A 53,769-nucleotide genomic window follows, 5' to 3' on the forward strand; every position below is an offset into this window, starting at 1 on the left:
TATAAGATCTTCTATTCATTTAAATTAGAAACTTTCCAGTTTTTTTAATAATATAATAGCTTTAACAATAGAAGGACTTAATCTATTTCTATTTTTAGTAATAATATTACTAGAAATAGAAAATATTCTTTCTATAGCAGTTGAAGTAGCTGGAATAGCTAGATATCTTCTAGCTATTAAAGATGAAATAGGAAATTTAGAAGTATTATTTTTCCAGTATAGTAAAGTATTAACCTATTATTATTAGTAACTATTAATATAAATATAGAAATATATATAAGAATAATATATAGAAGTATTTATATTATATATATATATATAATATAGGTTTAATATAAATATATACTTACTGATTTAGGTAAAGGAGGTTCTCTTAGATATATTAAGTATTCTAACTCTATATTAGACTCTGGAGCATATAAGTCATCTTCAGAGTTAGAATCCTCAGCAGAATAAATATTAGAAGTTTCTTCTACTATATTAAAATCTTCTGTTTCTATTTTAACCCTATAAGATAGTATTAATATATATATAACTAAATAAATAAGTAAACTATATTACTTATATATTATATTCTTCTTCTAAAAGAGTAATAATATCTTCTTCTATAGTAGGATAAAAGTTTAATATATTATTAGACTTAAAGTGATAATGTTTAAATCTAGGATCTAATATAAGACCTAATATATAAGCTTTATACTCTTGTAAGTCTACTATAGATAGCTTTCTAGGAAAGTATTTTTTTAACTTTTCTAGACCTTTATTTATAGCAGTTATATAAATATTATAATAAGTATCCTTTAAATTATAATAAGTTAGTAAATACTTAAATATAATATATATATAGGTCTTAGGTTATAATAGTAAAAGTAAAGTATTTACTTACTAAAGTACTAAGTCTTTCTATTTCTAAGTTATACTTATTTATTAATTCTTCTAGTTTATTATATACTGTATAAATATATAATAAACTTTTATTAAGATTAATATATAAGTGAGACTGTAGTCTAATAGAAGGCTTAAGAAATACTTCAAAAATATTCTTAAGTTCTTTAAGAGCTATCCACTCATTACTAGAAAAAAATAACTTTTTATAGTTATTATTACTAGTATTACGTAAAATATACTCTAGAGGATATTTAAGTTCTAAAGTTATAGATATCATTCTATAAGTAGAATTCCATCTAGTAGAATTATCTATATAATATTAATTAATTATTTAATATTTAATAAATAGTTTAATAACTTACCTAAAGGAATTAAATTCTTTTTAAAGTTAGAAGGTAAAGTATTATCTCTAATACCTTTTTCTATACCTTCTTGTAGTAAACGTTTAATATTACTACTATATTTAACTAAAGTAGCTATTCTTCTTACTCTACTAATAATACCTATATAATATTAGTATTATATAATATTATAATATTATATAGTATATTATACTATATTATATTATATAATATAAGAAATAGTAGTTTATATATAATTTACTTACTAGTTAAAGTACTATTAATTAATATATCTTCTTCTATATTTATATTCTCTTCTAAAGTAGCTTTAGATATAAAAGAAGATAATATATCTTGTGCTACTAAGTTAAGTATATGTGCTATACATCTAATATCGTTTTTAAATACTTTATTATAAGTATTTTTATAATTACTTTTAAAGGCTTCTAAAAAAGTATTATTATTACTAGCGTTATCTCTAGTAATACTTTTATAAGTTAGTAAATATAGTATATATATATATATATAATAGATAATTACCTTAAGATATTATTAATACTTAAGTTAGAATATAAGTTTAAGGCCTTTTTAAATTCTTTATATATATAACTTCCTATATGTGAACTTAAAAGCTCTTTAAAAGCTATAAAGTATTAGTATTATTTATTATATATATTATAACTTAAGATTTCTTTAAAACTTACCTATAAGTCTATATATTAGGTTAAAGTTACTATCTATATAGCATAGTATAATACCTAAGTAGGCATCTTGACTATTAGAAGTCTAAATATTAAAAGTTATAGAAAAGGTTCCTAGGCTTTTAATATTATTAAGTAATTCTAAGTTAATAATAGATAAATAGCGTATAAAGATTTCATCTAATATATCTTTAATTTTTTTTCTATTTATAATAGGGTGAAATCTAGTAATAGTTAGTATTTTAATTAATTAATTAATAATAATATAAAATTACCTATTATAATAAGTTAATAACTCTTTAAAAGAGTTAGATTCTAATATAGAAAAAGATAGATTATTTTCTATAATTAAATCTAATATCTTTAAATAGGCTTCTTCTTCTTTAAATATATTAGAATCTTCTCTAGGTCTTTTTCTAGAAGTAATATCAAATATATTATTACTTTTAGAAATTTTAAAGTTATCTCCTATTTAATATTAGTATTTATTTAATTTAAATAAAAGTATATATATATTACTTAATATATATATATTACTTACTTATTTGTAATGTCTTTTCTGTTTCTTTATTATAAGCAATAAGTGGATGATGTTGTTTATAGTGTTTAACATAATTAGAACTTAGAAATCCTTTTATATTAGCTTTCTAGCTTTTAAAACACCTATATTATTAATATTAGTAAGTTAATTTAATATTTATATAAGTATATAATATTATATATTAGTAGTTAATTAATAAATATAAATTTAACTTATATAGTACACTTTATTAGAATTTGTCTTTCTTTAGAAGGATTTATAGGTAAAAGAGATCTAGTAAATAGATTTGCTGAAAAAATATACATATTAGACTTTTCTAATATATAATCTTCTTTATTATATATAGAAGATACTATATTAGAAGTATTAGTATTCTATGAAGTTTGAATACTAAGACTATCGTCTTGCGAAGTAGTAGATATAAAAGAATCTATTTTAAAGTAAATTTAAGTACTAATAAATAGTATAATAAGTAGCGTTATATATAACTTAGTATATAGTAATATAGTTATAAGTTATTATATTTAATAGTTATACTATAGTAATATATTTTAATATTATAAAGTAAAAAGAATTAAGTCTTATATAGTTTTATTTTAATACTTTACTTTAGTTATTTAGTTAAATTATTTTAGTATAACTATAAAGTATAACTATAAAATACTACTTTTATATTTTATATTTATATTTATATATATATATATATATATAAGTATATTATATAGTTATACTTATATTATATTTCTATATTATACTCTTATATTATACCTTTATATTATATTTATATATTATATTTTTATATTATATTCTTATATTATACCTTTATATTATATTTCTATATTATATTCTTATATTATATTCTTATATTATATATTTATATTATACCCTTATATTATATTCCTATATTATATTCTTATATTATATTCTTATATTATATATTTATATTATAGTTATTATTATATATATACTTTTATTATATATTTTACTATAGTTATTATTATACTATAGCTTTATATTATATATTTATACTATATATATATATATAGTATTTTATATATATATATAGTATTTTATATTATAATATACTTATAATATATTAAATTCTTATTTAATATATAATTTTTAATATTTATTTATTATTAATATTATTTCTATTTATTTTTATTTATTCTTATTTATTAATTAAGTATACTTAAGTATACTTAAGTATACTTAAGTATCTTAGTCAGCATACTTATACTTACTTATACTTGGCAAGTATTTGGCCGGCCGTACTTATACTTACTTACTTAAGTATACTTGTACTTGGACTTAATACTTAAAGTATTTTTCCCAACCCTGGCGAGCGGTGTCGGCCAGAGCTGGAAATAGCGGGCCCATGGCCGTGGCTGACTCGTAGCTGTATCCGTAAATCAGACCTATATGTGCGTCGAGGTTGAGGGATCTGTCATATGATTGCTGCTGCAATGGAGATCACGTACCGATAAACGGCCGTGTATACCATGGCTTCTGTCGTTATACCTATCGCTATATCCGTACTGTTGAAGGCGAAGTCACTTGATAGTGTCGATACCCCGTTTGCAGCCACATGTTTATATAGTTTACATAAACCCTAAGGGTGAATTGCAACGCAATCCATGATGAGGCTCTATTAATACGTCCGATTTCGCCGTCTAATGTGTGGCCAACCATACAAGGTCGATGAGGAAGGACAGTACTCCGGAGGCCGTCTCGCAAAGTGAATGCGTTGATCAAGATTGGCACAAGATTGGGTCGCATAGGTAGAACAATGTGCTAGCCTTGATAAATCAGGGTCTCACCGGTAGTACATGGACATTTATATAACAACATTTATACCACGCCGTTCGCCGTGATCTCGTACAACTGCGTCGACGGGTCACAACCATCATTTTCATAGTTCGAATGGGCGAGGGCAGACCGTCGGAGTAGGCAACCCTGCCTCCGAAGTCGTAATGAACCATTCTCTCCAGGGCCGCATAGATGGCAACTCAAATTAATCCAACGGCTCGCTGTCAAGTACAAGGAGTTTCTGCGAGGAATAAGCGAATGGTCATGCCTATAGTGGGGCCGTTTAAGCTGCCACTGCAAGTCTTTATCACGGGTGTATATTGTGTTTAGTATGAAGCATGGCACTTTGCTGTGGTGTTTATTATGGCTATTATCATATACCTGTGCAATTTTACGAGGAACCGCCTGGTATTCATACCTCAATCATTCAAAGGGCCGGCGGTAACGTCAGAACGGGTTAACGTGAGGCCAAAAGGCACACAAAGTTGTATTCATCGAAAAGGAAGAAGGCATATTGGAATGACAGTCACCATTGTCATTGACCCTAATTGCTCCTATGTTGACTCTTTACTCTGTACGATTGCAGCCTCTGACAATGGTGATCAGACTGTCTCGCGTTATGATTTATCAAAATGTCACGTAACTAGTGCAAATGTCTGTGATCCTGGCGCCAACAGCTATCGCTCCACTACGAACATACGAGAGGTTCCTGTGTTGCCTCGACTTGTTGTCGCCGGGATCCTGTTTAATCCATCTCTAGACCGCTTTTAGGAGACAACCATCGTCTTCCAGTACAGTGTGCAAAAAAAAAAAAAAAGAAAAAAAAAACCAAGGGACAAAAAGGAAAAGAAAAAAGAAAGAAAAGAAGGCAAGGAAGAGCCGTTGTCGTTGAGAGTGTTAAAAAGGTCATGTCATGATGCTGTTACTCTGACCCGCGTGAGAGATTGCCTTCCCTTATATTTCCGTAAGGGCATGAACAGAAGACACTTATCTGATGCTGGAACAGATAACACAAGCAAGCCAACTTGGGACGGGTCACCAACGAGCAAGGGCTTTTCGCCATGGCCCCCAGGTTTTCTTTGCAAATAACCAAACCTTGTTGCGCGTAACTCCTTGATATGATTTGCTACTGCAGAGGACCTTATGGTGTACGCGACGAATAAGAAAGTGGAATACGCAGCAATTACCCAAGAGTACTAATGCTTAGCTAATGCGAGGCAGTCACAGTCTTTCAGCAGTATGTTTCAGCAGCCTAACGTGTCCAGACGCGACGCGTGGTGGCGCGACTTAGGGCCCCTTGTCGGCTTCCCTCGCTTACCTAATCTACCTAAAGTAGGTGCCTGCCTGCTTACCTAGTTAGGTACACTACCTAGATAGGCTGGAAGGTACCGGCAGAGGCCCAAGCTTCTTGGTCCCCCCATAGTCGCTAAACTCAAAATGCGGTAGTAGCAGGCAGGAACACTGCCGGCGCCCCGCCTGCCGAAGCAATTTTACACCCGCGATTTTTCAACGGTGCGCACCTTCCACGCTCGCCTTCTTCCAAGGGGGGGATAAAAAGTTTCCCCGACCCCGTCGTGATTGCTTCACCTCCACCGAGACCTACCCAACGTACTGTGTCTCCCTTCAATTGCGACCGGACGGGCTCTCCGGCAGACCAAGCTACCTACCTACCTTACCTAGGTACCGCCTTTCTACCTACCTACGACCGAACTCGTTTCCTCTCCTCACGCCACGACTGTTTCTGCGACGTCGACACCTAGCCGTCGTCAGCCTTCTTCTGCCTCACTCAGCCATGTTCAGCTCTATTTCGAGGATCTTCACCGGACATACACCATCCAAGCACTCGTCTCCTGGTCCACAAAGACCAGACGTTGAAGAAACCATCGACAGAACCTTTCCTTCCACCGCGCCTGCCGAGTACCCCGATGGTATCGACGATCGTCAGTTAGCACGAATGGCGTCGCAAGATTGGGACCGAGATGCCGGCTTGAATTTGCTCGACGCCTCCGACAACGACGAAGCTTTCGATGACGAGGTTCACGATGGCATCACCGACGACTACGTAGACCCCTTCGCCTCCATGCAACCCTTCTCTACACAGGCAGTGCTTGACGAAGATGTCATCACTGCGCCCACCTACGCATCGAGCGACGACGCCACCGTCAAAAAGAAAAAGGCCAAGAAGGGGAAGAAGTCGGACGAGAAAAAGACTCGTACCAAGAAGGGAAAGAGCAAGGCAAAGTCGTCCGACTTGGAAGAACCTAGACTGCCCCTCCCAACCCCTATCACGAGCGGCCCCACGAGCCATTCTGCTGCCGAAGAAGCAATAGTGACCGACGGCGAAGCCCACGATGAACAGGATGCCGTGGCCCACCAGCAGAAGAAGCGCAAACGCAAAGCGCGGAACGAAGTCGATTCGAGCGAGGGCCAAGACCCTACTCGCCAAAAGAAGAGAAAGAGACGCACCGCCCTCGAGGACATCCAAGACGTCGACATGGATTCGCAGCCGGAAGAGAGCGTGCCCGAATCACCTGTTCAGCCCGTCGCAAACAGCACGAAAGTTCAAAGTCCTGACTACCAACCCGACCCCGCCCCAGACTCCACCTTGAAGTCTGAGCCCCAGCGATCGCAGCTCCTAGGAGTCTCGAGACAACTATTCAGTCAACCTTCCGGCACCCCTGCTGTCGATGCAAGCGACGACGATGATGCCGTCTCCATGTCGTCTCCGAGCGTTGCCGCGCAGAGACGGAGGAGCATGTCACGGGGCTCCCAGATTTCTGTCCTGAGGCAAAGTCTTGCTCGAGAAGCTGCGTCACAGTCGGCTCCAAGTTCACAGGCGGCTGAGTCTTCCGACGAGGCCCCGCCTGAACATGAAGAGGGCGAGTTGGAATTCGACGCTGGATCCCTTGCCGACAATCTCCCGCCATCTTCTCAGCCACCCAGAGAAGACACGCCAAGCTCGGACGAAGCAGGCGCCGATGTCACCCAAGAGCCTCAGCTGCCCATCAAGACCTTCCGTGATACTTGGAACGATCTCAACGACAAGAATACCGGTAACCAGAAACTCAACGCCACGCCGCGAACTACTCGTCGTCGGGCCGTAGAGGCTGGTGCAGGCATCTCAGAAACCGGCAACCTGCTCAGTTCGGCCCAAAAGTCCAGTCGATCTACAGCGTCCAAGCGCCAGCGTTCGAAGCCAGACTTCTTCGAGAACCCGCCCCAGGAAAGGGATGCTGGAAAGGACCAAGATGACACAGGCAACCAAGACGCTGTTGACAAACATACTGAGAAAAGCCTGGCTGCTTTGACTGAGCCCCCATCTACCGAGGTAGCTGAGCCTCCGAAAAAGCAGAAGAAGAAGACGCAAAGGCCGGCGGCGTCTCGCGCATCGACAACGGCCGACACAGCTACACCGAAGACAAAGGCTGGCAAGAAGGCGGCTTCTCTCCAAGCTGCATCTCGCCAAGCTGCAGGCCAGTTCGTCACGGGCCAGTTCTCGATCGACGAGATGCGGACGCTTACGCAGGCCGTCGAGAAATATCGCGACGACCACGGTCTGTCGCAAAAAGAGATGAACGATCTCATTCAAATGAAGAGCTACAAGAGGGGTGGGGGGCAAAAACCCAAAAGTGTCGGCTTCGACAGCGAGCGGTTTCTGAGTTTGTGGGCCGCAATCTGTGCTACTCTTCCAAACAGGCGCCGTCAGAAGGTCATCGACGTCGCCCGTCAAGAATTCCACAACTTCGCAGCTCGAGGAGGAGGATGGAATGACCGAGAGGATGCTAGGCTGGAGGAGCTTCACACCAAGTACAACGGCTCCTGGGTCAAGATTGCTGGAGAGATGAACCGCCACCCCAACGATGTCCGAGACCGCTATCGAAACTACGTTATTTGCGGCGGTATCGAACGTTGGCAGAAGTGGACAGAGGAAGAGGAGCGGGAATTAGTCGAGCATGTCGTTGGCTCACTACGACGGATTCAGAGGATCCCCGGGAACCGCAACAAGGAGCCTTTATCGCTGATCAACTGGCAGTCTATCAGCGAACTGATGGGCCACAGGCGCAGTCGTCTCCAGTGTATGAAAAAGTTCAAGAAGCTCAACGTGGAAGTGGGTCCTCGGGATGTTTTGCAATCTTCACAAGCCGACTCGAAGGTCACCTGGGCACTGGAGAAGGCTCGCAAGCAGATCCGGGAAATGCCACCCGAGGCCAAGTACGAATTAGTCAGCGCGATCCTAGCTGGAGCGGCCGGCCGCGACCAAGACATCAGATGGTCGAAGCTTGTCGACGTGCCGTTTCGCCGAAAATGGGCCAGGCCAACGCTCAAGCTGCTGTGGCATCGCCTGAAGCAACAGGTTCCAGGCTACGAGGGGAAGACGGTTAGAGACTGCGCCCGCTGGCTGCTCGAGGATGCCGAGGCCAACAACCCACGCGACGCCCGGTTCCTCGATGGTGGACACGCGGATGGCGATTCGGAGGATGAATCGATGGTTGTTGACCCTCCGAAGAAGACGGTCGGTCGACGAGCAAAGAAAGCCAAGAATCGCAGTGAGGAGATGGTGGTTGATTCTGGCGGCTCGGACGACGACGATGAAACCCGAGTGACGAACCTCGATTCTCCTTCTGCTCAACAGCAGCCTTCCTCGGCGGCGGCGTCACAGCGAACTACCCCGTTCGCGGTCTGCTCCCCGGAGGGTTCTCCCCAGACGTCTCCGTCATTGCCACCCGCGGTATCCCAAGACAAGTTTAGGCTGGCACCGACCGAGACTGGAGGCGTTAAGCCTAGCCCGGCTAAGAGGCGGATTAGGCTTTCCGGCGGCAAGTCGGCACGGCAGCGTTCCATGGAGGAAGATGGTGGTTCGCCTGAACGCATGGGCTCTCAGTACGCAGCGGCGGAGGATATACCGGATCGTCTCAAGGAGAAGAGGGAATCAGCCAGGCGACGGATCTCTTCGGGCAGCCGACTTCGATCCACGGCATCGCTTCAGCCAGAGTCGGTGCAGAACAGCGATGTGGACGAAGACATGCCGCCGATTCACGTGCCGCCCCCGACGCAGACGCAGACCCGCAAGCGCAACATGTTCAAGCTATCTCAGGGGAACTGGGCCAGGAAGACGGGAGCAAGCGTGCTGCCGGGCGAGGCGATTGAATCAATGGAAGGCACTGACAGACACACTGCTCAGGGGGATGTTGACATGGCGGCGTCTACACCGGTTGGGAAGCCGCGTGAGGCGAAGCGCCGACGCATGAACAGGGAAGTTGCAGAGTCACCAGCTTAGAAGGCTGCCGGGGCACTGCGGAGCAAGCAGCGCGGGCTGAAATTTTTAAAGCTACAGCTACGCAATAGACGTGAGGGAAAGTGAAGCATCGCATCGCCTAGGCGTAGCGGGGGATGAATGAGCGCAGCGAGTGCCGAGCCTTGCATGTTCAGTTAGGATGCTGCTACCTATGTAATCTTGGGCCACCCGGCGTTCGGCAGACGGTACGGAGGACGGGACCACCGGTTTTTCGGGGCACGACGGGGCCACGTGGGGACTCGGGCATGTCGTCATGGTATATTTGTTCTATGTACGGATACTCGGTATTGTATCGTAGCACAGTTTTGTACAACGAGTCGCTTGCGACTCTATTGAGAGGCTGCAGCTTATGTTTTCCTTTCTTTCTTTTTCGTCTTGTTTTTTTCTTCTAATTTTTTTTTTCTTTTTTTCCTTGGGCGGCATGAATAATAGTATCGTCACGAAAGAGTTTACGGCTCGCATGCATGTCATCTTTGGTGAACATTGATGAACGTTTACGTCACGGATCATGACTCGTTGAGCCGGTGGGCATAACGAGGGTCTGAGATTTTTTTAGTGTTTTTTATTTTCCCTCCCCTTCCTGCTGGAGGGTGTGTGTCGTCATAGGTTGCCGAGGACGAGTGACGCATCGGCCATTGGAAGGGGATTGGTGGTTTATCTCCGATGGCTGTCGCAAACACGGCCCGTTTTTTATCGGCCGCCGTAGGGCTGTTACGTGAAGAATTCTTGCGCCGTTCCACCGTCACACCGTGCCTCCCGTTTGTGAGAAAGAGCGAGGAAGCGCATAATGGCGGGGAGGGAGATGGGAGGCCCGGAGCTTCTGGCGCGGAAAGAATGGGGGATGATGGGTCTTTTTTAATTTTGCAGGACCCAGAAGAAGATGAGAAAGGCGTTGCACAATGAGGAGGGATAGAGAGCATGGGGAATAAATGCGGATGGGAGACACGCTAACGACACTCGTTGGACCCGGTGTTGTGGGAGAGTTGATCCAGGACCGACGTCATCCGCCGAGGTCTGAGAGGACCCCGTCGGTGTGCATAGGCCAGGCCATCCTGGGGAACAGGAGAGGAGGAGGAGGAGGAGGAGGAGGAGGAGGAAGACGTCAGATCATGGGGTTCGCGGGATCTGGTGCGGCGATGGCTTCGTTTTGCCCGTGGGGGCAGACGGAGCGACGGTCTGTGAGAGCGTGGCGTCACCGGACGGGGGACACGTGTAGGTAGATGCGCATCAGCGAACATGCATGGCATGGGGGGTGAGGTTCGGTGGCCGTTGTGCTAGAGGTGAGTTTATCCATTTACATACATTGTAGGTGTGTAGAGTGTGAGAGGCGTGTCTGATGCGCAAAGCGCGTAGTGGGGTTGGGAGAATGAAAATGGCCAAGAGAGAGACATAGAGAGGAGAGAGAGAGAGAAAACGACGGAAAGCACCCGATCAGTCCACCGGGGGCACGCACGCGCAAAAGCGGGCCGGAGGAATCTCGGTGGAGGGCCGCTCATCCGCTCGCGGCGTGGCCGTGGCCGCACTTCGGGCCCTTTGGGATGGGAAATAGGGGGACCCGGTCTTTCCAGGGGGGGGGGGGCGTACAGAGACACCTACTACCTACCTATATCCGTACGGATACAGGTGAGGCGAACATGCGGTGCCCGGACCCGCACTCGAGATGCACGGCCGAGAATTTGCGCGATGGGCTCAAGTCCAGGAATCGCATGCTGTTCCCCGCCCTGCGGTTTATTTGTGCTGCTCTCATCTTGGTCCCTGATCTGATGCATCATCGGCCGATGTTCAACAGTGGTGGTGATGACGGTTCCTGCTGGACGGAAGGGAGGGCCGTTTTGCCTCAGGGTTCGAACAAGCCACGAGTTGGCCAGCCACACACACACACACACACACTCCAGGCTGATGCGAGGCTTGTTTTAGGTCACAGCTCAAAACTGGTTCGAGGTAGGGGGGGTTCTCGATCTCGGCCAAATCCACCGCCAGGGAGATGACTATCGTCACCTTCATCATCTCGCAGGCCCCTTCTCCTCACGCGCACGCTGGAGGGAAGGGAGAGGGGAGAAGAAGAGAGAAGGGGAGGAAAAGGAACAAAACGAGTAAGAGCCGATGAAAAAATCTCGTCGTTTCTTCCGGCGCCCCCTTTTTTTCTTCTTCTTTTCTTCTCTCCTCCGCGGGCTCCTCCACGGGCTCCTCCCTATTCCCACTTCTCATTGACCTCTTTGTCAAGGTATGGTCGTCCTCGTGTCGGCGAGTTGCTCGTCTTGTCGGCCCTATTCTTCCTCTCCCCTCCTTCTCTCCGAGTCTCAGGGGAAAGTTGGCGATGGGTCCTGGTGGCCGAGTCTCGGTCTTTTTCTGGACTCGCATGAGGAGGGGAGGGGCCGGTGAGGCAGGCGCGGTCGGTGTCGCGAGTGCGTTGAAGTACCTTAGATGGGTGGAGGTCGCACGTTAATGCAATCATGTACGGATACTATCCCTACATAGTAGGCTGTTGGTACGTTGCCACCTTGTCATGAAGCTCGATGTTCGATGCTCGATAACTGCAACGACAAGGAAAGCTTGAACCTCAGTCGCCATGTTTTTCCGTGTTGCTTGGGCAGGTTTTCAGCCTCTTCTCTCTTTCCACCCCCTCCTGATCTGATGATATCAAGCCACACTTGTCTCCGGCTCGCTAGCTGGTTGGGTACGGCATGCGAGTGCCGGGCCGAAAAGGCAGGCAGGGGGGCAAGGGTCTGCTGCAGGGACAGGGGGAGTGGGATAACAAGAGGATACAACGTACGGATATTGGTGTATCTACCTAGGCAGATGGGTAGTGTACGCTACCTACTACCTACCTGAGTTTACACATGTCGGTAGGAAGTTCGCAAAGTATCCGCAAGATGGAAAACAAGACAATGATGCAGGGTAGGCAGTGGACAGGGGGGCTACTCTATGTTCGGACCTTGGCAATCTGGCCTAGGAATGCAGACGTTGGTTATTGCATGCATGCGTGCAGGATGAGTCTGACGACCTGATGTACATATAAACAGCGGCGTCGCCGTCGTTGTTGTCGCTGTCGTCGTTGTCGTCGCATAATGGGACGATGGGGGAAGTCGACCTGCATTCGAGAAGTGATGATGAAGCCATCGTGACGAGAAGAGAGGGACAGGATGGGCAGACGCCAGATACCTAGGTAGAGCAGACGGCCGAGGCGTAACGCCGAGCACCAGAACGAACGGGTGGTCGTACCTATGCCATGACACATCTGCTGCCATGGCACATCTGCCATGGCAGATAATACGGCATGGCATGCATGGCATGGACGGGCAGATGCCGACCGTGCGGTGGAGATGCGAGGCGGAATCATACTTGGGGGTCCCTTTGTTGATTCTTTCTCTCTAAAAGATTTTCCCCTTTCCGCCTTCCAATGCCTTCTCTCGCGTCGCCTGGCGCTTACAGCCGGATTGCCCCTCCGTCGGTTTGTTTCCGGACGCGACTGACTTTCCCATGCTGCACAATCACATCAATCCCGAAAGAATGGAAGAGGCACCGCGGCACAGGGAACCTGACTCTCTGCCGCAAGTGGTGGCATTCTTGAATTTGCATTTTGCCTTGTTATCGAACCAGCATTTCTTTCTTCTTTCCTAAAAAAAAAACCAAAAAAAAAAAACCACTGCTCTGCTCTTTGCAGACACCCCCAACCGGGGTGGGGGGCGGGTTCAGGGGTCGGGACGTTGGTAGAGCTGATAACCTGGATTTCAAACCTTGACGTCAGTCGGAGGCTTCGGGATCTCCACCATCCCATGCATGGACGGATGGCTCTACTGTACTAGGTATACGGACATGTACTGTAGGATCTGTAGGTAATCGTACGCCTACCTAGTACAAGTATGCTACTCCACGTGACCTACCTAGTTGGTGGTATCATTCACGCACCACCCAGATGGCATGACTAAGCTTAAGGACCCGACTTGGATGGCCACTTCACCCACCCGGGAGCCTCAACCCAAGTCCGGCCCCTCTTAGTGGCCGAGCATTGGACCGAAAAAAAGCATGATGGGTGTTCAACGTCAATCAACGCCCCCCCCCCGGTCCGGAGGCACTCGGTGCAATGTACCTTGATTACCCTGCGGCCCGGAAAAAAAGCTATGGCCAGACCCGCCGTGATGTCCTCCACCCGCCGCCCATCGTCTTCGCCGACGTCCAGAAGAAGGTTTCCTGTCCCTGAGAAGCACACATACACACACACACGCACACGTCGATCGACACGACCCAAACACATGTCACCGCCATCCCGCAATGGCGGAACCTCTTCCTATCCCACGCCCATGACCAATGGATCTGGGCCAGAACCAGCCCATCACCCACAATCTCTCTCCCCATCCGCAGGCGTCCCGCATACGAGCAAGCTTCGCCCGCACTTTTCCTGCGTCTCCCACGGGCCCCCGACTTTGTCCGTTTGATGATGTGTGGGTTGGCGTCGGGTCGGTCTTTGTGCGCGCGGGCTGTTCGATGGCGGGGCTTCTTCCCAATTTTTTCTGCTTGGTCAGAGACGTGTGAGTGATCACGAGGACATGGGGGAAAGAAGGGGAAAAAAGGGTAACCCGTTTTTTTCCCATCCATCTGACTGTCAAGTGTGGGAACATTACACTCGTTCACGCGCGGAGGCGAACGGGGATATACGGGGAAAAGAAAAGGAGACAGAGACGGGGTGAGGAACCCGTCAGGCACGTCTTTCCACTCTCAACCCACAATGGAAGTCGCCTAGAACTGGGTTGGCCTGCTTATTCCTTCCTTCCCTACAGATGGATACGGACACTTGCTCGATTTCCAACTACGGAAAGAGCGTCCCATCCGTTGCGTTGCCTGACTGATCTTGCCATTTCCACCCGCGTGACCTACCACGCGCATGCCCTTCGTGCCTTCTACGTCTTCAATACATAAAGAAAACTTCGTCTCCTTCCGTTTGCCCTCCTGCTCCTTCCTCCATCCCATCCCACATTATCCCACATTAATCAGGGTTTTAAACTCGACCACCCACCCCTATCCTTCCATCCTTCCATCCTTCCATCCTCCCTTCCTCCCTTCCTCCCTTCCTCACCTTCGACTTCCTCACCTTCGACTTCCATCTCTCTCCTCCTCCTCCCCCCCCTCCTCCTCCACCAAGGAAGAACAACAACTTTCAACTCTTAACGAAGCACATTTATCCATCTGCTGCTCACAGCATCCACCCTCCCCGGGACTGTCTCCCCCCAAAAAAACAACAGCAAAAGATACCCCCGTCAACAGCTGCCCAGCATGCGGTTCCCCAAGCCCGGAAGCAAGGGCGTCGAGCACCAGGACCGCCCTGATCCCGATGCCCACTCGGATTCCGCCTCCGTCGACCCCGTCACCGAGCAGAAGGTCACCTTCGCCGCCTGCTTCCTCGGTCTCGTTGCCAGTATCGGTGGTTTCATGTTCGGATATGTCAGGTATGTCTTACCCCCACGTTTGTTTGCCCGTCCGTCCCTTCCCGCTGCCTGCCTGTCTCCAAGCCGAGACCCGCGCGCCTGTCTCGGTCGCTCTCGCTTCGTTCCCAAATTCGACGTCCGTTTTGCTAACCTTCCGTCGCCTCCAGTGGTCAGATCTCCGGTTTCTTCCTTATGGAAGACTTTATGCAGCGCTTCGGTGAAGCCCAGGGCGACACGTACGTCTTCAGCGCCGCTCGCCAGGGTACCATCGTCGGCCTTCTCTGCATCGGCTGCCTCGTTGGCGCTCTTACCGCTGGTAAGCTTGCCGACACTCTCGGCCGTCGCCTGACCATCTCGCTCTTCGCTTTCTTCTCTTGCATCGGTATCGTCATCGAGATCTCCTCCACCGACAAGTGGTACCAGTTCGCCATCGGCCGCCTCGTTAACGGTGTCGGTATCGGTGCCCTCTCCGTCGTCGTCCCCATGTACCAGTCCGAGTCTACCCCCGCCATCGTTCGCGGTGTCATTATCTCGACCTACCAGCTCTTCATCACCCTCGGTATCTGGCTCGCCGAGCTTGTCAACTATGCCACCCACGACAAGGTCGGCTCTGCTTCCTGGCGCATCCCCAACGGCCTCGGCTTCGCCTGGGCCCTTATTCTCGGGGGCGGAATCCTCTTCTTGCCCGAGTCCCCTCGTTTCGCCTTCCGCCAAGGTCGCGAGGACGAGGCCCGCCGCAACATCGCCAAGCTTGCCGGCGTCGAGCCCAACGCCAGATCCGTCAACGCTCAGATCGACGACATTCGCGCCAAGGTGGCCGAGGAGAGCGCTGGTGCCGACACCAGCATCTGGGAAATCTTCACCGGCCCCCGCATGCTTTACCGCACCCTTCTCGGAGTTGTCCTGCAGGCCGGCCAGCAGCTGACCGGCGCCAACTTCTTCTTCTACTTCGGCACCACCGTCTTCTCCGCCACCGGCCTCAGCAACAGCTACGTCACCCAGCTCATTCTCGGCTCCGTCAACGTTGCCTGCACTTTCGGTGGCTTGGTCGTCGTCAAGAAGTCTGGCCGTCGCATCGCCCTCATTGTCGGTGCCCTGTGGATGATGATGTGCTTCTTCGTCTACGCCTTTGTCGGCCACTTCGCCCTCGACAAGTCCCACCCCGAGAACTCCCCCGTTGCCGGAGCCGTTCTCGTCGCCTTCTCCTGCTTGTTCATCGCCGGCTTCGCCACAACCTGGGGTCCCCTCGTCTGGGCTGTTGTCGCCGAGCTGTACCCTGCCCGCTACCGCGCTCCCGCCATGGCTCTCGCCACCGCCTCCAACTGGCTCTGGAACTTGTATGTCGCACCACTCCCTCCTCTTGTCACCGTATTTTCCTCTAACACGTCCCAGCCTCATGTCCTTCTTCACTCGCTACATCACCGATGCCATCGACTACCTCTACGGCCTCGTCTTCGCCGGATGCTGTGCTGCCCTCGCCGTCATCGTCTTCTTCTTCGTCATCGAGTCCAAGGACCGCACCCTCGAGGAGATCGACACCATGTACGTTCAGCACGTCAACCCCATCACCTCGGCAAAGTGGCGCGGCGAGTCCCGCAAGGCCCACGAGTCGGGCAGCGAGGCCGAGAAGGCTGAAAACACCGTCTAAGCGCCTCGCCCATCTGGATACAACTTCTTCGAACCCTGTCGCATCATTCAGCAGACATCACATTCAGCATGCGTAAACCGCATGCACCCACCAATGGCCCCTTGGGCCAAGACTTGTATCATACAACCTTCATTGCGATGGCGTTGGGCGGCATTCTGTATTCTTAAGAAAAGAGTTGTTTATGAGGAATGAGAATTAATTAATCGATTAACAAATGAACTTTTACTGAAGACTGCTTATGATCCGAAACGTGAAGTTGGCTGTGAACTTCTGTGCTGATTGCATGTCTTTGCATATTATAGTGTTACTGTATGTCTACCTCGCGCCTGAACAGCACCATGGCGCGGTATCAAGGAACAGAGCACTTTCAACGTTTATGCCATCCCATCCTCAGCATCGAGACAATGGCTTTGTACGCCGGCTTCTGCTTGTAGTCCTCGTCGAACAAGAGCGGCTGGTTTTCGCCCTTCCAAGAATCCTATCATCAAGCACGGGTCAGAAGGTCAGTTTTCTCTTTCTTTTTTTCTTTTCTTTGTCCTAGTCTCGCACGATGGAGGTGACAAAATGACTGAAGAATCAACCAGAAGAGGAAGGGGGGGTATCTTCTCTCACCTTGTCGCTGATGCCCCAGACCGTGATGCCCACGCACTTGGGGACGTTGAGGCACGCGGCCACGACGGTGGCGTAGTCGTCGGGCGGGGCGGTGTCGATGTCGAGCTCGGTGATGGCGACCTCGGAGACGCCGCTGGACGCGAGCATCTCCAGCGCGCCCTCGATTTCCCCAGCCATGCCCGGCACCAGGTGCGTCTGAGAACCTGTATATCCCAAAACATGGTTCATTAGCCAACTCGTCTGTCCCGAATTGGGAGGCCAGGCCATAGAGCCCCTCCCCACTCTCCCTCTCTTTCCCTCCCCAACCTTACCTATGCCGTCGATGGGAATGCCCTCGCCGATCCACTGGTTGACCTTGTTGACCACGGCCGTCACCTTGTCCCACCACGCCACGTCGAGGTTGTACTCGTTGATGTAGAGCATTGCGCCGGGGTCTGCGGCCCTCGCCGCGCGGAAGGCGATGCCGATGTATTCCTCTCCCAGCACGTCCGAGAACACGTTGCTCCGGAGGGTGCCGTCGTCGTTAAAGGGCTCGTTGACGACGTCCTGTTTTTCATGGTGTTGGCCGGGAAAGAAATGTGGAGGGGGGGGGGGGGTTCAAAGTAAAACCAATCATCCTCGCCACCGACGGGGTGTAACAACTAACCCAGGATCGGACTTTGCCCTTGAAATATCCCACCACGGTCGTGATGTGCGTCTCGATGACCTCGGTGAGGGTCTCCGCGTCCGTGATCTCGGCCACCCAGTCGGGCACCGTGCGGTACCACAGGAGCGTGTGGCCGCGGACCACCTTGTCGCCGTTGCCGCGGGCCCAGTCGACGAGGTAGTCGGCGTTGTCAAAGTTGAAGACGCCGGGGACGGGCTGGGTCTCGTTCCACTTCATCGAGTACTCGGGCGTCACCTGGCCAAAGTTCCTGCCGATGATCTCGGCCGTGCGGCCCTTCTGGAGGATGCCGTTGTCGGTCGAGGCCCCGAAGTAGAGCTTGCCGTACTTCTGGAAGAGACTGTCGACGCTGCTCGTCGGGCGGTTCCCGGGCACGTCGTAGTAGTAGGAGGATGGGTCTTCGGCCGGGAGGGCGAGGACGGCCAGCGGCGCCAGGACGGCGGGGAGTGAGAACTTCATTGTGAGGGGGCTAGAGCGAGCATGCCGAGACGAGAGGAAGGAAGGCGGGGGAGGGATTCGAAAGGGACGCCGGAATGCGTTTTTATGTACACATGTGCGTTCGTCTTGCGGACTAACGACTGTTGTCCATGACTGCTTTTCATTGAGACAAGAAGCTGGAGGCCTCGAAGGGAGGGGGGAGGGGCATTCAGCTCCCTACTTCAGCTCTTGGCAAATGCTGGCGGGCTCGCCATAAACACGGCTTCATCTCTCCAAACACCCAGGGGAAAGAAAGAGGAGGGAAAGCGCCGGCTTTGCGCTGCCGGTGACGGCGAACACGGGTGTTTCGGTTCGTCGGATTGGGGCTAGACGTGAATTTGGGACGTGGGCTCCCCCAACCCATTTGCCGCGGGCATGCAGCAATCTTTAACCGCAGCCATTCGAGCCCGCCGATCACTCGCTCCAGCCGGGTCTATTTATGGTAGTCAACATTCTTTCGGCGACCCTGTCTCAGGAATCGTAAATCTGTTCAAAAACAAACCGCGGCCGCCGCCACAAGGGATGGCGTTCCAGGGAGCCCACGCGGTCCGAGTGGTGGGAATCCCGGATCGGATATTCCTTGCTTATGAGGTCGCAGAATTCCTTCATCCGAGACCAACAATGCAGTTGATATCCAGCCCCTCGGTGTTGCCTTCATCGTTGCGCGGAGCTCGGCTCTGTCGTCACGGAGTGGCGGCCGGATCTGCTGCCCCGCACACCGCTGGCCCGGAGTGACTTCTTCACGCCCCCCAGGCCCCCCCGTTCTTCGGAGCTTCTCGGACGAAAATAATCAGCAACATGATCCAGATAGGGGATGCGACAAATTCCATTGATTTTCCTGCCGTACCCCAAGGGCCTTTTCACCTGTGTGCGAGTAAATATAGGTACCTAGGAGAGCGTTGATTCATATTCAGATGAGGCGTTTATTTGAATGATATCGATTCTGTCACCTGTGGCTCATTCATCACCTTTTTTAAGCCGCAGCTGACAATGGCCTTTTTTTTGAGAATCGACACAAATACCCTACCCCCGTGATGGACCTTGCAAAGAAATTCCTCGCAATGCAACCCCCTCAAAATGGGCTGGGCTGACCTGCGTCTCCTGGGCCTTCGCAGCGGCTTGCGAGAAGAACTTAGTGTCGTGAACTGTGGGAAAGATTCAGCTATGCATCGAGTAAGGCCACGATGCCACTCAAGGTCAGCTCTGACCTGGATCATATCATTACATCATTGGTATCAAGAATCATGAATCCCCTTCCCCCCCCCAAATCTCTCCGTCTGTGCGTTCAACTCGTTATCTCCCCTTGCTTCCGTCAATCACTTCTCCGAGTCCTTCCTGACTCTGCGGAAAAGCTTTCCGAAGAACTTCTTCCTGCTGCCCTCGGTAGTAGGCTTCCCGTTGACTCCGCCCTTATCGATTTTCTCCCTGGCCGACGCGGGAGCGGGTGCGGCGTTCTCTAAGAGGAAGGTTTTCAGGCCGATCGCCTCGTCGCTGCCATTGTCCTCACTGGAGTCCGTCAATCTCCGCTGCCTGAGCTCGTTCATGGATGCTACCTTGCCTAATAGACGGGATGGGGAAGGCGTGGGTGTGGACGGGGTGACAGGCGCGCCTCTCTGGGGACTCGCGGTCGACTCTGGGGGGCAGTGCTTGCCTGGTATTGTGAGAGCATCTAGAAGTGTGGGTTGTCAGCTTTCTTGATCGTCGTCTGCGGAATCAGTACTCACTCTGGCGCGGAGACATGGTTGTCATAGAGGCTGCAGGGCGAACAGTGCGCTTCGGAATCGAGAAGTCGGAAATGGTGACGTCTCCGTCGGTCCAGATGACTCTTGGCGGCGGGTAGGGGTCATAGAAGTCGGTCGTGGACACAGTGGCAGGAGGCGCCGGCGCTTGAGTGACGGCTACAGCAGGAGTGATGATTGACGTGCGAGAAGCGGCGGAAGCACGAGAGGAAGACGGTCCAGAGACGTAGTCAGGCTCAACGGGCTTGCGAAGGGGAGCATCCAACTGGGCTTTCTTCTTCTGGGGAACAGGAGGCAGCGGTTTATTGGGCGGCGGATAGATGGGCGGCGACCACGGGACCGGCTTGGGCAAACGCAGCGGTCGGGGCAAACGACGCGTGGGCGTACCGATGTCGTCTTTCTTTTCGGCAGCTTTCGATTGCGCGGCGAGGGCGGCGGTTCGGGGCGACAGCACCCCCTCCATCTCGCGATCGACTTCAGCACTAACATCCGTGATGAGGGTCGAAGCTGAACGGACGACAGTGTCTGTGCTGGCGCCCGAGCTGGTGCGATCGCCGGCAGGCGTTGTACTTGCCGGACTCGGAGACTTCATCTCGCTGATTTTCAGCGGCTTCGGGTAGCAGTGAGAGACCGGGATGTAGGGAAGATCGTTGACAGGTCTGCGCCTACGGACCTGGAGAGACGGAAGATTTGTGTTGAGAGACTCGATTGCTTTGGTGACGGCGTCGTTCTGCGGCGAGTTTGGTCGCTTGGGTAGACGATGCTGGCGAGAGAGGCCAGTAGAATTGACAGAAGGCGAAGTGTTCGAGAGAAGAATGCCCCGGGATGGTGACGGGCTCCCGACGGTTGAATCTTTGGCTGGCTGTCGAGAGATGTTGTTCTTTTGATGAAGAGGATTTGAAGGCGCCCTGGGTAAAGGCCTCATGAGGCGAGAGCTACGCACATGTTTCCTGGTGGTGGAGCGTCCAGGCTGTGAGGTGGGAGCAGAGACTAAGGGTAGGGAACCACGAGAGGTGGATGTCGAAATGGAGGTGCGCGACTGGGAGCCATTGCTTGTATGCGAGTCGATAGAGTGGCGGTTGTGCTGGTCCGCAATAGAGTCATTGACCGGAGTTGACGCCGTACTGACAAAACTGGAAGGTGCTTGAGATTGGCGGCCGTTGCCATTGTCATGAAGTTGCTCACTTGAAGCGTAACTGTAAGCAGACAGGGTGTTGGGGATGTATGCAAGCGGTGGAAGAGCAGGTGAAGGGCGCAAGGTTTCCGCCTTTGAAAGAGGGACATCAGAAGAAAGGTTCTCCTGTTGAGGCGGGGCCAGGCCCTCTTGTCCATCCTCATCGGCAGCGCACGCCTGCAACATGAAGCCAAAGGGCGTATGGCAATGCCCAGCCACAGGATGGTGGACAACGGTGATGACACTGTCTTGTGAGTAAACTGAGGAGGTGTCTGAGAAGTCAGCTCCGTCATGAGTTTCCGAAGTCGCCTTGTCAGTCAGCTGTTGGGTTTTAGCATCGTCCAATGTATTGTAAGTGCCTGACATCTGTGTAACATGAGGAGGTGCAAAGGTTTGGGTCTGTGCTGACGCAGGAGAGCTGGTGAGGGGAGAGACTGGCGCAGGAGGCAAGTCATTGCATTCACTGTTGCAGGGAGAGATGTTGTCCTCGTCTCTTCCGACTGCGAAGTTGGGTGCGTTAGGACCAATGATGGTGCGGCAAGAAAGTGTAGAGTCAGGCCGGGACAAATGAAGTTCTGCCGGACACTGTGAGACCCTCACATCTGTGGTTTCTTCAGAGGGCACCCAAAAGGTTTGATGCGCTTCCCGCTTGGTTGCAAGAGTAGGCATTGCACTGACATTTTGTCGTAACAACGCAGCTGAAGAGCAGCGTTGTAATACAGTATTCTTAGGACTGTTGGCTGGGTGGTTGTTGCCTCGAGACAGTTGTTTAGATACACGAGAATTAGCAAGGGTAGCAGTGACAGTGCTTGTAGGAGGTGTTGCACTAGCAGCCCTTTCACTAGCCGTGAGATAACTCTGTCTCGGAAGCGATTCGTCGTGGAAAGAATATGGCGGATCAGACTGATAAGGAAGAGGCTTTGTGCACTTACTCTCACTGCCTATGTGAACAGCGACAAAGAGGCCGTTGTTCTGGCTGGGGATAGAAGCCGCTGGGTCTTCGAGCAGCGTCTCGGTTGACTGCAATAGGTCATGGGCCTCGGTTGCTGCAGGTTGATCAAGGGTGAAGCTGTCAATTGACAAACCGCGCCTATGGGTTGGGGTCGTAGGAGAATGAGAGTTGCGAAGGAAGCCAGCTGGCAAAAGGGGAGACGACGGAGTGAGTTTCAAGGGAAGAGGCGCAAGCAAGCAAGTCTTTGAGTTACTTCCATTGGCAGCTGATGCCGATTTTAAAAAGTCGGACTTCTTCCAGTCCTTGCCATTGTCTGGCAAAAAGCCTCTCTGGATACCTTTGGGAATGTGTGGAAGCAAGAGGAACTCTTTGTATTCCGCTGTCCAGGTCCAGACCAAAGCCGGCTTGGACATGGCGCACTCTACTCCCTCTTTGTCTGCCCTTGCCTTGGCAATGAGATACTGGCGAGCATATTCCATGGGAGACAAGCGTGGTGAAGCCAGCCGAAATTTTGGAGGCGCTTCGTTTCTGCCCGAGTAGACGGAGGGATGCTGGGGCTGGAGTAGATAGACGGGGAGGTTCGACGACATGGATGAGGAGATCAAGTTCGAAGGGCTGCGCACAGGCACGCCGTAGGGTGAGCTTCTCTCGCCGTTGGCTGCCCCCCCACGTTGGATCATGACCTGGCTGAAATCCGCGCCTACACGTCTCATCTCTTCAGGGACAACAGGGTCAGATATTTGAGACTTATCGATGCCCGTGCTTCGCTTGGCTCGCAGCTTGGTCGCGCTGGGGACGGATCGAAGAGGTGTCTTGGGACGAAGAGAGCTGCTGGATCTCGTGGGACGAAGGAGTGCTCCGGGGGCATATTCTGTCGGCGTCGCAGGTGGCAAACCGAACTGGTCAAGCAACTCCTTGAGTGTAGGGAGCTCAGGCACTTCCTTCTCGACCTCGGAGGCAGCAACATAGTTGGCAAAGGACTTGACCTTGTGGAGGATGTTGGATGGTGTTCGCGGCCGCTCGGATGGTGTGTGAGGCTTTGAGGGCGTCTTTGCGTCCTTGGCGATGCCGAAAGCCTTGTTCTTATCCGCCTCTTGTTCATCTTCCGGGTCGCTGTCCCACGTGTATGTTGGGGCTCCGTTATCAATTTTAGCGGGCAGGATGAGGCCGTAGAGAGCAAGTTGATGTTTCTCCCAACCCTTTTCCAGCTCAATATGCTGGACCAGAGGGTGCTCGTGGAACTTGGTCCTTGACAGATCGTCTGAGCATTCCAAGACAGGCGGCTCGTCAAAGTCGCATGTCAGTATGCGACCGTCAGACTTTGCTCCAGATATCTCGCGACCAGGGCATCCCGCAAGCAGAGGGGTTGGGAGAGGCGGCAGAGGCGCGCTTTCGACGGTAGCCGTTGGAGAAGGAGTCTCATCAGTCGGTCGAGAGACGTCGATGGGCGTTGGTCGAGGATGGGATCGTCGTAGAATGCCCGAGAAGGGTGTAGACCGACCTGATTCGCTTGATTCTTTGCTTGAAGTCCGGAACCGTGAACGAACGGTAGAGGGCACTCGATGAACTTGGTTTGGGGTCTGTGGAGGTGTGTTGTCAGAGTGCGTTTGGCGGGACACAGGTCGAGAACCCTTTCCACTGTTGGTCTTTGGCCTGAAAGCCATCTTGGATTTTTTTTTTCTGGGAGCGAGCTTCCAATAACAAAAGATGAAAGGTAAGGGGTTTGGTGAGTAGACTGAAATGCTATGGTGAGGTGGAGCAGATATCTGAAGTGAAGCAACAATCCAAGGCAAGATGGGACCAAGCAATTTTTCCAAGAACAGCGGATGAAACGCTGGAGGATTGTAAGCATATGAGAGAACTGATAAAGTTAGTATTAAAAATTAAACCTGCGGGTGTTGTATAGTACCTCAAGACTCAGAGAACCGAGTCGATGAATACTCGATCTTGCTAGGAGTAAGGATGATTGAGTAATGAAATCCAAGGGGCCGAACCGCCAAAGTAACGTCAAGACGGATAGTCCTTTGACGTGAGGGTGACTTGAAGGGAGAAAGAAAATCAACTGACTATGTGGTGGGAAGGTGTGTTGGGTCGAGCAGCTGGGAAGGAACAACAATGAGGCTGTTGCACGTGACGTGATGTGACTCTTGGTGATGTTCGGTAACGTGAGCTGAGAGTGCAGGAAGCCACAGATCCAGGCATTGGGAGTACTAAACAAGAGATAACTAAGAAAAGCAATTGATTGGAAGGAGGGCAGCCACTTGACACACCTGGAAGGGGATTCCATATACGGTTATGTATCGACACTGGGGGCATTCGAGTTGTTGCGCTGGTATCCAAATCAGCACATATTGACCCAACACCTTTAGCCATGTTTGACGACGACACATAGTATGATGTGCTCCAACACTATTCATACGAGATAGAAGGGGAATGGAGCCTAAAACCTGCCATTCTCATCCTAGCATCAGGCCAATGGCGTTCACATTAAGAGTGGCAATGAGGTCTTGTTATATCGAGAGGCTTGAACTGGTGGAAGAGAAACATTAGGTATGATTGGGAAGCTCTCTACATTGTCACGGGTTGGAAATAATTATGGCAATATCTGATCATATATCAAAGACATTTACGATTGATACGAATGGTAGGAATCGGGGCCCTCATGTGGCTCGAGACGTGCGTTGACCCAAAGACACGGACACACAAGGAGCGATTCAATAAGAGAATTTAGAGCTTGAGAAGCCAGGGGCCGGTGTCATCGTCAGTTAGTTGAGCATGCCAGATTTGTCAGTGGAGAAACAGTATTGATGTTGATTGTAGGTCCATCGCAGAGCCCAACCAAGCAACGAACGGCAGTTGGCTTGTGTGAGTGTCGAACGGTCGTGAGTGTCGAACGGTCGTGAGGTCCAAGACATATGGTAGGGGGCAAGAAAGGGTTGAATAGTATCATTCCAGGTAGCATGGCACTGCAGAGCCGAGTCCTATGCGGAGGGGCGGATTGGGTTGAAGCCATCGCGGGGTTATCATCGCAAGTCGTTGTCAGCGTTTATCGGTCGTCGGGCGTGACACGGACCCGCAACAACCTGAAGCTGGAACTTCGTGTGCGGGGTGGGGTGTCCCAACGTACCTACCGTACTACGCGCAAGTCATTAACCAATGGACGCGACACCAGCCACATGGAATTCCCCCTCGATGGGAGGCTAGTGTATATAGTAGGTAGGTGCTATAGGTAGGGGCTTACGCCACAAGCCAGCCGAGATGCGCTCATTGAGCTCAGCCAGATAGACAGGGGCACTGCCAAGGAATTTAAAATACCTACGGATACTTTTGCTGGCAGGTACTACGTAGGTGTTCCCAATCCGTTCTTTCCTTTGGTGCTGTAGTGAGTGGGTGGCCTCTGCTCCTGCCTCCAAAGTCGGACACCGACGACGTTTGGTTCATTGTCTTGCGTGTGTTCTTTCCTTACTTGACTCAATTCAATTCCTGTTTTGGGCTGTGGCCCGTTCCTACCTTGATCAAAAAGTCTCGCACTCGGCTTGCTTTTGTCTCCTTCTCTTCTCTCACTCTCGTTCCCCAGCCAAACAAAGTCAAAATACGGATACCTTTTTAACATTACCAGCCGCCTTCCCGAGCTCTCGCTTCGCTTCGCCTCGCGTCTGCCTGCCACCCCTTCCCATCCTTCTTCGAACACTCACGAGCCCGCAGCAGGCCCTGCAGATGCTCATTGCTCATCAACCATGGCATTGCTGACCAAGGGTGGTCGGCTCATGCTGCCGCGACCCTCCCCAACGACGTCGACCCGGTGGATCGGAACGCATGACCGCCGTGGTCCTTGGCCGCTGCTGTCAGCAACGGCAAACACGGCATCGACACCCTCAGCGCGGCCATCGTCGCTGGCCTGGACGCCCGCCCTTCGCTTCTCCACACATCCGTCAAGGCGGTCCGGTATGTTCGGTTGCGCATGTCTTTCCTTCTCAATTGATCCCCAATGCCCTCGACCCATCCGATTGGTGCGCTGTTTCCCCACGCCTTGCCTAGTTCCCCGTCAGGTTGCATGAACCAGACCCGACACGTGCGGCACCGCGAGGCTGGGCGTGAGATTCTCGCGCTTTGCAGATGCTGCCGACAGGGATCTGTGGTGCCAATGAACCCGGAACTGCAGGCCAACGTGCAGCTTGTCAGCTTGCGCAGAGCCGTGTCTTGAGGGCTGGAGTACCTGAAGCTGTGATTGATGCTGCTGGGCCACATCAACGACGAGCATGATGTTGAAGCGCCCCGGAATAAGGCCTTCATGTTGACCCCTCGGCAAGAATCGGCATATTGCGAGAGCTGCGCATAAGCCATGCTCTCCTCTCGGCATGCTAGGCCACCCGCCACCTGGCATGGCAGGGTGAAGCCATTGCAAGTCTTGGAATGAACCTGGCTGAACTGGGACCCATCGCGACTCAGGCATGATGTTGGGCGCACTCGGCCCTCGTGTCCTGGTCAGCTCATAACCCTCTTACGGGACGTTTCTTCACCAGACGACATCATCGCGAGGGCCTCGGGTCCCTCCATGCATGCAAAATATCTCATCTACCTCCAACTCTGTTCATCTCATCACCATATTCAAACATCGTGAACGTGAACGTGGCTGACCCCCTCCTGCAGACCGAGGACAGTCTAGCTCCGGACCGGAGCCCGCTCCCAGATTCCAAGATGCTGGCGACAGCCTCCCCAAGAAGATGCTCGAGTCCGCAGCGACTTCCTTCGCCTCGATAGTCGTCCTCGCCGCCGGCTTCGCAATAGCAGGCTACGCCTACCACAAGACGTACAAGCGCATCGTCCTGAAGAAGATGACGCGCGCCTTCACCCCCGGTGACCCCGTCCTCGAGCTCGCCGCCATCGGCAAGGAGGTGCCGCAGACGTCCGCCGAGGCTGACGACCGCTGGGTGCAGCGGCCGGAGCAGTCGCGTATCGACAGGATCGTAGACGGTTCCGAGGTCGGCCATTACTTTTTGATCCTGGGCGAGAAGGGCACGGGCAAGAGCAGCATGCTGATCGAGGCCATGCGCAAGATTGACGGCGACGGCGTCGCCATGTTCGAGGCCCACGCAGACCTGGAGATTGTGCGCATCCGTCTCGGCAAGGCCCTCGACTTCGAGTTCCATGAGGACTACATCGGCGGCTACTTCAGCGAGCGCGGACCCCGCGACACCACGGCCCTACTCGACATCGAACGCGCCCTCAACAAGCTCGAGAAGGTGGCCATTGTCAACCGCGCCACGCGCAAGAAGCCGCTGGTGGTCATCATCAACCAGATGCACCTGATCCGCGACGACGACGACGGCAAGGACCTCATCGAGCTTCTCCAGCAGCGCGCCGAGCAGTGGGCGGCCTCGAACCTCGTGACCATGGTCTTCAACACGGACGACTACTGGGTGTACGAGCGGTTCAAGCAGCTAGCCACGAGGATGGAGGTCATGTCGGTACGCGACCTGCCCAAGCGTCAGGCCATCGCGGCGCTCGCCAAGTACCGCGTCAAGTACTTCAACGAGAAGCCGAGCCAGACGAAGCTGGAGGAGGTGTACGACCTCGTCGGCGGCAGGCTGTCGTTCCTGAACCGCGCCGCCAAGAGTCGTGATATGATTGCTACGTGCAAGGCCATCTGCCAAGTCGAGAAGACGTGGTTCCTCAACCAGTGCTGGATCCTCGGGTCCGAGATGGACGACGACGTGATGGACCAGCAGAAGTGGGCGGTATGTGTGACTCCTGAACCCAACCCGATACCCCTTCCGCAGGCGGTCCTCAAGTAGGCGTCGCAATCGTGGGAGCGGGAATGCCAACTAACAACCGTCAGGCTGCCGCCATGGTTCTCGCGCAGGCGCTCGTAGACAGCGAAGAGGACATGGAGCTCTGGGACGAAGTCAAGGGCCACGTGCTGCCCTCGTTCCCGATGCACAAGGCGCAGGAGATCATGACGCGGGCCGACTTCATCCGCAACATGGACCGGCTCAACCTCTTCACGATTTCCGCCGACGCCGAGGTGCGCGCCTCGTCGGTGCCCATGCACCGCGCCTTTCAGGAGATTTGTGCCGAGAAGGGCTTCAGGGAGCACCTGGAGAAGACGATCCAGCGTATCGCCGACATCGAGTCGCTCGGCCGCACGCGCGAGTTGGTGGCCAAGGATCTCGTCCTGGGCGGCAAGTACGAGATCCTCCGCGAGGGCAGGAACGGGGTTACGGTCAAGCTTGTCGGGGATGAGGACGATGACTAGGGGAGGCACACCAGTACTACTGCTACGACGTCCAAGACCCGGTTGCATGTATGAGGGGACAATGACGGTATCCTCGCGTCTCGCTTCTTGCATAGTGCTTGACCCAACGCCGAATTGGGCCCGGGGCTTTGTCGGTGAGAGAGAAGCTGAGGCGGAGGATGGGGGTGGGAACCCTCCCTCCACGATGAGATAAGGGACATGCAAGATCAGATTCGGAGTGGGGGATCACCCTTCCCGTTTCCCTATTTTTTCTTTCTTTTTTCCCCCTTCGATGATACGCTTGGTTTCATTTAGCTTGGCCACTGCTGCTGAGAACCAGGGGGGGGGGACACCATGAAGATGGGGCATAGCCACTGCGTGGATATGTCTACCTATTGGCGGCTGACCTGGAGCTGCTCACATGACACGAGGCAGGATCAAAGCTTGGAGAAGAAGGAGGCATTAGGCGAAGATGGGATGACGTGTGCTTGACAGATACATGTCGACCACCATGGCTGTACGATTGTAAGGATTGCGCTGCTCTTTTTAATAAGTGTTATAAACTGCGTGGCTGAGGGGGAGAGCGATTGCGAGCTGGGATACCTACTCCGTTTCGCCTCACTTTCTGGGTCTCAAAAGTGTAAAGATAGAAAACGGGGTGGAGAGAGGAGAGAGGATCTCTGAGAGTAGAAGGGGGGGGGGGGGGGGGGGGCTGCTGCCAGCTTCAGGTGATGTTACCCTCCATCCTTGATGTACGATCGATCGATAATTCCCAGCAAATCAAAGCTTGTTTCCCTTGTAACCGTTCGTTTTCCGAGTGTCATCAGGTGCCTGCCATCTCGCGCCAGACGGCGTGATTTCCCGCCCTGTCCCTTGTCGAGGTTGATATCGCACTCGGTTATTGGTATAGGCACGAGCATCCATAGCATAGTACATTGTACTCCGTATATCCGTACATCTATCTGGCGAGGGCCGTTTCCTTTGTTGCGTCTTTTACGGAGTACGGATACTTGGTCTTTTTATTTGTTGCGTCGCCGCCGCCCACATCCTCCACCGCTGCCCATCCATCCGCGTCTCTCTATTCGTGCCGCCGCCCCCAGTCTGCTACCGACCTTCCCGAACCCGCAGGGAAGCGCCGAGTCCCCCCTCTCTCCCCCCCATTCCGGCCGATTTCCGCAGTAGATCGATCCCCCGTTAATGCCATCTTCCTTTTTTTTTTCTTTTTCTTTTCTTCTTCTTTCTTTCTTTTTTTCTGCTTCGGTGACATCTTTGGCAGGGGCCGACCCTGAGACGACATGAAGAGCTAATGCGCCCCGCATTTTCTCTCTCTCTCTCTTTCTCTCTCTTGCCCACTCGTCTCATTTCATATCCCTTCGTCGTCAGCGCAGTCGTCGTCTCCAGCATCTACACGTGTAAGTTGTGGAGGCAAGAAAAAGAGAGAGAGAAAAAAAGCACAACATTCACCTGCCGCTCACACCGCTGCGGGAACTCAAGGAGGGGCCCAAAAAACGCAATGTACAACACCATCAACGCCCCTCCCCCCCTCGTTCTCCGTGCACGGATGATGGCGACAGTCTGCGAGGCAGGGATACATCGTGTCCGTTCCCATGCGACCGACACACAGACAAGAACGCGCACGCCGCCAGATGGTCTGTAGACGATCAGAGATTTGGGGGGGGGGGGGGGGGGGGGCACTCGCCAAGCCCGTTCCATCGGGTTACACTTCCTGCATACGTGCACCAGTGCTGCGCCGAGGCCGACGAGACACAGGCGGGCCAGGCATACAAGTAAATATACAGTACACACGCCAAGGGGGGGGCCGTCCAGCTAGGTAGTTCAGTCAACCTGCTGCAGCATACTACGTAGTATGTAGATAGTCCGTAGGTAGTTAAACTACGCTGTAACATAGAGGCAGAACGCTCGTGCATGGCCGCCCCCATCGCAGTCGTATGGCCGAAATAGTGACAGGGGAGGGGCCATCCTGTCTTTCGGCCAAAATGGTTCTGAAGAGGGGTCCGCTGCGGACCCTCCCTCCTTTTACAGTCCAAGTTTGGACTCCTCTCGCTAAACAGTAGATAGATGATCGGGTTGTCCCCATCTCCCTGCAGAATCTCCCCAGTGGTCCGAACCCACAGTTGATCCCCCTCCCCCCTCATCCCCGAAGCGAAGCCATCGGCAAAGAAGTACCCGATGTACCGCTTTGTATCCCTCCCCTCCCTCCCTCTCTCTCTCTCTCCTCTCTCACGGCGCCGCTGCATGTACGCCAAAGCCAAAAATGCAACGCAAAGTGGTGTTTGAAAAAAGGAAGAAGGGAGAGAGAGCGCGGGCGACAAATACAGCCTCTCATGGCGGCCTAAGGCAGATAGATAGGGATCTTCGCTGCACCTGTCGTCGCTTTCGTCCAGCCGTACAGTACGTGGGATGTGACAGCTCGTGATGACCAACCAAAGTCGTACGAAGGGGGGGGGGTATATCCGGTGCATGGCAGCGGGTTTGCTCAGCGAGAGAGATACTTCCCACCCCCCTCCTCCCCAGCGAAAGAGTACATGGTAAGAATTTCCCAGAGCAAGCTTACCCAAGTCAACCACTATCCGTACTCTGACGACGTTGCCGGTTTGCAGCGATGTTCCCAAACAGTCGCCGCAACCCCCTCCTCTCCCTCGGACGAACTTATGCTTCGTGCAGCGGCTGGAAACGTACGCGGACGGGTTCGACGGATGAACGGGCTCGCTCACCCAGCCTCCTGAAAGGTTATCCGTACGCTCGAGTGCGAGCCGATCAAAATATAAAGCAGCCTATATGTAATATATCGCAGCGTGAGGAGAGAGGCGCAACCAGCGCGGCATGTATTGTGTTGCGACCATACCTCTCGAACCAAAATAATTGTCTGCCGGAAATGACAAGACTTTCTAAGATACATCCTATGCTTTCCCCGTGATCATGCCCCCCCCCCCCCCCCTTCCCCCTTCCCTCTCCCCGAGATCTTCTCGCTGGGAAAGCAGATCAGATCATGCCCAGGTTTGCTAGTAATCAAATCGGACGCTGTCCAAGGCCTCCCAATCCCGAGACGTCCCGTTCCCTGTCTGCCCCAATTACCCGAAAAAGCATGGACGAGCCACGCGCAAAAACCCAACCCGCCCGAGTAAAGCAAGAAACGCCGCAAATATGAGTATCGAGTTGCATAGAGAAAAAGAAAGAAAGTAAAATAAAGGGGTGGGGGGTTGAAAAAAACAAAGACAACAAGACCACCTGCACATCCCTCTCAACCGCAAGCTGTGCCCATTCCATGCTGTTGTGTTGTGGAACATCACACCCCGGCCCGAACCCCGAAGGCCTTCATCCGAGATGTCCTCTCCCTCGTGCCCAGACTGCTGCTGCGCTTTCGTATGCGTGCAAGCAAGAAAGAAGCCCCCCCCCCTTTGGCACATGTCGTTGCCTTCGTTACAAATCCCGTCCGAGAACTCCAACAAGACGACTGCCAGCCCGGGTAGACAGTAGAAAACATGAATAATAAACCAAAGACAAGAATACAACACGCGGATTTACCCGACGGAAAAGCAAAAAAGAACAAGAAACAGAAGAAGAAAAGAAAAAATGGTTACGATGCCGAAAAAAAAAAGACGGTATCAGCAGATGAAGGGCCGCGAGCTCCCGCCCCCCCTCTGAACAGCTCACGTGCACAGAAAGTCGAGGCCGAGTCTCCTGGCCACGCTTTGCCAGTCCCAAACGGATAGCCAGTCGCCGGCATCCATCAGGTGCCAGACTTCTTCGAGCACCTCGAGTGCCCGGTCGCAGTTGCGGAGACCAGTGTAGCCCCGGACCGACCGGATAATGGCGCGGAGCCGCTCCTGCTGCGCCGGGTCAAAGCACGTGGTGCCAATCACCACGCTTGGCATCAACAAGAGCGTCAGCGCGGGATCTGATGGCTTGAAGCCCTCCATGATGGCCAGAGACTCCTCGACCGTAGAGGTGATGCGGTTGTCGTGCTGCAGAGGACGGCGGATCGGGGGCGGAGACGCCGGCCGTTGTTCGTCAATGACGGCGCAGCTCGAGGACCCGGCGTCGGACTCGTGCATCGAGCTCGTCCTCGACGGGCCCCTAGAACTGGGCTCGCGCTTGAGCTGCATCGACGACGGGAAACCGCCCGCCGTAGTGGGGCGGAGGCCGGGAGACGAGGCGCAGCTCGTGGCGGTAGAAGGTCGAGAGATTTGCGAATGGCGGCGGGACGAAGACGACGAAATGGACGTCGCTACAGACGTCGCCACGGAGAAGACGGACGGGCGTCTCTGGGGGGACGTAGGTGGGTAAATGGTGCGGAATAGATGAAGGAACATCATGTGCTTGTAGACCAGGCCAACCCGGTGCCGGCTATCGCCCGGCGGCCAGGCCGGCATCCATTGTTCGATGGCCTCCTGGATCTCCTGTGCCTGGTATAGGATGTGATACGTCACCACCGTTTCGGAGCCTTTGTAGATGTTCTCCCTGATCGTATTCCGTATCGTTGTAATGTGGCAAAGATAGTGGAACAGGCCGTCGGCGACGCCAATGAGCCTCGGTGAATCGAGAGGAACCAGAGAAGTCCAGTCTGCCGAGGCCAGGCGAGGGTAATTACTTGTGGGGTGCCACAAGAGCTCATCTGCGTAGATGTGATACTGGAAGAACTCGGTGATGAAGGCCAAGAAGATGGGATCCTCGGGGGGCGACTCCTGGATAAGTCGCTTGTAGCCACCCAGGTGGACTCGGTGAGCGCCGTGCGGTTCGCCCTCGATCAGTGTGGTGACGACTAGGCAGAGGATCTGGGCGTAACGCGCGGAAAGGATCGTCGTCCCGTCGGCCCCGTCGTCCTCCTCGGCGCGGTTCATGTCGGCGTACAGCGTCTTCATTGCTTGCTCTTCGTGATACGCCGACCTTTCCTGCAGGGCCTCGCGGTTGGTCGTCGGGTTCTTCTCCAGGAGTTTTGCGCCGTACGGCGTGTCAAAGTCGATATGTTTACTGCTCATGGCGAGAATGGAGTGCATGACGCCCTGGTGGAGGTTTGCCAAAGGCAGGATAATGTCTTTGAAGGCGTTCCTGGCCTCCCCCTCGACTGTGAGGACATTGCTGAGATGGACTCCGTAATGCCGCCAAAAGATTTTGTCCTCGACCGTGTCGACGCCGTTGAACAGTGGTTGCATGGTGAAGACGAGGGACTCCTCGTCTACGGTGTGATCTTTGAGTTACTGGTCAGATAATACACGCACGGCACGCACCAAGTCGAGAGGAGGCAGAGAGGGTAACTCACCGGTTGTCGCCTTTTCTTTGCCGCTTCTCCATAGTTTCTTCTCCTGATAACCCTCGCACACGACGGCATTCTTCTCGCAGTTCATACCTATCACAAGAGCCGGGTTAGGTGCGCCCCTACTTCGTACCTCGAACATTGGACCTACATCTCGGCTTTGCCTCGTCGCACTTCTTCTTTCGTCTTCGGCAGGTGATACACCCTGTTTTAGAACGGCCTTTGGTGACCTTGCTCGGGTTAATGATGGGCGCCACGGGATGTTTGCGAGGTCGTCCACGGGGGCGTTTCTGTTTCGGCTGGGTTGTGGATGCGATCAGAGATGCTTGTGCTGGCGTCAAGGGTGCCTCCTTCAGACCGTCGAGATTGAAATCGTCGTCCATGGGCTCGAGTTTGGGTACGGTGAGGATGTCATCCGAGTCCTGTTCCCACACAATATCATTGTCAGCGTCGCCCCCGTCACAGGTCTCGGCGTGGCCGGTGCTCCAGGAGTCAGTGCAAGACGAGGAGGATGCGGAGTGTACCATTGTCGGAGCGCAGGATGGATCCATGTTTGCGATGTCCATGCCGGTACTGACGGGAGACAAGGGGCCAGCGTGAGATTGAGACTGAGGGTGAGAGAAGTTGGTGGACGTCATCCAAGCGGCTGCTGCTTGGGAAGCGGGCGAGTGCGGTAGGAGCATATCGTCTTGAATGTTATCGTCGTGCATATTGTCGTCGTGCATGTTGTCGTCTGATGAGTTGCTGCGATTATCCGACCACGAAAGATCCCCTTCGTCTGACATGGTTGATAAGACAGTGAGTTCCATGGCTCGTCAATAGCGAGACCATGCCACTAGGGAAGGGTCAAAATGGAGGTTGATGTGCCCGACCCTAAAGATACAAGTCGGGGAAGAACAAGTGGCGGCGCGCTGGGGGTTTCGACAGTTGTTGGGCTGTCGATCAGATATCAAAGGCGGGAGGAAGCCATGGGGCGGAATGCCAACGAGGTCGAAGTGGGGCAACGGACGGCAACAGCAAGCCTTCTTGAGGACAAGTAGTCGTGGCCTTTAGTCAGACTGAAATAAAGGTCGATGGAGGAGAGAGAGAGAGAGAGAGAGAGAGAGAGAGAGTTATTGAGAAGATTAAGACTGACTGCGAGGGGCGGCTCAAGAAGGAGAAAAGGGTAGATCGACGGAGAGCCGACGCGGAATGGAGGGGCTAAGATGGGTGGATAGATGATCTCTGGGTCTTATTTGGAAAGCAGCTTGGCCGTCGACGCCAAGTGGGGAGGGACGGAGGGTCGTTGGACGGCAGAACATGGGGCCCGGCGGCTTCGAGGGGCGGGATATCTCTGCAGATAGCAGCGCTGCCAGTGGGCAGGACGTCGGGACATCGACAAGGTTTAGAGGCGAGAGCGAGCGAAGACGTGCAGAGAATCGATGCTCTTCCCATGTGCATGCACTAAGAGGTCCCCTAGCATCTTAGTGTAGCTCCCCACATGCAAGGTGTACATGGGAGGGAACACTACCTACTTGCAAATGGGGGGAGTCTGGTTTCCCATACGATCATGGGCGGTGCATGGGGCGGATACGGACGGATGGCTGTGTGGGATGGATGGGATGCGAGTTAAGGTCTCACGTCGTACCGAGTATGCCAAGACCAGATGAGAGAGATAGAGAGAGGCATGCTTGATGCTGGTAAGGTCGGGGCCTCCTCTCGCACCTCCGCCCCCAGAGAACACAGCACCTAGTAGTAACACCGTGGGTTTCCCGTGGTGTGCCGTGGGTGTATCCGTACCGTGGGCCAGACGATGGCGAAGATAGAGCCCGGTAGCTGTCGTATATCGAAAAATAAGAGCAGGGCCACGACGGAGTTGCTGTCCGCTGGGCTGCCGTCCATGGTGGATGGCATGTGGGTTTTGTCTCTTCTCGGCATTGTCTATCCACTCTTGGTGATGGTGCGGTCAGTTTGATTTTTTTTCACCATGGCAGTTACGAATGAGGAGACCAGCGGAAGACAGACCAGACCAGACCAGACCAGACCAGACCGGGCAAAGACGCTGAGTACTCGGTATGTGTGGTGCATCTTGCCGTTGTCCCTGTTTGCTCCTCTCTCTGTCTCTCTCTCTCTCTCTCTCTTTCTTGTTCTTACACACACACACACATCCATCTTCCCTGGTCCTCCTCGTCTTCCTCCTCCTCCACACCCCTTGACTCTTCTGGGGCCCTACCCATCAGCCCTGGTCGCTGCTAGCGTAGTGTGGCCGAACACCCCTGCCCGTCCAAGTGAAGTACTCTCAAGTACTGAAAGTCACTAACCGCGCAGGACAGCATCCCCACGATGGCTTAGAGTATTCTAATTCGCCATCGTAGGATTTTCGGTGGTGATGTATTAACAAGGGCCAACTTGGAAAGAAAAGGAAGGGAAAAAAAAAAACGTATGGACTGTGCGCACACCCTCGAAAGCAAGCCGCGCTTGATAACAGTGTCGCGGCGTGGAGACTACACCACGACGGAAATGTGAGCACTCCAACCGTAGGGTGGGAGTAAGAAAGATGGCTTGGTGAGAGGACTGGACAGTGAAAGGCCCGTGTTCGTCAGAATCGACGATGACCAAACGCAGAGATGAGCAAGCGGCCGATCGCCCGGCGGCGACTCATGAGTCGTGCTCCGGGCAAAAGCGGACGGGCCTGTGGCCAGGAGCAGAATGAAGCTGTTGCGCCAACGCGCAGGGGTAGGCGGATGGACTGGTGGTGCGGCGTCGTCTTTCAAATGAGCGAGTGTACTGTAGGTAAAGAGGCCAGGCCGGGACTGTGCCAGACAGACAAGGATGATGGGAAATCGCGTCGTATTTTGTCGAGAATAGTGTGGAGGACAGGAGGGGAGTTATGGCGGAACCCGGAGATGGGCAACGGGGCTTCAGCGCCATCGCATCGTCCTTTGTCCATGAATGGTTGTTGCTCATGCTCGAATGGACGAGTCACCAATCAAACGGTTCGGCTCACGGTAGTTCGGCTTGCCCCATACACGGCCTCCGTTTTTGGGGAGGGGGGCAGACGGCGAGTCAACGTTGGTCGGTACTTGGTCTTGGCCGTTGGAACAGCGGTGCGCCCACGGAGGTCGACTGTACCATGATATCATGGTGGGTAGAGGGACAGAGGGGGTCTTGCTTATTAGGCCTGTCAGTGCATATGCAGGAGGCTACATTGGGAGAAACGGCTGCCTCTAGGTTTGATTCTGACCTTAGTCAAGAGACGGACAGCAACCTCTCGGCGAATTAGCACAAGCCAATCCATGTACCTGGCCAGGCTGGTGTTGCGAGTGAAAAAGTTGGACGATGGGTGGGTGGGATGGTGCCGCATAGGGTGTGCGCTGGACGGGCGGTGGACCTCGAGCCGCAGCGTCCGTAGACATGTGTTTTTCCTGCCTCGTCGTGCCAACTGCCGCGTCGCACATGAAATGAGGGAGAAGAGGGAAAAAAGGGAAATCGGAAGGGGAGGGGGGGTTCGTGAGGGCGATGATCTGACCCTTCCTACGAAGCATGGTAGGGACCAACCACGGCAGGGCGAGCACCTAGGGGATTTAGTTGGAGTAAGTGTCGCAAGTACCTGGTCTCTGCAGGACTGATTCAAACCTTTGGGCAGAGACACATGGCCGGCATGGTGGAGTTGCGCGCTGCGTAGGTAAGGTGAGGGAGTGAGTGGTGCATCGCGATGAGAGCAATTCCCATCTGACTGGTTGAGTTGAGGGCAGGATTCGCCTCAATGAAACCTGAAACTTTGCCGGGATGGATTCTCTGCTTTTTGTTGCTTCTTCCACCTTTCCCACTACGCTGTCACCGCGTCGTGCCGAGTTGTCTGCAATGCGAAGGCGGTGCGCTGGGCTGGGCTGCATTTGCAGTGCCTCTCGTGCGAGCGGGCCGGGGCTTGGGACTGGGAGTCATTGACATGGTCGTCATCGTTGTTGTTGTCGTCGTCGTCGTCGTCGCCGCCGCCGCCGGTATGACGCTACCACGGCATGTTTTGACGGACTACTAGCAGAGCGGCGTCTCGTATCCCTCCCTCCTCTCGCCTCACATGTTTGGGCGGCCGATGGAGAGAAGCCGGCTTGATACGGTTTGCGGGGGGGGGGGGGGGGGTCGACCTGTCGGGCGGCGGTCAGTTCGATTAGGGCGAGGATCTAGCATATGCCGCCGTGTTGGGCGGCGGTGGCTGTCAATACTGGAGTGAGCGAGCTCGGACGACACGACGGGCTGACCTGCATAGTTAGTTGCAAAAAGACAGTTCAGGAGAGGCCACTGGCATGAATGACTGACCTGCCCTGCCCTAGCGGATCGATGCTCTGCGCTGTGCTGCACCTCCGAAGCCTAGTGACCGGTCAATGATCCGAATCGCTGCTGCTCTGGTACATACAGTGAGTGGCGCCTTGGACTGTCACCCGGTCTGTTCCCGAGGGAGAAGCAGAGAGAGGATAGCGAATGGGGGGCTTGATTCGGCATGTTCCATCGCGGTGTACCGCAATGCGTCTTGGCTTGAGTGAGGCAACGAGGAAACATGGGCGACGGGCAAGGGATTTCACTCTGTGTTTCTCTCCTTGTCTCTCTCTCTCTCTCTCTCTCTCTCTCTCTCTCGCTCTCGCTCTCGCGTCCCACCTTGGCCCATTCACTCTCGATCCTTCCACCAAACTTCCATTCTCATGATACATGCCTTCCTTCCTCGCTTGCTTCCTCATCATCCCAGACAGCGGGGGAGGTGCATCGTGTCCACACCTTCCACATGCCTGCCCGCCCACTAACCAACCAACCAACCAACCGACTGACGGACTGTGCGTCCCAAGCAGCACAGCACAGCAGGAAATAGAGAAAAAAAAAGATGGAAGGAATGAAGGAAGGAACCTTGATGAACAGCCCTTCCTGTCGGCCCACATGTGCCGTGGTTACCGGCAGGTACATTACCTACCAACGGGTTGGTCGCCCAGGTAATTAGTACCCAAGCGATCTGCAACTTTGCGGCAGTGGCACATGAGAGAGGCAGCAGGACCTACTTGATTGCGCACCATCTTAACGTGCGTGATCCCGTCCTGTCAAGCAAGGCAGGGACGACGTCAAGCCTTTCCGTCGATGCCAGTGACCGTTCCACGGTGCACTGTGCGCCCAACGGGCTCGGCTGCTACCTACCTTAGTCCACATCATTAAACTTTTTGGACGCTTTAATAGCATACGACCCACTGTCAGCCGCTGTAGAGAGTGGGGGGGCCCGCTGACAGCCAGCAACAGATAAGCCGCTAAGCCCGAGGAAGGGAAGGGAGTGCCCCCTGCGCACTGTACTGTGGAGATGCCGCTACCTGCCTGCCTGCTTACCTGGTCCTGCCTGCCCCGTCTTGCCTGTCAGTGACCCACACTACCCTGCCACCTGCCTACCCTTAGTACCCTTGGTTCCGTTCTCTCCCATCCCATACCTAGGCAACTAGGTACTTCACTTGTTCATCTATCCTGCCTTCCCTTTTTCCCGAGCTAAGTATCCGTATTCGTACATCGTAAATAGGTAGGTACGCAAAACTGGTCCAAATGACAAGAACCTACCCACCTCGACGGTTGAGGTAGGTGCGGTACATATACGTACCTAACTATCGTGGTATTCTATTGAGTCAGCCCTGACAGTTCCTGCCCTAGGCTACCTGCTTTCGGGTCTTGCCCCGACGGAGAACACTCCGTTCCGTACCTGACTCTCCGAGAACAGAGACACGGCGAGCCTTCTCAAATCTTGCATCTTTGATCAATATTTCGCCCCGTATTCCTACCTGCTGCTCTTAGGCTGTCTGACCCTTCCTTGCACTAGGTACCTAGGTAGAACCGCCGTGCTCGGAAATCGTGGCATAGACCCCCCCTCCTTCCTCCCCATACGAGAGACGTCTGTCTGCCTGCCTGCCACACGTGTTCGTGTACACTCCAAGTACCACTCATCCATCCATCCATCTCCGCTAGTTGCCCATTCGAGCTATCCATTCGAAAGGCGTCGACCACTACACACACACACACACACACACACACACTACCGTCCCTCCATCCGTCCGCCCGTCCCCCGTTGTCGTTGTCAAACCGATGGACTTTGCATAGGTATCCTTCGGACCCGGAGCCCGCCCAGACAACATGCCGAGTGTCCCGTTCCTTTTTTACGTCATTGTCTGCTTCCTTCACGCCTCGCTTTCGTCCTCGGCTCCCGTTTTGATCGACGGCCATCGTCCAAGTCTCTATGCTCCCAAGACGGAGAGACTGACTGCGTCTAGGAATACTTCCGGCAAATGTCGGACCGGATGAGTCTTGTGTCATGTTGGGGGGTAGGATCGCATGAATCCGCCAATGGCCCCCTCCATGCATGCACGAATATTGTTGACGATGGGTAACACCAGCCGTTGAAGTTGGGTTTCAAACTCGGACTGAACCCGCTCTTCACGAGGTTGCCACAGTTTCAAGCCTCGGCGGATTATGACAGCGTCCAGACGTCTTTGGCTGCAATTCTGCAAGCCTCCAGCAGAAGCAGCGCCATTGCCTCATGTACTCCGATCCGAACCGCCTGGCTCGCCTTTTGCCGCCTGTTGCCGATCCGGCAGATCTCGGTCTCTTTGGGAACCATATTCAGCCAGCAATACGATTAGTCACTTCCACGGTTGCTCAGGTCACCAAGCCTGGGATGCCTTACCCAGTCGACCATCTTAACGATACATGATTATTGTGAATACATTGCCCGCTCAAGCCGGCAACAGCCTCGTGCTGTTTACTTTCCACCCGAAGTCTTCGTTCGGGGGGAGGACAGGCCTGCTTGCGACGGCGTTACACGGCTTGACTCTGGCGCGTTGCTTTTGGTGATCCACTCACTGATTACCTAGCTACCAGAAAGACCACTGTTGTGCCATGGATCTTGACCAAGGTTGAGGTTGGCCTTCCCCAGAGTTGCGCAGGAAATGAAATCTAGCATACCGTCTATAGTGGATAGGTAAACCCCATCTTCGCCTGTGTCAAGTGAAGCCAAACTTGGCATGTCTTGCGACTCGTTGGTCTCGATAATTGAGGCGGCGGTCCAAGCAGTGCCAGTGTACGGATACTATCCGCTATCGGCAAAAACGCTCACGTTGGACGGCATGATGCGCCGAGCCGTTTGTTCTGGAGTCCAAGCGGGGAGGGGTCTTATCCGTAGTGGTGCTCCCTGAGCTTGAGCCCCTATCCGGCTCCCCCCACGCTGGTGTTATTGAAGTTTGCTCGCATATCGACTGTTGGGACCAATCTGACAAATATCCATAAGCATTCCATTGCATCCGTATACTGAGCGTGATCACTAGAATTTCCGTGAGTGCCGTTTTCCGACACGTTGGTGCGTCGCAGCCGTCCTCGTTGACCAAGCTGCGAGGAGCGAGAACCCCAATGCCCCTGGCCATGGGATAAGGCTCGACGACATTCGTTTCCCATCCACTAGACCCCCCCGCTAGTCGTTTCTGCTTGCGAAGCTAATAAATGCCCGTCGCGGTTGCGAACATAGGGCCCGTATTCCACAGCCTAACAACTGCAACTCATGGACCGCCCCCCCCCCGTTCCAGGACGGGTCATGCTCACAAGCGTCACATAGCTCTACGCGCCGCCTAGGGGTTGCTCCCAGAGTGATCAACAGGTATGGCGCTGAGCCGACTGGGCCTGTAAGCTTATCATCATTTGCGAGCAACATATTTGGCCGGAGGTTATAGCAATCGAATGTGGTATTGAATCTTTCCGATATTCAGACCTGGTTCGCAGCCGCAGCCATCTTCATAATCAACCACAGTTGGAATAATATTGTGAAGGTCTATGCATCTCCCGACGCTCAAGATCCCAAATTACATCCCGAACTACTACGATCGAGGTCCGCTAAGTATATATATATATATATATGTATATATACTCCGTATATATACCAGCGTCCCAGCGCCACATCTGGCGCTGGGACAGAGGGCGTGCAGTATTTACTTATTCGTCTTGGGGATGAGACTTGTGGCTGAGACATGCATGCAGCTCTTGCTGGAGGAGGGCCACTTGACTGGCCTCCAGGCATCCCCCGCCCAGTGGTAACCCGATAGCGTGCTGTCGGGTTGCCCAACATGGCATTCCAGCGCGTCGGAGTCCATGCCCGGCAAGGCATGCTCGACTTCGACTGAAAGCCAAAGGCTCATCCTCATGATGTCCATCTCATATTGGTGGCGGGCTTCTCAGGGACGACGTGGGTTGAAACCACATATCGCCCTCCCAACTCTGCGCTCCACAGCCTCTCGTCATATATTTCATGTCCCTTTCTATTACAAGAGGTGAACTGCGCCGAGGCATAATGAAGCGACGCCAATCGCATCATCCCTGATTGTGGTTAGGGACAGTGACCAGCGGTTCGTCAAGTTGACCATTGCATTTTCTTGTTGACCGTTAACGTGACGGGAGAAGGGGATCCGTGCCAACCAACGTCCTAGCACCCCCCCGACAAACAGTGAGTCCGACCGTCCGGGGGGGAGGTTTGGCCCGTCGTTCGATCTGGCTATTCCCCTTCACCATTTTGACTTTCGAGACGGTGCGTGCCGTCAACGGCTGGTCTCCACAAGTATTGGATCACCATTAGCGTACCCGCCCGTCCGTTCGCCTGTCAACCTGAACATCGCTCGGTATGGATCATAGTTGATTACTTTGCTTGCTCCAAGTTTCGCTTTCCAATTTTGTGCTTTCTCCGATATTACTACAACCGTGGCGTTCCAAGGCTAAGCTGCAGGGCCAGCCAGCGTTACAGTTGGTGCAACGAGGGGCCGTTTGTGCACCCAACCCGCAGCAAATGTTATTGATTTATCCCTCTTCGGGGGGGCGGCACAGTGGACTTGGAAATTGTCTTGATTCATGGTACCTTCATGGTATTACTTTCTACCCTTGCCCCTTGCACTGCCTTCTCCTATCCAATCAAACCATCTGTATTGTCGAGATGGCGCACAGGATGTCCTGCCGACCTGCCGATAGGACTCAAATGCCGCTTTTCCTAGCTGCTCAACTTCGGGGATCCAGTTCGGTAGGGGGTATTCCAGCTTCGGGGGGGGGGTATCCGGCCAGTGGATCGAAGTTCGGGGGAGGGTAAAAAGACCTCCGTAGGCTTATTTAGGCTTAGCGTAGAGTGTGAAGAGTGCAAGAGTCCTAGGTATAGACTCAGCATATGCTCAGCATATCCTTTATAATATAGCACTTACCTTCTATAACTATAGAGGACTTAGTTATTTTAGTTTTTACTAAATCCTCTATAGTTATAAGAGGTAAGTACTATATTCTAAGGTATAGACTTAGCATATGCTTAACATATCCTTTAGAATATAGCACTCACCTTCTATAACTATAGAAGACTTAGCTACTTTAGTTCTTACTAAGTCTTCTATAGTTATAGAAGGTAAGCGCTATATTTTAAAGGATATGCTGAGTATATGCTAGGATTATTTTAGTTACCTTTTTTTAATTTACACTGTGACTAGGGTTTTAACCCCCTTCCGAACTTTTGCCCCACAGGCCGGATACCCCCCCCCGAAGTTGAAATACCCCCTACCGAACTGTGCACCCCTCAACTTCTAGTATCTCCCCTGGCCTTAGTTGTTGGCCACGCTTGAGCTTCAAGTATATTGTTGCAAAGGTTTTGCAAGCTTCTTATATCTAGGCCCTGTTCCGGGTTCTTCCAAGATCGTCCTAGTATCAGAAGGCTGCTATCAGGCACATGATGACTGCTAGATCTTTATGCCCTAGCAAGACGTCGAGGATAAAAAAACTTAGCAGCCTATGGAGCTGCAGGCGATGGAAGGCGCATATACTGTTCTACCTAGCTGGTCTTGGATAAATTGTTAGGGATTGATTGTAACTACAAATGTTGATCTCGATAGGGGTATAGTTAGCCAGGAGGGCTGTTCCAGCTGAGGTCGTCATCTTGAATGTAGGGATTGTTAAGATGGGAGGATGGTTAGATGCAGCAGTTAAAGCTAGTCAGCTCACGCCAGGGGCTTATTGTACCTCTATTCAGTAACCTCTATAAATTAGTGAGCAATAAGGGTAGATGTATGATTTTATCAGCAACCTCATGATGTGTCGAGTACCGAGCATGGTACCTTTCTGGTGTCTTTTTCCCACCGTGTATGGTCACTATTGTGTACCTATGCGACCTAACGAGAGACCGCTTTGCATCTGTACCTCTGTTATTGATCCATCATCCCGCAGGGCTCACATAATCATCATTGCCTCCTGTGTCCCTATATGGACCAAAAGAAGACTGCCAAACACAGAACACATACGCAAGCTGTTGGACAGCCCTCACCTCAGTCAGACTCGCAAGCGGAACTACACTATCCCATCTTACACGATGGAACACCACTTTTACTGTCGTCAACCCTAGATCCATGGTCCAGTGGCAGTACCCTGGGCTATGCCTGTCATGAATAAGACAGCCTAACTTCAGAACTCTTAGCGTGGAGGTTTGTATAGCAATTGCAAGTACGGAGTACTTGAGGGTACTTTACATAGTACACGACCCCCACCAACAATCGCATGATGCAGCCCTCGTGGATTCATTGGTGCGCATTCGATTCGTTTGCGACTCACCTTCCTTGCCCTTGGGGCATTTTGTGACTGGACTTGACCTGTGGGGTTCTATCCCTCATTCCTGCTCAGCAGGACTCTTAACCATGGTTCGCTGTTCGGCCTCCTTGCGTCTCCATGCTTAGTCCCCCAAAGAGGACCTGAGACCCTCCATACCGCTGCAGAGCCCGCTGCAGATTCGGGATTTTCGCAGGGAACAATCAAGCGGATGATTCATCTGAGACGACGTTCTCGTTGATTGCTTGAGGTGGCTCTTCCACATCAAACCCCCCCTCCTTTCGGCGGTAGACTGCAGGCCCGAAACCAACGGATCCGACGCAACACCTTCTGCTCTCGTCGTTCCATTCCGCCGTAGTACCACAGCAGCACCAAGGGGAGCGTGAACTCGATGTTCCCCACACGAGTCGTCAGAGATCTTCAGGACCCGCACACGCTTGATGCCTGCTGCTTGCGCCGTGGTGGGGGCTCGTACTCCTTGCCCGCATCGCAACCGCACATCGCCTCAGGATTTCCGTTGTCCACAACTCCTTTCGCGTGTTCCGCGACTCCTCTATAACTATTGTACAGTGCCGGTTGTATTTATGCCCTTGAGCTGAAGATTAGGTGCTGGTTCCGGCCAGACGTCCGATGCTTCAAAAGTTCGGACGCGACCTTACACCGCCAAGTGGCACGCGGCAATTGCTGAGCTTCACTTCGCTCGCTGAAAGGCATAGGTCAAGATGTCAATTTAGCGGAAACACCGTCCGATCTACCCTCGTCAAGGACGCGAGCCGCCGTCACGACCGAGATCGAAACAAACCTTGAACCGATTTCAAACGCACGGAGTAACAAAGCCCTTTTGGTGGGCACCAGCCACCTTCAGCTTTCATCGACCCACGGCCCCCCCCCCCCCCTCACAGCATCATTCGTCGCTTCTTCGTTCCCGCATGTGTCAGGCGATTTGAAAGATTGGGTTGTCCTTGATCGAGCCGATGCTTCTTCGAGTAAAGCGCCGGACGAACCTGTACCTTCTCCGACAGCCTAGTTATCTGCACCACAGACACTACGCCATCACAAGCTCAGCTTCGGGAGGAAATACCTACGCAATGTTCGGGGGGAAGGGGGCTGGGGTTGGGCTACCTATCAATCAGCTGGGCCGCCTCCACAGATGTGGTTCATGCCAACTTGGTCAGTGACAATCATTCAGCTTTGGCGCCCGATTGCTCGCCATCGTCTTTCTCTTGGACAATAGCTCTGATAGATCGACCACTAGCGCACGCCCTGCATTGCGATTAACAGGGCACAGGCATCAAACACCGGCCAAGTTATTTCTGGCGTCGTGGACAGGACTGTCCTAGCAAGAAATGGCGGTGTCTGAGCTACATGGTTCCAATAACCCGAACACGTTGGTTTTGAAGCAGGGAACAAGCCGATTCCAGATCACCTCAACCTCATCGAAACGTCCCCATAAATATAGTTGCAATGGACACGGCGCGATGTAGGTATTTCTTTTTTCTCCCTCTTTGCATCACCTCACACTAGGGAATGGACAGACTTCCGGCTTGGTTGGCACTTGCGGTGAAGGCTTCATCCTGGCGCCCTCTGGGACTTTCCCAATCGGAAACGGAGGTGTATGCCTAGGGGCGCCTCGTGGCCGTCTACAAGCCCGAGTCAATTCTAGCTCCTTGATGAAGGTGGCATCCAAAAAACTAGCCTCTCGTTAGTTCCCAATGCCTAGCACTGCTACTGAAGCTGCCCCAGCGTAATATTCCGGTCATTGTTACTAGGGTACTGGTGTTGAATACCTGTAAGAACTATCCATGAGCTGTCGCCGAGATCTCTCCCTCGGAGCCATTCTGCTCAGCACGTCGACGGTATTCAGTCTACATCGCGAAGGGTGTGGCAAATCTCCCATGGCCTACAAGACCTAATCTCGATGGCCTGGACCCACAGCATGTTGACAGCTTATGGCCACGTATCTCAGTGGTCCTTTTCGCCCTGATGCTTGGGTATACCCGATAGGGAGTCCGCCACTCTACATATCGTAGTGCATAAAACGAGATTCAAAATGGAGAAAGGTTTACATGCATATATGCTTGGGCCGAAGATCGAAGTTTTCGAAGCCAGATCCATCACGCTTAGCTTACATACGGGATTGCAATCACTGCACATGTTTCGTGCATGGCCAGTAGGCGCTAATTAGTGTGAGGCCTAGTGGCTGTCAATCTTTGGCCTCATAGTCCAGGACAAGATATACCTCCTTGTAGTCTTTGATTCGAAAGCGTGGATGATGATGGGTCCGCTCTTTGCTCCTCATATAATGAAGGATGCATGGCCTGCACCTATCTGATCGATCAGGTCGAATGGATGTAAGTGCCAGGCCATCTATTCGGATGCAACCTTCGGTCCGGAAAGAATGTTCAATGCGTGAACAAAGTATTTGTTTTCGAAATTTACTATTAACGACATCAGATAAGCAATGGGTTCCAGAGTCATCAACATAATATTGAGTCAATATGATGGAAGATGTGACTGTTTACTTGGTCGGATGGGCACCAAAGGCATACGGCAGATAGCAAGTGCGTGAAATATAACTAAAAAATATGTCTGGACGGTGAACTGCCCGTCATGGTTATAGAGCATGATCAGTGAAGGATCGGAATAGCCGTCAGCTACTTGAATGAAATCCTATCCTATTCCTGATACGACGGTCCGCCAGTGAAAAATGGCGTATTTCTGTCCCGAATCTATCTAGTTATCGTTCCACTTGGTCTAGCAGGCGATCCGTCTTTAACACACCATGACGACACAGCCAACCATTCATAGCCAGCACGTCTTCTTGTCCGGCATTATATCTACTGGCTTTGAAACCATTCTGTACAAGTGACAGTACGAGCTACAACTGATACTGACATGTAACAGCAGAGGTCCTTCAGACCTTTTTTTCTTTTTGCTTTTAGTTTAGTCTTTTTGAACGTCTCTTCCGAAGGTTGTGTTCCGTGATGAAAACGCTCTACTACAAAGACACGTGGCATATCATGATCAAGACACTGTAGCTTCGGCGAAGAACTTTAACGTTGACTAGATGCTATAATAGTACTGAATCACTATACGCTTTTCTCGCCGTCACTCTGTTTTCTTACTCTACAATGTAGCTCATAGCTTGCTGTGTGCGGCCAGATTCCTCTCAGACTTAACTACTTGATTAGGTTTGTTTGGTATCTTAGAGAATCGACAATCATCGTAGCATCCAACGTGTTGCTTATCCCAGATCAACTATTCCCCTCAATACACATCACTCCGGCCTAATCAGGCACTTTCAGCTTCAGATTGAGTTTTTATAAATCATCAAGTAATGGTAAGTACAGTAAATATTGATATTATATCAACAAAATCTTCTTGGAGCTCTCAGCGCAAGTTGCTAGACTACACTTATTGAAGCTAAGACATTTGACGAAAACAAACTTGAATTGAAGTTTTGCATACCTATAGACTACTTGAGACTTGAGCCTTTATTGGACACTTGGTGTTTTGTATCCTGTGTTTGCAGTGTGTCGTGAAGCTGGGACACCTTCGTGTGGCTGGTACCAGTGGTGAACGCCACAGGCGTGCTTTACCAAATGATGGACCTACATCAGAACAGAGTATTCCTACCCAATATCTCTCTCGTACGCATACTTAGAAGAATCAACTACTTCTCTCCGAAATGATCAGACGCTGGGGTTCATCACACAGTGTTTCCGAGGTACCGGGAAGAAACGGGTGCAGATCATACACTGATACTAGTATTGGAACTTGACCCAAAGCGACTAGCCACCACAATATGTGCCCTCTGTGGCGATCGGCCTGCTCATTGTTTTTCGGGCGTGAATCGACGCTGCGATGTTATGTCTCTGGATGTTGGCCGCCAAAGCCCTTCCCCATTGAAGTCCTATCATAATGGCGAATGTTGCGTGGGCTGACGGCGCAACCAAGCTCGGTAATGGACATATTATCTGCTTTTGCTACGTCAAAGATAACAACTACTAGGTGTAGCTGGAACCTTTGAGACATTGTATTTCTATTCTTGGTCACAAAGGTCGAGAATTACTCGTTTCCATCTTTTGTGAAAGTTTCGGACATGATGAATGAATGAAAGCCGAGGCGCGAATGACTTGATCATCAAGTCTTGAATGTGTCAGCCTGCGATAACAAGGTCGTCGAGAACTGCGCAGGAAACATAACCACTCTCGGCGATTTCTAAGGATATGTCCGGTCTGCCGAGGTCATAGAGGTAATGGGGTCGGTATTCTAGCATCGGATGCCACTTTTGGCTAGCAGCCTGGTATAAATACCGCTTGCCTGGGCGGGTTTGCTTGCCAAGAATACTAACCTGGGTAATATACGGGAAGTCGGAGAGTCAGCAAGTGTTAAACAACACAAGGATATCCCTACAAGCATGTAGACATTTCAAAGGTGCGACAACAGAACGGCGCTGACGTCAATGAAATAAGTTTAAAGAGGTTTGAAGGATTCGGCGATGGACAGGCAATTTGCGGGGAATCGTTCGCGGGGCAGGGCTCAAAGTCTGAAATGTGAAAGCCTATAATATTGGCGCTGACGTTTGAGTGGTTGGGTTTCCTAGGATGCAGCATGTTGCTCTGATGGCTTCCCTCTTAGTCAGGGTCGCGCGCAGAGCCATCGCTTCTTATTCCAGATTTTAAATACCACCCGAGGCATCCTGCAAAGTTTTGTCAGACTTCGTTTTCTTTGAGTATCATCATCAACTATCTCTTTCGTGGAACACCATACTGATTTGATGAGATTCAAGTATGAACTACTCTCCTGCCTCCCAGCCCTCCCAGTCACCTCCTTTCCACAACGCTGGACCCCCAGCAAATTCGAGATCTCATGTAACGGCTTGGCCACGCGAGAACGAAAAGATTGACCACGGCCACAATACGCCGTCAACAAAATACAACGATGATACTCGATACTTGGAATCGATGCAATCGCCCTTTGATGCGCAAGCGCAGGCACAGGAAGGTGCCCTATATAGAGATGGCAAGCTCATTCTTCAACCAGCTCCAACACAAGATCCGCGGGATCCCCTCAATCTACCACTATCACGAAAACTGCTAGCTTGCTTTTGTCTATCCTGCTTTGGTGCGCTGGCCGCTGCCGCTGAGTTGATCTTGGGCGCCATGTTACCGGTCTTCGCCCTGGAGTACGCAGGCATCGATCCGAAGCTCCTCAAGTCGCTAACCGCATCTGGTGGTCTTCCTGCCAACACTGATCCGCTGAAATACCTCTCCATGTTACCGAATGCCCCACCGATTATCGAGATCTACCTTCTGGCTTCGCTTCCCGTCCTGGTCATCGGCTTATCCAATCTTCTTCTGGTTCCAATGGCTATTTCCGTCGGTCGTCGTCCAGTCGTTCTGACTACTGGCGTTATTGCTATTATGGGATGTATCTGGGCAGGGAATAGCCGCTCGTTACCATCACACTTGTTGGCTCGTTGCGTTCAGGCTGTTGGTGCCGGTACTGTTGAGAGTCTGATTCCATTTGTTCTACAAGACATGATCTTTGTCCACCAACGAAATTCATGGATCTCTGGCGTGTTTGCGGCTCAAGGTGTTATTATTATAGTACTTGGCGTTGCTACACCACAAATCATCATCGATTTGAGTTGGCGTTACATGTATTTTATTACTGCTGCTGGTGCTGCCTTTTTTCTCATTGGCGTCTTTTTCTTCATGCCAGAGACCAGGTGGGAGAGAACCCGCGCTGAGATGAGTAAGTACCAAATACATAACATATATATACAGCTACACCTAGAGATTAGCTAACAGCAACTGTATAGATGGCGTACCTCGCAATGAGTCTGGCTATAAGCACGCCCCGAGGACTTTCCGATATAACATTGCATTTTTTCATGGCGAGGTGCAATGGCGAAAAGGTTGGAATGCTTTTATTGACACGCTGCGAACATTCTTTTATCCACATATATTCTTCATCACTATGCTTAATAGCGTGATGATTGCTTGTGCATTTGCGGCTGGATATACAGTTGCACCAGCACTCCTAACGGCGCCATGGTCGTAAGTAATTACACCTAGAGTGTATTTCCGGAAATCTCTCTAACCATTACTTCTACAGATGGAATTTCCTCTTACTTGGCCTCAGCCTTGTCCCCGTTCTTGTCGCAGCCATTGCTGTTGCCTTGGTCACCGGAAAGGCTGCCGACTGGGTGGCTAACCGCATAGCCAAGAAACGTGGAGTTCGCCTCCCAGAAAATCAACTTGTCAACATCATCTTCCCTACTCTCTGTGGCATCATAGGCTCTGTCATCTTTGGTCTGGCGGGTTCCAACCAGAAGGACTATTCCTACTTTACGTTCCTTACTGGATTTGGAATGATGGCTTTTGGCTTTCTAGGTGCTAATACTATCGGCGCCGTTTATGTTCTGGAATGTTACCCTCATCTTGCAGGTCCAGCGTTGGTTAATGTTGCGTCATTCAGATGCTTGTTAGCGTTCATATTGTCCTTTAAGATATCTGACTGGGTTGTGGAAATGGGATATTTCCATTCGATGATGATTTACACTGGCTTGATTTCTGCTTTTGCACTTCTCATTCCTGTAGTATACATCTATGGTCCTGCTTGGAGACGGAGATGGCCGGCCGATCACTTCGGGGACGATATGTAACCAAACGGATAGGAGGGTCTCAATTGGTGTTCCATATATGATGATTATGGTCACAGCATGTCTTTAACAGTATATTAACATAGTAGCTGTAGGTTGGATAGCTAGCTTTTTACCTGTCAAGGACTTTTGATGTATTTATCTAGTTATGTAGTTGAAGCTCGATCGAAATTAGCATTTCTTTTTAAGACCAATGTCTTTCTAAACTTGACCGCCTCTCAACAAGAGGCATAGAAAAATAAGTTCAGATACTGTGACCCCACTGTCCTAAAGATATGTCACGTGGACATTTGGCCGTCGACAGCATCAAGGCTAATGCCTGAAATGTTAAGCTTTGCTTCCATATGAAGTAGAATCTTGAATCAAGATGGTGGGGGGCGAGGCCCTCATATTTATGAACGGTAACCATTGCCTAGGTATCACAAGCCAGAAGAAAAGTAGCAGCCTGCTACTTTAAGATACGGAGTAACAATTCATCCAGATTTGGCTTATAACTTCTTCAGATAATTCACTTGCAATTATTTACCGGATCTAAGTGCTCAATTTCAGTGTCAAGGCCATACGACCTGGTTTATATTGACTCACTCTGCTAAGCGCTTAACAAATTGACCCGCAATATCAGCGTTGGTTTACTGGACCGGGGACGGATCTCTAACATCATGTTAGATTTATGACCTCATTGTCACAATATACTCATGACCTCGGCAAGGCAATGTCGGGGATCGGCGCTTCGTAGCCGACGATCTCCAGAAGCTTGCTACCCGAGTCCCCGAAATGCTGGATCAATGTTAAGTCATACGAAACTACTGTGATTGGGGCATACGGGTTTTCGAACTGGCATTATCCTAAGAGGTGCGTGTGTCGCTTGGGGATACGTACTACAAAACGCCTCGGGACACCCTTTTAAATCATGGCACAAGACCAAAGTAGAAGTCCAAGATTAGATATAATGGATTTGGTGAGCAATTACATCGAAATCTTTGGTTTAGGTGTCAATATTTGATTTGAGATTTATGTGTAGTGAAGTTCGTTCTCGTAGCAAAAGGAGACCACTGGATTGGGGCAGAAACTAACGCCTTACATCTGGCGACGCTTATGGTCTCCATGTTGAGGTCCGAAAACTACCTCGGTTACAATCCAATGGTATCACAACCTAGTGGAAAGTTCTTACGCGCAATGTGTTAAACCTTAATGACGACAGCGTTATGACATGATACCTTGTTAATCTCGTACCGTAGTTGTGGAAAACCCAAAATTTCCAACCCCCCCCCCCACTAACGCCGGATAGCCTCGAAGCTTTCAGCAATTTGCCCCAGAGATAGAAAATAGAGAACACCATAACAAGGAGCCGTGGCGCATTTGACCATCCAGTTTGCAGTTGGGGGATACTGTGTCGCTATGGACTCGAAACTACAGTCAATCCAAGCTATATTGCCAAAGCATCCGGAAGAACGTCGAAAAAAAAAACTCGAGATTCAATGGCTGAGCGGTCTGTTATTGATCACAGTTTGAGAGGGTTTCACCGTGATGGTGCACCCGTAGTGTATTACACAACTTCTGGAGATGTACATGTGTCGCCAAGCTCATGGCAGCCGTGACCAGGATCTGAGACATCTGCAGGCTAATTACCACTTCTCAGCGAGCGGTTCCGAATATTTTACAGCTAGAGCCAAATAAAAACACCGAGCAAGGCGAGTAGGAAATTCTGCCTAGCGTAAACTGGAGCCGTTCAGTTAGCGGAATACGCATGTGATTAACTCCCCCACCCTATATCCGAACCACCCCCACATCCGAACCACTATCATCACCACCATCGCCACCACCATCACCACTTATTTCACCATCTCTGCCGCCTACCCATATGCAACTTTCGGCCTCGCTAGGCAATTCGGATGCCCCAGATTCATCCGGACTATCTATATTGCTAAGATCCGGACTTCAGGCCTGGATTATATCCTCTATAGTAGTAAAGGTGCTGTTAGGAGATAATTAGACCTTTTTCCTCTTATATAACTATATATTATTTAACTAGGCCTATAATAAGTTAACCTGCCTTTCTAAAAGGGCTGCTCTAGATGCCTGCTTATTATAGCCCTTTTATAGCTTTTTAGATAGGTAGTAAATAATATAGGTATCTAACTTATTTTTACTTAACTAGATTAATGTTATAAGATAATAACCACTTAACTAAAGGGCGCTGCTTAAGACTAGGTGGTAACAGCTGCCTAACTATCTTAAGGTTAGTATAGTGTTTTAGGGAGTAAGGCGTATTTAGCTAGTAATAGCCTTATAAATTACAGGAGAATAGTTCTTTAAGATTTAGCTTTTATATAATATAAGACTTATAATTACTAATACTTCTTTATAATTTTAATAGTCTATTATAATTCTAAATCTTCTTTTTTATAGGTTAAGAAGTACTACTATAGCTAAATAAGAAAAGGAATAAATACTAATTCCTAAAGGATAGGTAGTAAATATGTTACTATAATTAGACTAAGCCTAATATAAGGCCTTAAAGCAGAGGATTATAGAACTAGAACGTATAAACTAGAAACAAGCTAGTAGGGGAGAAAAATAGCGTTATTAATAAAGCTTTAGTAAGTCCTAGTTAAGTTCTAACTAAGACTTTAACTATAAGGAAATCTAAAAGCTTTACCTATATTTAAGCCTATACGCCTAAGAGGTATAGGTTAATAACTTAAAGGTAGCTATTTAGGGG

The 53,769-nt window shown here is 51.0% G+C and overlaps 9 protein-coding genes across 9 annotated transcripts; 4 read left to right on the plus strand and 5 right to left on the minus strand.

The window, feature by feature from the left end:
• Positions 1-6,072: 6,072 nt before the first annotated feature.
• Positions 6,073-9,558, plus strand: GLRG_09272 (myb-like DNA-binding domain-containing protein; the record flags this gene model as incomplete). Its single annotated transcript, XM_008099957.1, has 1 exon — positions 6,073-9,558. One exon carries the CDS (start codon positions 6,073-6,075, stop codon positions 9,556-9,558), a length of 3,486 nt encoding a protein of 1,161 aa, XP_008098148.1.
• A 4,137-nt stretch (positions 9,559-13,695) lies between these two features.
• On the minus strand, positions 13,696-14,172 carry GLRG_09273 (uncharacterized protein; the record flags this gene model as incomplete). The annotated part of the gene is made up of 1 exon (XM_008099958.1): positions 13,696-14,172. One exon carries the CDS (start codon positions 14,170-14,172, stop codon positions 13,696-13,698), a length of 477 nt encoding a protein of 158 aa, XP_008098149.1.
• A 675-nt stretch (positions 14,173-14,847) lies between these two features.
• On the plus strand, positions 14,848-16,647 carry GLRG_09274 (uncharacterized protein; the record flags this gene model as incomplete). Its single annotated transcript, XM_008099959.1, has 3 exons — positions 14,848-15,020; positions 15,167-16,336; positions 16,392-16,647. 3 exons carry the CDS (start codon positions 14,848-14,850, stop codon positions 16,645-16,647), a joined length of 1,599 nt encoding a protein of 532 aa, XP_008098150.1.
• A 367-nt stretch (positions 16,648-17,014) lies between these two features.
• GLRG_09275 (glycosyl hydrolase family 10) lies at positions 17,015-18,382 on the minus strand (the record flags this gene model as incomplete). The annotated part of the gene is made up of 4 exons (XM_008099960.1): positions 17,015-17,125; positions 17,260-17,462; positions 17,571-17,805; positions 17,906-18,382. The coding sequence occupies 4 exons, from the start codon at positions 18,380-18,382 to the stop codon at positions 17,015-17,017; spliced, it is 1,026 nt and encodes a 341-aa protein (XP_008098151.1).
• Positions 18,383-19,716: 1,334 nt separating this feature from the next.
• On the minus strand, positions 19,717-23,929 carry GLRG_09276 (uncharacterized protein; the record flags this gene model as incomplete). The annotated part of the gene is made up of 3 exons (XM_008099961.1): positions 19,717-20,069; positions 20,125-21,813; positions 22,246-23,929. The coding sequence occupies 3 exons, from the start codon at positions 23,927-23,929 to the stop codon at positions 19,717-19,719; spliced, it is 3,726 nt and encodes a 1,241-aa protein (XP_008098152.1).
• Positions 23,930-26,989: 3,060 nt separating this feature from the next.
• On the plus strand, positions 26,990-28,521 carry GLRG_09277 (uncharacterized protein; the record flags this gene model as incomplete). Its single annotated transcript, XM_008099962.1, has 2 exons — positions 26,990-28,003; positions 28,105-28,521. The coding sequence occupies 2 exons, from the start codon at positions 26,990-26,992 to the stop codon at positions 28,519-28,521; spliced, it is 1,431 nt and encodes a 476-aa protein (XP_008098153.1).
• Positions 28,522-29,479: 958 nt separating this feature from the next.
• Positions 29,480-29,709, minus strand: GLRG_09278 (uncharacterized protein; the record flags this gene model as incomplete). The annotated part of the gene is made up of 1 exon (XM_008099963.1): positions 29,480-29,709. A coding segment is annotated over one exon (190 nt), but the record flags the coding sequence as incomplete, so codon positions are not given.
• A 2,462-nt stretch (positions 29,710-32,171) lies between these two features.
• On the minus strand, positions 32,172-34,560 carry GLRG_09279 (uncharacterized protein; the record flags this gene model as incomplete). The annotated part of the gene is made up of 3 exons (XM_008099964.1): positions 32,172-33,709; positions 33,782-33,868; positions 33,927-34,560. 3 exons carry the CDS (start codon positions 34,558-34,560, stop codon positions 32,172-32,174), a joined length of 2,259 nt encoding a protein of 752 aa, XP_008098155.1.
• A 14,610-nt stretch (positions 34,561-49,170) lies between these two features.
• GLRG_09280 (major facilitator superfamily transporter) lies at positions 49,171-51,050 on the plus strand (the record flags this gene model as incomplete). Its single annotated transcript, XM_008099965.1, has 3 exons — positions 49,171-50,137; positions 50,205-50,442; positions 50,501-51,050. 3 exons carry the CDS (start codon positions 49,171-49,173, stop codon positions 51,048-51,050), a joined length of 1,755 nt encoding a protein of 584 aa, XP_008098156.1.
• Between the last annotated feature and the right edge of the window lie 2,719 nt (positions 51,051-53,769).

This window comes from Colletotrichum graminicola (genome assembly GCF_000149035.1).
Source record: "Colletotrichum graminicola M1.001 genomic scaffold supercont1.47, whole genome shotgun sequence".
Lineage (NCBI taxonomy): Eukaryota > Fungi > Ascomycota > Sordariomycetes > Glomerellales > Glomerellaceae > Colletotrichum > Colletotrichum graminicola.